Source organism: Cupressus sempervirens, chromosome 10, assembly GCF_028749045.1.
Source record: "Cupressus sempervirens isolate cs-2001-9-10 chromosome 10, ASM2874904v1, whole genome shotgun sequence".
Classification (NCBI taxonomy): Eukaryota; Viridiplantae; Streptophyta; class Pinopsida; order Cupressales; family Cupressaceae; genus Cupressus; species Cupressus sempervirens.
The window spans coordinates 892,271,179-892,343,267 of NC_143127.1; the positions used below are offsets into that span (position 1 = coordinate 892,271,179).

The following is a 72,089-nucleotide window of genomic DNA, read 5'->3' on the forward strand; positions in this document are numbered from 1 at the left end:
GCTTGTGCTTGTTTGGAAAGATCATCATAAATGATCAATGTATGTTGTTCTTTATACATAAGGTATTCGGCTAAAGCTACTCCTGTATAAGGAGCAAGATATTGTAATCTAGCAGGACAATCTGTAGTTTCCGCTACCACAATGGTATACTCCATTGCACCACGGTCTTGGAATGTATTAACTACTTGAGCTACCGAAGAAGCTTTTTGACCAATAGCGACATAAACACATATTACATTCTGATTTTTTTGATTTATAATTGTATTTGTAGCTATTGTCATCTTACCAGTTTGTTTGTCCCCAATAATCAATTCTCACTGACTATGTCCTTTAGGGATCATAAAATCAATACCAATAAGACCCGTTTGAAGAGGTTCATATACAAAATGTCTCGAAATAATACCTAGAGTGGGAGATTTGATCAATCAAGATTCGGAAGATGAGATGTTCCCCTTACCATCAATAGGTTGAGCTAGCGCATTTACAACTCGATCTATAAGCTATTCCTATTGTAACAGGTTGTTTAAAAACCTTTCCAGTTCTTAACTATTTTTCTACCAAAGATTTTTTCGAAATACTAAACGGAACTGTATGTTTTTTGTGACACATTAGACTCTGTTATGTTTTGCTAGAAAAAAAAGGAATAATTTTTGGTATGAAAGATTTATTTCCCTTAATCCCATCCATTTTTGAACAACTTTACCTGTATAAAATTTATATAACTACAATTCATGTTCTATTGGTATCTTCAAATTATGAGTGTAAGAGTCTCAAATTGCTCTTCCCAATTCAAGTTTAGTTGATTTTAAAGAAAAAAAATATGGTCACTTATACCTTGCCTTTTTGTTGACCATCTTGGTTGACATGCCTACCAAGTCAAATTAGAGAATTGATTATGTTCATATGGAACTTCTTCAAACACTAAGGTCTAACATCACATAAATATATATAAGTAGTAGGAATTATTGACATGTATAAAATTCTATTAAGTTAAGATTGGTCTAAAACATTGAATGGATAAATGGCCATGAACTTTGCATATGTGAACTTTGACCAGATCCAGTTAGAACTGAAAGCTAAAATATAATAAAACTAATGAGATTCGATATATCAAAATAGAGACAAGAATAAATAGCTCTACCATTCAAGAATTGTATAATGAATAAATGTGCCATTAAAGTTATTGGATTTCCACAATCCACAATAATGCTTATGTAGTTTCTGGATTCAACTGTATAGTAATTTTTGCACATCAACATTTTTGGTCACACTTTGTGAGTTATCATTAGGATGCAATTATGAAGCAATAAAGTGGGAGAAAAAAGGAAAAAGAAAATCTGATTAAGGATAAAAACCTGTGATCTATAACCTTGATAAGAAAAAAGTCTCATAATTGCATCTAGAAACTAGAAAACGATTATTTGTATCTCATCAATTCTCAAAATACAATTGAAATGCATCCTAGTACTAAGGAACTAGTTTATTCATATTTGTATTTGTCTTGAAATGAAGAAATATTTATAGAAGGCTTCCAAAATTTACATCCGAACTTAACTGAATTCAAGTTAAAGTAGGAAATAAAATATTGGTTATAGAAATGTTACAAGATTGATAGTGAATTTATAAATCTACGTACTCAAAATTTATGTATTTTCTTTTTATCACCCTTATTAAATGATAATGACATTTTCACTATAAAAAGGATCCAACATATTATTACACTAGTATAAAGATCATTAATTACTATTATGCATCAAGAACAACAAAGACAAACCATTGATACATGAGCTCCTAAAAAATGAAGGATTACTCTACCTATCACTCATAACCATTGATACATTAGCTCCTAAAAAAATGAAGGATTACTTTATTCATCACTCATACATATAATGGCGATAAAGAATAAAGTGGAAAATGCAAGAATAAAAATATTCCACTTTCAATCACTTCAATCAAATGAAAATACATATTCCAAAAAATACATTTCCACAGCCACATGGGCTTATGCTATTAAAAGTAAATTCAACTCTCAAAATATTGTTGTGATTTTGAGCGACATCTAACTACTAGAACAATCTTATGTCACCCCTCATTTCCCTCCTTATTTGACACCAATAGACTTTTTACTCAACTCCTTAACCTCCTTTGAACATTTTGAAAAGTTCAACTCCTCCTTTTGGGCACCCGAAAGTCCAACAATTCACTTTTTGTCCAAACAAATAATTTATTTGAAGTTTGCTAGTAGGAATTCAAAAGCCAATAATTGACATCCAATTTCTAGTCATTATATCATTTGAAACCTCGTGAAAATATCTATATCTAGACATTAAAAATTGATGGTTGTAAGCCTAAACAAGAAGTGAGAATTGTTATATAACTAATTAGTCCTCAAGAAAAGTATTTCTTAGTTGTGTATATATTATAATTCCATTGCATAAATAATGAAAAAGAGTAATTACAACTTGTGTATGAGTTTGTTTAAGCTAAGAAGAAGATTAACATGTTGTAGGTATGAACTTTCTAAATAAAATTCATTATTCGTTGGTCATTACAATTACAAACACATGATCTTACTGGTAAGTTTGGTTAAGTTTAATAATATATAATCTAAGTTATTCTCATTATTGTACTAATATATATTTCAAATTAATAAATTGTGTAACAATAATATTTTAAGATGATGAAAATATGCAAATTTCTCAAATGTTATTAAAATGATAAATGGAGGAAAAGTTGAAATGATTCATAAAAATAATACGTATATAATTTAGATTTCACAATTTAAAAATCAATTTCCAAAAGGTACTAACTTTTTAAACCAAAAAAGCTCTCTTATTTATGTCAATACTTTTGTATATTTCAAACCTATGTAAATGGAAAGCAAAATCAACATGACAAAATTTAGTATTCCTAATAAATTGATGCAATAATCTTCTTGTTAGACATTTTAATTTAACTTGTCCATTGTAAATGGAAAGCAAATTCAACAACACAAAATCTAGCGATGCTAATAAATTGATGCCCCTTTTAATGGAAATTGATTTCACTTTTTGAATAGACTCTAACCACAACCATTAAACTATTCTTGAGTGTATGTCATGTATTAATATTTTTTCATAGTGTATGAAGGATTTGAGCAATACAAATCCACAGATCTAGTAGAACACTTGCATGCAAGAACCTGTCAAAGAGAAGAAAAGATAAGAGAAAGCAATAGTTTGGCTCTAAAAACATGCAAGATTATATTATTAGACAAAAAGAATGAGTACAAAATACAATGGATCAATCCTTATAGAAGGAGATCATAAAACCTAAAAGGGAAGCCTTAAGAGGTTACTGACATTTAATACTTAATTATTAAATAGTAATGCATGTGCATAAAATGAAATCTTAAAAATGGATTAAAGGTAATTTAATCAATGTAATTAAATTAATCCTTCACTCTAACACCCCACCCCCTCAAGATGAGCAACAATGTAACTACAAACAATGCATGAAAAAGATGGAAACTACAATGTTAAAAGAAAACCTGGGTCCTGGAAACAAGGCCTGATGAGGTACCCAATCAAAACCAAATCTCTATGATATGCAAAATAGTGAAAAACCAGTGGAAAAAACTCTACTCTAAAAAGAGATAGAAAGGAAAGTATAAATGATATGTCTCAAGAGACTCTATCAAAACCATGAGTACAATAAAACCCCCCATGATAGAGGCTTGAGACTCCATTTCCTAGGTAGAATGGTAGAAATCGTGTCAATAATCATAGAAATGTTGCTTCAATTTGGGAGAAGCAAAGATAATGGACAAGGAAGATAAAACCCTTTAATGTAAGGTGAAGCTAGAAGTTCTAGCTAATGCTCAAAAGAGAATGCATGAGAATCCTATAATGGAATCTCTAATGAAGGTGGGATAATGAGTATGTTGAATCTGTCATTTGAGTGGAGATGAATGTCCTCTGATATATCCTCAACAACTTCTTTAAGTGGCTCGATAAATGGAGCTAGAATGTCAGGCAATGCTGAAGAGGAATCTTGTTTCAAACAAATGGAATTTGAATAGGAGGGGGTGTAGAAGGCACAATACAAGTCTCAAGAACAAAATATAAGTTCAAGTGACTTGACTTCACCTCAATTGGATCTTGTGGAGAAAAAGAGTGATTCTCCAATGGTGGACCAAAATGAGAGAAAGAGTGCAAGCGGAAAGAATGATCAACAATCCCTTTAGCAACAATATTATCTGTCTCACTATCTTTGATGTACACCAAATCTTGTGTGAACTCAACTGTCCTCCTTGCCTCATTGTTAGTAATCTAATAAATAGAGAGAAGGTTATAGGACAATGATGGAACACATAGTACATCATGAAATGTACCATCATCAATTTCAATAGAACCTTTCCCACATATAGTCATAACAATGTTGTTCCCCATCAAAATGTATGGAGTAGGAGAAGCCTCAAAAGAAGAGAACAAATCTTGAGAATATGCCATATGGTGTGAAGCACTTGAATCTAGTAACCATCTAGAAGAATGTGGGGTAGTAGTTGCACATAATGCATGAACCTTTTCTATGTATTTACCATCTAGCTAAAATGACAATGAATAAGATTTGTGAGAAGTAGAAGCAATATCAATGTTGCTCTTTTGAAAGAGAGCCGTCAAATATGAAACCTGTTTGACATAGCCATCTAACTTCTTCTCATAGCATTGTGATTCATCATGATTGAATTTATTACAATAAGCACACTTTAGTCTATCTAACCTTGATTTATCTCCCTTATGAGGAGGTGGTCCTGATGAGAGGTGACGACTATAACCAATCTAAGACTCTATGGGATGTGACTTTTGTTTCTTCTCCTTCTTACTAGAAAATGTTTGAGCTACCAATGTATGAGTCTCTAAACATGTGAGATAATCCAACTGAGAGAGCTTAGCTTGTTCTCAAGTCAAAAAAATCACAAAGAAATCTCAAAGGAGGGCATGGTAAATCTAGTACCCAAAGCATTCATGGTGGAATGGAAGGTAGAAGAAAAAATTTGAAAGTTTCAATGAAGCTTAGAAAGAATCAAGTAAATGCACTCAGTGTTAGTCTTGATCTTCCCACAGCCTTGCAATAAAGATCTCTACTATTTGAACTTCATCAAGAAGTCCTCATTAGGAGGAAAAGAATTTGGTACAAGAGAGGTAAGCTCTGCCTCAATCTGAAGTGCCATGAACTCATTCACTATACCAAACAATTTGTTAAGCTTGGTCCACATAGTTAGAGGGGTATTGCACCCATCAAGATGAAGCTTTAGACTGTCGGATATTTGTAAAGAAATCAACCTCATTGCCTCATCCATCTTGTTCTTATGTTGCTTGACCTCAAAAGGCCTTTGTAAAACTAGTTGCACTACGTCTAAAGAAGACCACAACTCTTTTGACTGGATAAGCATTGTCATGAGGGATTTCCATGTGTGATAGTTATGAGGGGTCAAAAGTTCTAGACAAGAAGAGGTCTCAACCATATTTTTTAGAAAGGGTTATTATTATTATTATATGATTTCGAGTTTACTAAAGTAAATTGCATTAAACAATAAATAAAACATCCCCACAATTCAATAGACTGAACCCCATAAGCTACAAAATATTGCTTACAATGAGAGGAAAAAAAAGGCTTCAAAGAAGATCAAAAGTACCTTTGAAAAAATATGATGAAAATAATAGAGAATGTGGATAGAGCTCAAGAAGAGCTTTCCAATGCTTTTTTAAGATAGAAAAATGGAGCTATTTTGAGTAAGTTACGCCCTCTAGAGTGTAAAAACATAACTTGTCTTTAACTGTGCATAAATGGGTACCCAAACTGAATTTTCTTTGAGAATAAATTCTATTGCTATGATGGGCTTGGAACTAACTTTTTGATGAGATCTCGTTTTCCCAATTTTGACATCATATGCTCAAGATATGGCAATAAAATCTATCAACTTCTTTTTTATGACAAAACAAATCAATTGCATGATGGTTGATGGCCATCAAATATTAGCTCAAAAATTATGACATTAGCACTTGCGGCAGGCTTGCAATGCATTAGTACTTTTCTGAAATCCTTGCTTATGTCAGTACTTTTATGATACATGCATCCTTTTGGGAATTTTTTTTTTTTTTTAAAGAAAATTTTGAAACAAACTTTAAAAAAAAGCATTCGCTTTTTAAATAAAAATCATGAGTTTTTTTCAAAAAAGCTTTTTTGTGATTTTTTTGAATAAAATATAAATCACCATCTCAGGAAGTGTGCCTAATTTGGGAATAATTTATTTTTGTCTCAGATTTCAACTGTGTCCAAATTGAACGTGCCTTATATTATAATAGGGGTTTGTGGACGCTACGAGCTCCACGATGAGGTTTGTTTTTTTCTCAAAGTGCACCAAAATTAATGACCCCCTATTACAATAAAAAAACCTTAGAATCACATATCTAATCCACTCAAACCCTTGTTCTTTTGATAGCTTCAAAAAACTTGAACAAGTTGTAGCAGATCTGACCCTAATACCGTCAAGGATTTGTGTAATACAAATCCACAAATCTAGTAGAACACCTGCATGCAAGAACTTGTCACAGAGAATCAAAGACAATAGAAAGCAACAATTTGGCTCTAAATATATGCAAGATTATATTATTAGACAGAAAGAATGAGTAAAAAATACAATGGATCAATCCTTATAGAAGGAGATCGTAAAATGTAAAAGAGAAACCCTAAAATAAATGACATTTTATAATTAATATTTAATTATTAAATGGTAATTTTCATGTGCATAAAGTGAAATCTCAAGAAGGGATTAAAGGTAATTTAATCAGTGCAATTAAATTAATCCTTTACTCTAACAGTGTATGTGGCTTAGGTTCTAGTAATCTAGCATTCTGTCACATGCATTTCACCAAACTTGAAAAAACCTTGTATATTGGTGATATTTTAATTGTGTAATTAAGCACATCATGTACTCATTTTATTAGCATTAGGAAGGTCGGCTTGAAAATTGCAATATTTTTGCCTTCAAAATTATTTAGAGGCATTTTTAGACATTTTTATTTCATGTAAGGTTTATTTTTTTAAAATCATTTTTCCTTATTTATTTTTTCATTCAATAAAATAAAATAAAATAAAAATACATCATATGAAGAAGTCAACCTTCTCAAAGTTAACGAGAAATCACTTTATTCAAGATGTTATTTTTATTTTTTTAAAACTAATTCTTTTTTTCTTGTAGTTAATTTTTTTCATTCAATAAACTAAGCTAAAATAAACATACATCATATGACGAAGTCAACCTTCTCAAACTTAACAAGAAATAACTTTATTCAAGATTATATTTTCACAAAGTTGAAGTTTTACAATGCATCAAATGAGTTTAGATTTTGCCAAAACAATGAAACCTTAAAATACCTTAATAAAATGTACATGTAGAGGTTGTATTGGGTTATTTAGATGAAATATATTTTAATAACAACTTAGTTTCATTTTGAAACTTATAAAAATGAGAGACTAACATGATTCCAACACCAAATTTACAACATAGATGGTTGAATTTGGAGTTTATAAGTGTATTTGTACTAATAATTGATTGTTTTTGAGCTTGTCCATAAGAGGATTGTAATGCCTCTAGAAACAACTTTTTATTGCTAGCTAATAATATCTTTAGTTTTAATTATTTTAAAGTTTATAGAATTCTTCTTGCAAAATACTAATCAAACATTTACTTAACACACAATTCTTAATTATCTTTCTCGTAGAATTGATACGATGGCTTCCGCTCCCACTGCTGTGAAGGCTCCTACATCTACTCCTGCCCACGTTACTTCTGCTTCTACTCATGCTAGGGTTCAAAATGTTGTTTCTCCCGCCCATCGTTTGTAGGTTGCTACTGGGGACACCCATCGTCCTCAGGGTGTGGTTGTTGAAGCTTTCTGCCCTCTTGTTGTGGCTTGGTTTGCTGTTGTGTGTCCTTCCACTTCCCCAGTTGCTCCTGTTGTGGATGCTCTCCGTTCTCCTAATGCTTACCCTGGGTCTATGGTTTTTGTGGGGATATTTGCAATTTCTTATGCGGATGTGGTTGCTTTTAAGGTAGGTATTGGTGGTCGTGTTCTAATGAAGGGGACTCGTTCGGCTGTGCCGGTTTCTATAAGTAACTCAACTTGTGCTTCATCCAGATTCATAAATTGTTGATGAGATGTGGAGAATTACTCTTCTACTACTACTATTTTTTGTTTTAGGGGTTTTTGACCCTCTCTTTCGGATTTGCATGCTTCAATTTCCAAATATTGGGAACTGATCATTTCAGATTTAGTTCAAATTTACCCTATGGCAAGGGGTTTTTTTATTGTGAAATTTGCAAATGCTGAAGATAGAAATTCCATCATGTGTCATGGTTTCTCTTGGGAGGAGAGGTTCCCCTTGATGGCCAAACCATTCTATCATGATTTTGATCCGACTGCTAAATCCTTCAATAAGATTCCTCTTTGGGTAAGGCTACTGAATCTTCCCCTTCACTTTTGGCTGGATTCAATTTTGGAGGCTGTAGGGGATGCCATTGGGGAATTCTTGTTGGTTGATTCAATTTCTTCCAATATCTATAGGAAGACGTATGTTCACATCCTTATGGAGATTGATGTCTCCAAGGAACTCCCTGAAAGATTAAGTTGGCTTTTCCAAATGGTTCTTGGATTCAATTTCTTGATTATGAGGGTATTCCCTTCAAATGTAGGAAATGTCATAAAATTGGCCATCTTGTTGCATGATGCTTCTCTAACAAGGTTAGATCAATGAAATCACCTTCTTGGCAATTGGGGGTTTTAGATGATCACTAGACGGTTCAGAAAGTATCCATAGATATGGATGGGTTGGATAACTCTTCTCATATTGATCTTTTTTTGGCTGAGGATTTTGTTGTTGTCTCTGATGAGTGTTGTCCCTATGATGATTTTGACTTAGAATGTTGTTTTTGTCCCTTCTACTATTGAATTTGATGATTTGACTGCTATCCCTTTGGCGACTTTGATTTATAATGTTGTTGTTGTTCCTTCTTTTGTTGCTGACTCTAACTCTATCCAGAACATTGCTTTTGGTGCTAATTCAACTATTTTATCTCCTGCTGCAAGGGTTTTGGGGGTTAGTAGTGGGGCTACCCTTTGCCCTGAGGATTTACAGAAGGTTGCTAGGAAGGTGGAGGATGGTTGAACATCAATTAAAGGAAAAAAGTCAAATCTTCCAAACCTTCATTTGATATGTCTTGACGTTCTCAAAAGACTAGTTTAAAATGTAAATCTTGATGGTCTGTGGCTTTTTGGGCTATTTTCCCTCTTGTTGGGAACTTTAGTGTGTCCCTCTAGTTTTTTGGGTGGTGTTCCACAGTTATTTTAAGATCCTTCATTGTTATATCTTTCTTGTCCTTTTGTACAAGGTTTTGGGTCCTTCCAAAACTTGTTTTTACTTAATCAAAAGACATCATTCTTAATTTATACTTCAGGCATTTAATCTTTCTCAATGCTATTTTTTGAGTCTCCCCTGATTAGTAACCTTCTCAAAGGTAACTAAAATAGGAAATTGGCTTGTATAAGAATTGATGAAAAGAGCCAACAATATAATAAACCATGCCTCTAGGAAGACAATACTATTGTATATAAGGCATGAGAGAGTGGTCTACACATGCGATAAAAAATAGATTTGTGGGGATCAAAAAATATCTTCACTTATAAATTTGAAACAAATTCATAGTCCCTATAAAACTTAGTACCAAGTTTTGGCATACATTATTTGAAACAAATTTAAGTAGCTTGGATAAGTTTATCTTGGGAATTCACAATATGTGGTTTTCTGGGCATGTTTTGCACCCAATATTTTCTAATATCATTGAGTAGTTTCCTAAAGTAACCTGTCGATAAATTCTTGCACATGGATAGGGGATAAACACAATTGAGATATAGCTATTTTTCTTTTACAAGGTTGATTTGGTGTTGTTTTAGCTAGGTTTTCCTTGAAAAGGTTTCCCATGCTAAATATATGTTACAACATGAAAGCAATTATGTTGAATGATGCTCCCCTTATTACCATAAACCATAATAGAAAACAAAGAAACAACAAAAAATGTGAGAACAAAATATGGACTTCTTATTTGTGCTGCAAATGCAAAATTACATTATTCACAAGTACAATATGCTAACCCACACAGGCACCTTCATTACAATAATATGCAAGACAGTGCTACCGACTATCACCCAAAGTTGTTTTAGACAATGTTTGGGCCTTTCTTAAATAGGCAATTTTATGCCGCTCAGGAAGGTTCTAGACAATGAAATTTAATACCTAGGGTTGACAGAACCTAATAATACATATAAAGTTGGCCAAATACATGTTTGACAATTGTTCTAGATATTTTGGGTAGCTCAACTTCAGAAGGCAATAACTCTCAAACTATTGCTCTGATTGGCTATTATAACCACTTTTCAAAAATGCCAGCTCCTGATCTACAGGCTCGAAATTGTGCAAGTGCCCTTCCATCGAGTTTTTGGACCTTGATTAGAATTGAATACACATATTATATTATTGCTAATGAATTTTCAATTTGGATTTGTCCATTCGGCTTCTAATAAGAATGTAGATGGAGTGACTTTTCAACTTCCATGAAGATGTATAAAGAGACTCAAGATGAATTGAACAAGGGAATGATATGGACATACATCTCATTTGCTAAGATTGCCAATTTGTATTAGATCTTATATACAATTTTCATGGGCAGACATCTCAACCATGTGATTGTCCAACTCCTATAGAGTTCATGGGCATACATCTCATTCATGAGATAGCCCAACTTTTATGAGCTCAGACACACAACTCTACCACGAGTTTATCCAAATTTGATTGATTTGTAGGCATACATCTCACTTACAAGATTGTCCACAATGTAGGCATACATCTTACTTACGAGATTGTCCACAATTGTGGACAATCTCATAAGTGAGATGTATGCCTGCAAATCAATCAAATTTGGACAAACTCGTGGAGGAGTTGTGTGTTTGAGCTCATAAAAGTTGGGCTATCCTGTGAATGAGATGTATGCCCATGAACTCTATAGGATTTGGGCAATCCCGTGGTTGAGGTGTCTACCCATGAAAACTATATATAAGATTTGATACAAATTGGAAATCTTAGCAAATGAGATGTATGTCCATATCATCCCCTTGTTCAATTCATCTTGAGTCTCTTTATACATCTTCATGGAAGTTGAAAGGTCACTCCATCTACATTCTTATTAGAAGCTGAATGGACAAATCCAAATTGAAAAGTCATTGGCAATAATATAATATGCATGTTCAATTCTGATCAAACCTTATTCGGGCACTCTAAGGCCTCCAATGGTGAGCCTGAAGATTTTTTTGCAAAATTTTCCATTAAAAATCTATAATAACTTCTCCAATACATAAATTGGAGCAATGAGATTTTTATTGTAGGCTTATAACTCTAAAATGAATCTTCATATATAGAAAATGAGAGCATTCCAAGCTCGTATGACAAACTTACTAAAAATAGCAAGTTCCCATAAATAGTAACCACCCTATCTACTAGTCCTTATTAAAATAGAAAAGACTGAAAATAAAATATTTTTGGGTGATGCAAGATTGCTCTTACACCCAAGATGCTCCTGCATCAAATACCTAAGGTAATTTTGAGAAGTGTCTCCATCACATCTCAGGTGTTCAAAGGAAAACTAAGACGATTAACCTCCTCCTTTGATAGCCATGATGAATCCTCGGCTGGCCTCCCTTTCCATTTGACTAAGTATTCTTTTCTCGAACTTAGTCCCCCTGGAGAATCCACCCAGGTCTGTAAGATATACTGCTTGTAGATGTCAAGTCTGACATGCCCGTTCAACTCCTACCGAGAGGGGAGTAGATGAGCAGGAGCATCTAATGAGAATTGGTATGGAGGGAGACGATCAATGTCAATCCCAAGTAAACTCAGCAAGATAGTAGCTTGAGCATACCAACAACAGGCTCTAGTAGTTGGATCGGAGTTTGCAATAGCAACTGAGGAGCAGTAGGCTAAGTAAGGGTATCTGTGTTGGCCTTCAACCGAGTCTGCAGACCCACGAAGATAGTGGACAAACTGGATCAAGTCAAAAATGGTTGCAAGCTTGAATGGGTGAGCTCCAAACTCAGCCAAAATAATACTATGGGGGGTAGATTTGTGACATCTGATAATCCGACGGAGGAGTAGAGTCTGGGTACGCTTGATCATGGCCCAATCCGAGTCTAAAAGGGAAGGACCCCAAACCACCGCACCATAGAGCATTGTGGGTCTTACTAAGGAATCCAGGAGGGATAGCTTAGATGATGTGTCTTGAAAGTGGTGTTTGAAGCATTGTCTCTAGAGCATGGCAAGGGAACCCAATCCTTTATTGATTCGAGGCTGAATGGTTGATCTCAAGCTGAAGTGAGATCCAAAAAACTTAACCCCAAGGTATGTGTAAGATGATGTAATCTCAACTTCTCGACCCTGAAAGTGAAAATGGAGATGTGAGGTCTTCAAACCATTGACGACCATAACACGAGTCTTCTCAAGGTTCATGACCAACTTCTCATGTCACAAAAAGATGCAAGTCTATCCAAAATCCTCTGAAGAACCTTAGGAGAAGAAGCAAGAAGAACCACATCATTAGCAAAGAGAAGGATGGAGATCAATACTTGGTGTAGATGACAACCATCACCTGGAAGTGAGGAGCCATTGAGAAAAGCCTTGAGCTCATCAATGTAGATCCTGAACAAAGTGGGCGAGAGAGGACAACCTTGCTTCACCCTAATGGTACTTTGGATAGGGGCGGAGAGGCCCTCTGTGGTCCTGAGTCCACCAATCACCGTCTCATATAAGCTCATGATAGCTGTCAATGAGATTTCTAGCTTTGTCAAAAAAATTTGCATAGGAAGCAGTATGTGTGAGATATTTTGGGTTTTGTCCAAGGTGCTTGTTTTTCAATTGTATTCTGGTATGGCGGTTCAGACTTGGTTTTTGGTGAAACGATGAAGTGTGTATGTGCCAAAGTTAATGGAGATGCAGTTGGTGGTGTCTTTTTAACTCCAAGTCAGTTTAGTGAAGGATTTATCAACATTTTAGATGCATATCTGATATTTTTATTAGAGTAAGGGTTTCTCATCATTTGGAGTAGATATTTTAGGTTTGTTATACACAATGATGAGATTCCATTTGAATTTCGGTTGTAGAAAGAAAAGAGAGGCTTTGCAACAGCAAGCGATGAGTTTCAAGTGGACATGTATCACTTCCAGGTTAGGTCCAGATTCTTCTTCCTTCTCAATATCTTTCTCTTTTTCTCTCATTGTAGGAGTTGGTTCCAGTGGATTGGAAGGTTTTCCATTGCTGTGATACCACCTAGGTTGGTTCACAAGTTTTTTGAGCAAGTTCTCAGCTAGGTTTCCACCATTCTTCAACATTTTCTCTCTTGTATGGACAACATTTAATAGAGTTTTATGCATTGTTCTGGTCTATTGAGTTGTTTTCTCAATTATTTCATACATACCTTATGTATTGTTTCAAAGAAATGAATACAAGGAACAAGAAACTTCTTAGTTTTATTCTGATTCTCGTATCCTATCTCTGTTGTCTACAACGTTTTGTGGTTTAGGAACAAATGGCTTAAACCCAGTTGTGACTCCTTAAAGTTGTATGTCTCAATATATTTTGTTATTAGAACAAAGAGCCAAATAAATGCTTGATATATTTAACAGTGTTGCAGGTTTCATGAGAAGGATATTTCATGAGTATGAGGGTTTTTATGAACACTGATGTCTGATTCACAAAGTGATAGGATCGATTTGATATCTTGATGTATGTGATATGTCACTGATATCATGGATGTATGTTTGTGAATTGTGGAATTGCCCAATAGATAAGACACAAATCAGTTACAAGATCAACATGTTCTTGTTGTTGCATATTTGGATGTTGTTGATATCAAAGGAGTTCAAAGGATGCCCTCACTCAGTTTGTGGATTTCATAGGTTTTGCAATTTGCTAGTACTTGCCTTTGTCATAACATAAGTACAAGAGAAATAAGGGTTTTCTGTGCTTTGTATAGATTCAGATTGTATGCTTTGGAACTAGTGCCATATGAACGAATCTTTAGGTCTACCCGCCCAAGGCTTGTAGAGCCTAAAGGAGTATAGCCTTATAGTTGGCCCTGATGTTTGAATAGGTATGTTGAGCATGAGAATTAGCTACCCCTAGATGTATTTGTTCCTATCATTGGATTATTCAAAAGCTGTTAATTTAGGAGCCAACAGGTTGCTAGTTCATATGCATCTGAGAGCAAGTGGAGCACATGCCCATTCATCCACTCAATAAAGTGAAATCAATTACAATAAAAAAGGGCAAGAAAATCAGTATACATGCATTCCAACTTTTGTCTCTTACCAATCAAATCAGACATAAACAAGGGGACACAAGGTTGCGGAATGTGGAGCCAATGCATATTGGCTTGATGTTTCCACTTTTCTACATGCTGCATTTGATAAGTTAAAAAGAAAGCATGGTTTTAATAGGGCTAACAATGGCACTGCTTTTTCTTCAAATGTTCCTAGATCATCTGATGTTAACAATGCTGGCAATATTGCTGATTTAGAAAACCCATATGATGCTGAAAACATTTTGTTGAAGTTGTAGTTGAAAATCTTGGAAATCACGCAACAAGCCCAAAACTGTTAAAAACTTTGAGATCTAGCAAAACTCCTGGTAAAACTTGGCAAATTTATTAAACACTTGGTGAAGATTTTGCAAATGAAGTTGCAAGTAAATTGGGCTTATCCTTGGAGGAACTCTATGGTTAAGCATGCTTGAGCTGGAGCAGTATTGGGATGGGTGACCTCCCGGGAAGTCCTGCTGCTTTACCTTTGTGACCATCAACTAGATGCGATGAGTGCTAAGTGTTGCATTCATTGTCATGAGAGATGGGCTCTTGTGAACCACTACTAATGAAACATAGGTCAATGAGTTTGACTCAAAAACTACACAGCTGAATTCTGATACAATATCACATTTGAAAATATAGTTTAATTTTAAAAAAATCTTCATAAACACATGTATCACTGAATTTGCAGAGTATATCCCATCATCTATAAATCTAACTTAAAATTTAATGCATATCAAAATTACTACAGAATTCTTTTTATATGAAATCACATATATACTATTTTCTTTTAAATCACAGGCGTTATTTTAGTCTATTTTGAACTCATAGGTATCAGATTGAACCTGTAAATATGCTGACCAAAAAAAAAATGGAGCAAAATATATTTTTTGATCATTGTGTGAAACTGTACCTCATTTTCCAGTCAGCACTGTTAAGTCTAAATGAGAAGTAAACAGAAAAGTTGGTAGCTATTAGCTAGATGCCTTTTCAAGGAACTCTATTGTAATTTGTAAGCATGATAACTCTTATCTGCTTTTTATGTTTGAGCAGAAAAAATGAGTTTTTACTGATATGGTGAGTTTATCTGAAGAAATGTTAATTATAACGAGCTTTTGTGAAAAAAACACAAGTCCATGAAAAATCCAACAGCAAGTTTCCCAATGACTTGCTGATGTTTATAACTTGCAAGTTTTGCAGGGCACTCTAAATAAATTGCATCTATGGCTGAAGTTGATATTTGCACTTGAAATTTGGATGATGGATATTCTATAATATTTATCATTAAGTTTTAAATGACATTTAGATTATGAAGTTTTGTTTTCTGTTTGATAGGCAGGGCATTAAAAGAACCCTGAATCCTTTCACAGAAAGATAGGAGTGAAAATCAGAACCAATGGCATTAAAACAACTCAAAAAACAGCAGTGAAACCACTGTAAAACAACAAAACATCCAACAAGCTACACAATCAGAAAACTAACAAGACAACAGAAGAAGCTGCAATACTGAAATTAACAAGGTTTTCTGAGGTGATTTGGGATTTTTGATTGATAGTCTCCCAATTTGCCACGTTCTCAAGATTAGAATCTTCTAGACATCTTTGCTTGCAGCAATTCTTTTGCTTATTCACAGCTTCAGGAGGAGGGAAAATCACCCTTCTATCCCTCTGATCAGTCTCTCGAGGAGCAGAGGACTGCTCAAAACTAGACTCCTTGTTTTCCTTGCTCTGTTGACCCAAATCCCTCAAAGATCTTTTCCTGTAATTCTTTTGAGTAATCTTAGCCGCAGCTTCAGGATGGGGGGAAAACTCCCTTCTATCGACCACTTGATAAAGCTTTCTAGGAAGAGAGGACAGTAAACTAGACTAATCCTTTCTTCTCCAAATAAACTGAACATTCTTGTTTTTCATTCAGGCCTTGTGAGATTGACCCACTTTTCTACAATAATGGAAAACAATCAGAAAATTTTCATATTCAATATCCTGAGCCCGTTTACCCAACATAGAAGAAATGGTAAAATGAGAGGAAGCATCACATTCTTTATTACAAGCACACAAAATCTTGCATACAGAACTATTTCTTGGTCTTAGTAACAGGGTCAATAGTAGAAAATCTTCCCAAGGAATTGGCTACAGACATGAAAACCTGTTCATGCCAAACTGCAAGAGGCAAATCTGGTAAACGAACCCGCACTAGGAATAATAAGTTATATTGAGGGTTGAAACGAGGGATTGAATTAGACGAAGAAAGACTGTTTCAGCCCAGAAATCAAGGTACCTCACTAGAATCATTCAAGAATCCTCAATATTGGATAAAGGAGAAAACAAGTCAAGAAGCCATCATTGTGACTACCTTAACATGTCCTTGTAGCTTCCTAACACAAGTGATCCATCTTCTAACAGTACCATATACAAGACAAGAAACCATCATTGTCACTACCTTAACATGTCCTTGTAGCTTCTAAACACAAGCGATCCATTTTCTAACAGTACCTATATGAGGAGTACCTTGACAAAAACCTACCAACAAGCGAGCCACTCAACCAATCAGTTTCTAACAAAGGATCTGGCATATCCACTTCCAGCACCTGCCTAAAAGGAGAACAATCTCTCAGACATCCATCTTCAAACAAGAAGCCTGAGAGGAAACAGATTCCTCATTGCTACAACACTATCACAACAACAAGCCACAAAAAACGTTGATGGAATAGAAACAGAGACAAAATCCTTGCCAGAATCTACCAAGTCACTAAGGGAAGTAGATTCTTCAGTGGGCCTGACATCCATCTCATCTCCAGCCTCTGCACTAGTTTAGGGGCCAGTAGAACCATCACCAACAGAAGCAAAGGTTCCATCCCCGGAAGGAGAGCTAGCAACAAGAGGCATATTCAGCTCATCCACAAGAGAACCAACAAGAACATCACATGCCATGATAGCTGGCATACTTTTGCCCCCCAAAACAGCAAGAGAGCACAATAGGAAACCCCTGCTCAACCTGCTAACAGAGACAGCGGTTGAAGCAGCAGAAACTCCATGAATAGCCACAACATTCCCCGTAACAAGAGAACCAACATGGGCATCGAATTGTGTAGAAGCCGACAGCCTTTTCCCCCTGAAACAACAGGGGATCGAGAGAGGAAGCCCCTTATATTCTCAGAAATAGTCGAAACCAATAGATCTGGTCCATAACCCTCAACAAAGCCAAGCCAATCATCATCTGAGACTGGGTCTAGCCTGTAACCCTCATCACAGCTAAACCCATCCTCCCCAGAGATAGAGTTTTCAGCCTCCAACTGGGCTAGAGCACGAGGTCCCAATAAGATATCCAAGTGCAACTCATCATTGTCCTTATCTCCAGCATCTCCTTCATCCTCTCAGCTCCCTTCAGAGCCTTCATTAGCAGAAGACCCACCTCAATTGTTGGCAGCTAGGGTTTCATTAGCTTTAGCTCTCAAACATGGCAACATCTTCAGCTTTTTACAACCTAATTGTGTAAAAGGTAATTCTGGAGTTTTGTTGATTGTGTGATGCTATGTGGTATCCTGCTTTAACTATAGATATAGATATAGAGATCCATGAACCAAATCCAAGAACCTGAGCTCTCAAACACGGCATCATCTTCAACTTTTTACAAACCAATTGTGTAAAAGGTAATTATTAAATTTTGTTGATTATGTGATGCTATGTTGTATCATACTATAGATATGGAGATCTGTGAACTAGCTCCAAGAACCCAAACCAACAACACAGGTTAGAGGAATAGTATGCCACCCCATCATAGGATTCTTGTCCTCAAGGCTAATCAATTATGGATATTTTTGGAAAACACTTCCTCTTCCCATGTGGCACCTGCAATAAGTGAATTGTTTCACTGAATGAGTTAAACTATGATTGTACTAGTCCTCAACTTCTTTGTATGTGTCTGTAGAGATTATCTAAAGATTGAAGATGATTGTTCCCTTCTTGTCTAGCCAGGTAACACAGGTAGGGATCAATTCAGCAATAACTTTCTTTAATCATGAAACATGAAAAGCTGGATGTAAATTCAGGAAGAAACTTAAGTACCTTTAAATCTTATGACCTCCATGAACAACATGGGAAGATGTCACTCTCAGAAAATATAATTCCATTTATGTGGAGGATGAGAAACACTTTTCCTTTGACTGGCTTACTGAAATATCCAGTCAACACTGTGTCATTTTGAATACTTACAGTTGTTTTAACTCGAAAGATCAAAGATCCATCAAATGCCCGATATTGGACCATTCATAAGAAAAAAGCCAAGGAGCCATATGATAGGTGCCATTTATGATAAGTGAAATCACTCAAGTAGTAACAATGCCTCTTTGCACAATGGTTATTATTTGTGTGTTTAATGCAGATGGGTTTCTTAGCTTAGTGAGCATTGCCCTATTATTATATGGGCACTGTGATTCTGATGCAGTGGGCATATACAATATAGTCATTGTTTCTTTCCATTGGTCTTGTCAGTCGAGTGCGGCTGGTTACGAGCATAGCTCACCCTCGCCCCATTGATAGTCCATGTGCCCCTACTACTTTTGCATGCACAAAAAGGGTGAATGATTTGTGCACTGGAAAATATATCAGTATAGACAAACAAGTGAACAATGTTATGTTAAGTTGTGAAATTCCATTCAATGATAAATCTGTGTCCATTGAGAAAAGTTTTGTTCATGGTCACTTCAGTTTGAATATCATGAATAGCTCACACAACCAACAAGTTGTTGCAAAATGAAACTACTGCTGAGCCTTCCATTATGACATGTTGGTTTGTCATTGAAATTTATTAATAGACAAGTGACAACAGAATGCTTGTAAATGTTATCAGCATCCTCCTGCAAGGAAATACTGTATGCATGTCAAACCATGACTAGTCAGCCTGATGAGAGCAGGACAAAGAACAAAAAGAGGAAAGATTTGCTTTAGAACAGCTTGAATTATCATTTTAAATATAGTGTAACAAGAGAAAAGAAAAATGTGCATCCAAGCGTATTGTTACTTATTCATATTGCCTCTCTCCTCTTGCTCCTTTTCACAGGAATATTTTGATGACCAGAAAGAAACTGAAAAGAATACTACATGCAATTAAGGCTGTCCAGCTATACTGCTCTGTTGGAAAACAGGATGCAATCCTTGTTTTCATGAAAATAAGTCCCCACTCTTGTACAACCTGTAAGACAACCTGACCTTGCCTGCTAAAGCCAGAATTAGCAGTGCACCCATTTGACCCATGCCTTTTGTTGTAAATGCACTCTGGAGTTCAGAGTGAAGCTAAAGATTCTAACTTTGATAGAATAAAACCTTCATTATAAATTTGAAATTCTTCTGATCCATGCCTTTTATTGTAAATGCACTCTGGATTTCAGAGTGAAGGTAAAGATTCTAAATTTGATAGAATAAAACCTTCATTATAAATTTGGAATTCTTCTGATAAAACTCTCTAAGCTTCTGAGGTAGTATTAGATGAATATTTTAGGAAATTGTACAGCTATGCTGTTTAATTCTAATTTCATTAATTTCAAGATAACAACCTCTTTTATGATATCATACAACCAATTTTAAAGTTGACAACAAAGTGGTTGGTTGCCATTCCATATTATAAAGCATCACTGATAACTAACTACTCAACTATATGTGACATATCATATAGAATAGTTAGTCTAAACACAGACACCCAGATGATTGGAAAAAGGAAGACAGGGACACTATATGAAACAAATGGAAACCTAAATAGTTGAATCTAATTCAAACCTGACCCAGAAATGTGAATTGTGGGAAGTCTCTCTTGGCAGATGGGTTGACTTCCCTCTTCAACAAGCTTAATGAGAGTCTTCAGAACATGAGTCTCCATGAAGCATGTCATGCAATCCCCTTCTGGAAGCAGAGAACCGTTTTCTCCTTCATTCCCCAACAACAACCTCGTACTGCTCCGCCCACCAGAGAGCTCCTGGTTATGAAAACATGCTGTACAGGCTTCGGTTTCCACTGTCTGATACAAGCAAAACGTACCCAGTTGGCCTTCCCATTGCGTCCTCATAATTTCATCCCATTCATTTGCAACATGAATGACCTTGCCTTCATCTGCAGCCCTAAGATGCAATGATCTCCTTTCCAAGGGTTTCATAGTGCCAGGAGGCCCGAACCCTATGACAGGAATAACAAGAGAATTATCAGAAAGTGAGGCAGATACAAGTACAGCAAGGCCTGCGCCCAAGCTGTGGCCTGTTAGCAGAAGAGGGTATCCCGGATAGGCATCCATTACATGCCTCGTGAAGTTGAGGGCTTGAGAAAAGTAGTCAAGGGTGGAGTATGAAAAGATGGCGCATTCGGGTGGAAGGGAATTGAAGTCCAGGCCATCCCAAAGTAGCATGTCTGCACAAAGGTCTGCAAGGCCGTCTATGGCGTCAGTTATTTGGGTGCCCCGGAATGCAATCACAATTTTATTGGAAGTTTGTTGGTAAGCCAAAGCATGGACTCCGCCTTGTAATGGATCTACCGGAGGCACCAGGGAGGAAGGAATCCACCCTGGGATTTTTATAGTTCTGGGGTATCTGTAGGCATTGGCAGCCATTTGGATTAGCGGATAGATGGAATCCTTAAATTCGGATCCATTCATGACTTTCAAACGGGAGATCCAATCCCATCCCTCGTCCCCTGCATTTGTAGTTGTTAAACACAGCAGGAGTAACAGTCCTGTTCCCACCCACTTCATTTTCCTATTGCTTATGATCAAAGATTGGAACATTGTGCATATTTACAAGATGTGCATGTTGGTCTTGTCAATTCAGAGACTTATTCAGAGACTGTCTTGCACCGGATGTGACGTTCTGGGAGTTTTAAATTAATTAATAAATCAAACAAAATGGTCACGTCCGGTGCATTTCTTCGCCTATTTAGCCACGGGCATCTGCAGACACTTCTTTTCCAACGAGATTTTGCGTTGTGTCCTGGAAAATTAGGACATTGAATCGTTTCGTACATGCCCTTCAAAAGCAAATAACAGGAATCTGAGTGTACTAAATATGAAGAATTAACGTTCAGAAATATTTAGTTTCAACTTCCTGCGGAATGGCAGGATACTAGCCTATAGGTAGCAATCGTGGGATTCTATTTCTTTTTGTATTCAATTAATCATTTTTAATTAACTAGCAATTAATCATTTTATAAACTAGCAATGCCATCTTAGTGTGCAATGGGTACATTCATGGAGATCAAATAAATACAAATTTGGTACTTGTAGAATAGATGAAGTATGCTTAGAAATCATTTAGCAAATTGTGTTTGTGTGAAAGAAAGGTATCCATAGATAAGGGATGTCTTCAAATCAACTATGCAATTGAAACCAAATCTTTGAATGGGGAAGATAATTAGAGTCCACTATCAATAAGATCATGTTGTGTTTGCAAGAGAGGGTGGGATAAAGTGAGTGAGTGAGAGAGAGAGAATAGGTAGAGATGGGGAGAAACAAAGAGCGTGAGTGAGAGAGATTGGGTTAGAAATGGAGGACAAGAAGGGTAGAGAAAAATAGAGATAAAGAAAGGAGAGATGAGAGATACAAATAGTTAGAGGGAGAAATATGTAGACATTTATAGGGGAGAAATTTAGAGGGTGGGGGGGAAGAGATGTGATAAAAAAGATAGAGTTGGGGAAGAGAGGACAGGATGAAGCTATTGTTGAAGAGGGAGAGGGAGAGATAAGATAAAATATTTTTATTATACAAATATAAAATTATATTAATTATCTTATACTAACTAAAATTTTAGTGAAATCTCCTTCCATGAGGTTATAGTGGATATCCTCTTTTGAGACAATCCAGGAGAAGAAATGTAAAGGTTTTTGAGACCAACTTTATATGTGTTGATTGCATTTATTTGAAAGTATATAGGTATTTTCTATAAATCTTTTTTTGTGCATATGGCACGGTCATTAAGTAAAATAAATTGAATATTTATCTTTACATACATACACATCACTTTATATATCTATCGTAAACTTTTTATCTCTCCCTCTCTCATTCTTTCCTTATGTCTCCTTTATTAATATTTATCCCTACCATCTCTATTTTTTCCTTTCTGCTTTCTCTTTATATATCCCCTTTCGTTCCCTTCATATCCCTCTCCATCTCTATATATCTTCATCCCTATCTTGATCTTCCATCACTTTTATCTATCACAATCTATAATGTCTCCCATTTTTGCATTGCTTTTCTTACCTGACCATTTTATTTGCCATCTTGCCATTAATTCCATGTTGTACCATTTCATTTCTCTTGATGCCATAGTTTGTAAAGGGAAATATACAGGAAGGAGTTAATGCACAAGACTCTGTTGCTCGTCCTTCCACATACTGTGTTACAATTCACATTTCAATGTACTCCCACCTCTTAACTTTAAAAGAAACTATGTTCTCATAGTTTGATTGCAAGAATGGTGTCAATGACAAGGAAAATAAACATAAATGGTGAGATGGAAATTTAGCATTTTCTATTGCAAGTATTCATGTTGATTGATAGGTTGAGCTTGGGTAGAGCCTCTTGCACCTACGAAGATTTTATGGAAGGTTGGAGTCCATGAAGATTTGTGTCAACAAATCTACCAATTGAAATGGGCTTAGACTCAAATGCAAGATCCTGCATAGTAGAAAAGGTGAGAAATGAAGAAAATCTAGACATGCAACCCACTATAGACCCCAAAAATGGTGGTACATATGATCCTTCAACCCACTTTTCTCCTCAAACTACACTCCAATCCCCCTATACTTCACCAATCCTCACAAACCAAACCTCAAACTTCCCAATTCCCACAATTTGCAACATTTATCACCCCTACCAATTCATCTACCCATACACAGACCAAACAACGGTGTAGGACAATCTTAGAATAGATACCATAACTCTTCTATCCCTCCAAATCCCAAATGTGTATAAAGTTATCCATTCTTTCTTTGAAGGTAATAAGAGAGAATTTTGAGTATTACAAATATTGATATAATATATAAATTAAATATTAAATATAATTTAACATATTAGTATATCAATTTTATTTTAGGAATTAAAATATCAATGATTAATTTTCTACATATAAATAGACATACAGTTAATTAGTGCATATTAAATATAAATGATTTTATAAAATAATAAATTGCATTAATATTAATCTAATTCATAGATTATATAAATATGGTTTATATTAATACACACATGCACGTTTATTTATATATCTATGTTTATGCTTATGGATGAGATTGTGTGTGTTTTTTAACCATCAACGCTTCCGATCATACTCAATGATCCATCTTAATATCATACTCAATGATCCATCATTAAGATGAGAGATCTCAAGAATGTCAAAAGATGATGGATCATTGAGTATGATCCGAAATGTTGAGGGTTAAAGAACACACACAATCTCATCCAGAAGTATAAACATAAGGACAATTTAGTGATTAGACATGTCATTTTTGACCTTTTTCACCCTCTTGTCCTCAGTGAATGATATTTTGTCTATCTTAGAGTCCAAGCATAATCAATGTGTCATAAATCTAGTTGGACTATTGCATACCTTACCAAAAAAATAAAGTGGAGCAATGCTATCATTATGACTTTTGTCTCTATCACATTTTCCTTTATCCCAAATCATGTGGCATGTTTAAATGCATTTGTGGAAATGCATTGTCTTGCAAGTCAACTATATGCTTGTCATATTTAATGCATTATCTTTAATAATTTTTGGATAAGACAAGAGTCCCAAAAAGGTCTAGAATTTCACTATCTATTTATATTTTTCGTAGAAATATTTTTTTTCATAGCCATTGATTACGATAGATTTTTTTTGTTTTCAACATTTGAGCAAGGTATGCCTTTTTTAGTTTACACGTATAAGTCACAATCAAGTTGTGTTACATATCTAGATACATATGTTTTTCTTTTTGTTGGTGTTAATTGCTTGCATTTTGGGTTTCATTGCATAGGTCAAACATGTTTGGGTACATATGATATTCTCTCAAGTTGTCCATCATTTATGTATGCCATATCTTTCAACTTATTACAATTTACCAATTGTGTCACTTGGATAATTTATCTTTCTGGGATGTTTTATACTTTTTTCTCCTCTATGCCTCGCCCTTTCTTATTGTGTGTCTTCTTAGCTGAAAGAGCCTTATATTGACAAGGTTTATTTATCTCAGGGTTTGGAAATTTCTATCTCGATTTATGTGTTGATAATACACTAAGTGAGGACATGGATACCTAATTTGTACTGTTCAAATTTTTGTGGCCTTTTTGATACCAAAGTATGAGTAATAGTTGTTATTTGGATTTATAAGATAGGAAAGGTGGTGAAGATGTGGCGGATCATTATGCCTTTCATTAGATTTTGTGGCTTGTTGAGTTATGGTACTATAGACTGTGCAACATAAGCACAAAACCAAGGAGATAACATTATATTTCATCACCAAAGTATGAAACACAGTATTAATATTCATCAACACACTTTGAGGCCTGATTTTGGGTATAATTCACATAAGGCTAAAAGAAGTTTTGTGAAAATAATACATATCAATTGGAATCAAGCTTCAAAAGATATCACTACTAGAAGAAGAGATTGCAGAGAAGACTAAAGTATGGTGGGGGAAAGACACATGAGAGAACTTGAGGATGAAGCTGCCAAGTGGCATTGGTGTTCTAAGGTGTGGAGCATTTTCAAAAAAGGTTAAGTTACCACATTCATCTAATGACTCCATAGGTAGAAACCCTCTATTACGCGTATCATGGGTTAAGAGTTGGAGCAACGGGATTGTCAAAATTGATGGGGTGGATTTTACAGTGATGGAGGAGCTTAACTCTGCAATGATGGGCATACCTATTATTGGGAAGAAATTCTACAGAGATAGGCATATTTCTCGGTAGGCTATGATCGAATTTACCAAGGATGTGGAAGAAAAAAAGGCTTTAGTGAAGAAAAGTGCCTACTACCTGTCGAGCTCCATCAAGCCCCTGTGGAGGTTTGTGTTGAGGGTTATTATCAAGTACATCTCCTTGGATACAAGATTTGACCAACTCTGCATGCATCACTTTGTGCTCCTCAATCATTTCAGGTATGGGGTGAAGGTTTCAATTCCTTTTTTCCTATATTCGTCAATTAATGAGAACATCAATGACTATAAGGAGAAGTCCATTGCTAATCTTGCTTTTCATGAGGGGCTTTTGCTATTAATTTATGAATTTTTTAAGGTTGGGACAATGGGGAAAGATATTAAGAATATGAAGCTGGGCAACGAGGGAAAAGATGAGTCGGATGAGTCGAGAGAAGATTATATACCATCTGATACTGAGTACAGTCAAGAGATGTATTCACATACAAATGAGGATGCTACCCCACAACATAAAAAGGGGAAAAAGAAAATCAAAATGGAGAAAAAGGATACTCTCGACTCTAAACAAAACACTAAGATCTCATTTAATAGAAACTATAATGAGAGGGCGGAAGGCATGGATACAAAGTGTAACAATGCTGATGAGGAGGAAGATACACATTTTGGAGAAGAGGAGAATAAGGAGAGGACGAGAGGAAAGAGAAATATTACTATAAAGATGCTTGTCAATAGAGAGGAGGTTTCTACCGGCAAGCCTTTCAGGAGGCTGAAAAGAGGGAGAGATATCAAAAATAAAGCCAAGGAGAAAAGGCAGGAGGAGGGGAAGGATAGGGATGAGGAAGAGGAGAATTAGGGGAGTGGGGAAGAGAATGAGCAGGTTTTTGTGGAATATGGGTCTGGCCATTACACTTGTGAGATTTTGGGAAAAGATAGGAAGGTGGTTTGGAGTAATTTTGACAATGTTTCTGCGAGGATGGGGCTCAATAGAGAGATGATGAAAACTCTAGTGAAGGAGAATAAGGAGGGAACAATTTAAATGGAGGAGCTTATTGACCATGCCCTTATTATTTTGAGTGACATCACTAAGGAGAACCCTTAGATGGATGTGCTAAATAATCCAAATTACAATGCAATTGATAGCCATAGAACCACAAAATGGATTTACCATGAAATCTAGGAGCTTATATACAAAGTGGGCAGATTGGAGAGGCACAATTACAATAGCAAGAGTAGGAATACCAAGGAGGAAAAGGATATGGAAAAAAAAGTGGAGGAAGTGAAGAGGAGAGCTCAGAGCATGGAGGGCACCCTACAGAAAATCGTTGAACAAAGCTATAACATTCTTAAAGATTCTAATGACAACATAAAGGTGTTGATTGAAAAAATTGAGGAACATAGGGGTAGTAAGGAGGAAGGCCATTCTGCCAATAGTGGTAAGGACAATTCTACTAAGGATGGTTTGAGGAAGAGGACTAGATCCAACACAAAGAAAGAGGACACCCAGGAACCTAATAAAGATCTCTCTGACCTTAAGGAGGTGGCTGGAAGAGTGTTTGAGCTAGAGATTCATGCTACAAAAATTCTCAAAGAAATTTCCTGAGTTGTTCTCCTGGCTTTAGGCCTTTCCTAGTTTTTTGTTCTATTTCCCTATTTTATTTTTTTGGCTTTATCTATTTATCTTGAGGGAGGTTGTTGTTTTTAGCCCGTGGCTAGTATGTTGGTGATACTTTTAACGCTTTATCTATGTTAATCTTTAGTTATGTAGGGTTTCAGGGCCCCATTAAAACCTATTTTTCTTAATCAAAAACATTATATTTCATCACATCTTGATGATTATGAAACTATTTTATTAATTACCTAACAACAAAAGCACAAAATCTATCATGGGGAAAAGATCTTGTATATCTTTGTATTTTTAAAAATGGGTTGAGCAAGATAGTTTCCAAGACAATATACCACTTTTGTTACATCTGCACCCTAGTCTGTAAAGCCTCCATGAATTTTGGTGCTAAACTTATTTGCTTGCACTTCTACTAGCTTGATAAACTAGATTTTATGGGTGTGCCAGACTTTGTTGTTTAGTTGGACACCTCATCTTCTTGTATTTATAAGACTCCTAGACATTTTTAGGTTAATCTAATTATTATTTTCATCAAAAATTTTTAAATCCAAGGCTTTTCAATTTGAGATTTTATATTCAAATTAGATCTCTATTTTCTCAACTAGGGGCAATGAGTGACATATTTCATTGTATTCATTGGTTTTTATTATATGGAAGCATATGTTCTTTTAGTAATTGTCATCTAGTTGATTTTTAGTATTAACTTTTAAAACAAAATAATTCATCTTTGTTTGTCAGGTTCCACCATTGGCAATTGTCATTAGTATCTACCATCTATTGTTACAAGTAGAATTTGTAAAATTTGGTCAAAAGTGCATGTGTCTTATCCATGCTTCCACATCTTTCTCTAATCATGTTACTTCATTGATTTGCAACATTTGGACTATCAAGCATTGTGGGTCTAGAGGAATCCTCTTTCACATATCTTTTCATTATTGAGTGGTAAAATCAATTCTTTGAGTGTCCTCTATATTACATTTTCACTAGGTGCTAATGGATTTGAGGAAGGAGGGGATTGTGGTGGTCAACCTTTGGACCATATATGTCAGGGTAGAGGAGACAATGATGCACAATTGGAGTTTTTTTCAACCCTAGACCTAATCAACTCCTTTCAAATATCCTTAAATATTCTCATTTAACTAAGTTGGCCTACTCCAAGGGGATTTTCTATTTCTTATGTGGCTACCAACAATTTGGTTGGCCCCCATTATTATACTTCCACATGGACTACTATTTATAAATGCCACTTGTTCTCATTATTCAGTTTGGGGAGGAACATGACACTTGGCTATGTTAGATTTTTTGGAACTTTGTACCTTGTGTACAAGTTGACTAAATATAAAAGCTATATTGTAATTGAAATGCCATCAAGTGTAACCATTTAGTTATTATTTATGCACAATAAAGTATATTTGTGCAAGGCAATTATAATTAGTGATGTGAACATAAGCAAAAAAAATCTATATTCTACAATACATGGGTTAAATTCACTATCTTATTTCCTCTCTATATCTTTAGTCTATGGAAATGCCTTTAAATTTAAGAAAATATGCGATTTTTGCTCTTTTTTCTACAGTTTTGTAAAATTTCTTAATCCATTATTTTTTACATTTTTTTCAAAAAATCTTACACTTCTGATTTGTCATTTTTTTTTTTCCAGAATGATTTATGTTGTCATGGTCCATACCATCCAACTCTAATTTATTTCATTATTGTAATTTTTATCAAACAATGAGCAATATGATCTTCTTCCCTTTCCCATTGTACAACCTTCAAAGAGGAAACCAACAAAGTTACACAACAAAACTAAAAAGAACAACACACCTTTAATTGGAGAATTTTGAGTAATAAAATGTTAGACTCGTACACATCTCAAAAAAATTCAATCCCCTCATATTCCACATTAACTAAATCACATTGTAAGGAAACGTGCAACAAAGAATATAATTGTTTCCACATAACCCATAATATATTTGAAATAAACACAAAATTAAAATTCACATGCAAGAGAATAGAAAACATATCCACAAAAATGTGACACAAGATATACCTTGGGAAACCCTCATTGAGGGAAAAACCTAGCCTATAAAAGCATCCATCACCATGTATTATTCAACAAAAACACCATTGCAATACAATCATGGAAACCTTCAAAGCCATAGCCACAACCAAGCAATCCATGTGAACAAGCATGAATCCACACATCCCATGCCATGCTTCCAACCTTCACAAATGCTCCCTTGGATAACATGTCAAACCTTATCCCACTCGACTCTTGCTTTTTTTCTTCTCATCTCTCTCATACAACAACTACCCTCATGGTTGCTTATATAGTAGCAAGTCCCACAAAACCACCAAGTGGTATTACATAAACCATGTGCTACCTAACCCATTGAACCCACATTTAATATTGGAAATATAATTCTTTTTTCCCAATATTAAATAATTACATGAAATATTATCACAATGTTTCAATACAACTCATCAGTATATCCCATGGGAATCTTTACACATTGCATGTCCATCTAGGTGCAACATTACATAATAATATAAAATAATACAATATAACAATATTATACAATGTGTGCAACACCCATTATCTCAACAATCTCCCACTTGTTGTATACATTGCATAGGATCAATCTGTAGCCACATAAATGAACAAGGGAACAATCTCTCCCAACACATCCACCATCATGGATCAAAGTACACCATGTGCTCCATCCTGGTACCCACAACTAAATCAAAGTATCCAACATCTCAAACATAAATGATGCTACCTCCTATTATGCCATTGCCATTGGACATACATAGAAGCCATCCAAAGAGAAGGCCACCCAAACTATCACATTAGAAGATAATAAAATCTTGTACCAACTAAAAATACTAAGCACAAAAAACTTGATCTAAAGGTAATCACATGTCTCTGTAGTTGTCGAAATATTTATAGTTGAAATAACATCCACAGTAAGTGCCAAACCCATCCAACTATCCATACCTCTAAAGGTATACCAAGTGAATCTCACAGCATCAACATGTCCAATTTGTAGCCTGCAATCACAAGCCTCAAGAGAAATACCTGCCACATATATACCAAGAAGATTCCATTGCAAAAGAAAATGTCAAATCTATAACCAATCCACTCACAACATCTCAAAAAAGTGAATCCATGTAGTCTCAAGGACATCCACAATACATAAACCAATAACCTACAATAATAATTCTCATAACAAGTCTCCAACACTCTCCCAAGTTCTTCATAACTGATAGAGGAAAGAGATAAAGGAATAACCATGTCATCTCTCACATTACATACATGAGCACAAACCAGTGACCACAATCTCTAACCAATCTCAAATCCAATCTAGGAAAAATTGAACATCCAAGAAGATAACCAAGACCAAAGAGAAACCATGCAAATCATAAATAGTATCATGTCCTTCTACACAAACCTCTAAATGTAAATTGTGCAAGTATGATCTCCTCTATAAAACCCCAACCAAGAAGCCTCAACAACACCCAAACCATACCATATAACTAATTATCATGGATGTAAGCCTCTCAAAAGAAGATCAAACTCATAAACCATTCCTAAACCAATGAATATGCCCAATATAAACCATCTCCCAAACTCAACCAACATAACAACATATGCAAAAGGAGATAACCAATGATAAACCATTTCTCAAATGAACCCTCTAGAACTAACTCATTTACTGTAGCTCAAGATCCATATCCATAAAAGACAAGCATAAATATAATGCACTTGAGAGAAATAATGGGCTATACCTCTCAAGTAGCAAAATCACTGAGTAGACCAAGAGTGGGGAATGAGAATGCTCATCAAGATATCCAAGTCTCCAACCAAAACTCATCTAAGAATAATCTCTTCTCAAGTCCGTATCAGGAAAATGCCCCTCAAAATTCTCACTAAAACTATCAACTGTCCCAACAAATACCTCTCTAATCCAAGAGAAATCAACATCACTACTGTCTTTAAGTATCCATGAGCACCTGTAACCAATCAATCCATGCCAACTCCAAATGCAACATAGTGATATCATGAAGTATCTAGCTTATGATCAATGTACTCAATACCAAGAAATTTAACCAAGATCAATGTCAAAGTTCCAACAATGGCCTCAGGAATATAAACATGACAACATGATCCAACCATCTCAACCAAAAGAGATAACATGCTCCATATGAACATACTATAACATGTCAAAAAACTCTAAACATGTATCAAGAGTATACCATGACATAATAATGAAACCATCCTCACACCAAGGACAACATGCCGAACAAAAGCATAATCCACACCTTTTCCAAGAACCCCATTAGTCCTCAAGATGCAACCATCTCCACACATCATGAAGAAAAGCATCTCCACATACCATGAAGAACCATCTCCACACACCATGAAGATAACCAAGAACCTCATGAGTCCTCAAGATCTAACCATCTTCACACTCGATGAAGATAACAAGTGCACCATGCAAATGTCAAAGGTGCTTCTACAACAACATGATCTAAGAAAAATCTCCAACAACTGCAAACACTCAATAAATATATCAATGCCAAACACTCCCACTCAACCGTGGTGCCGAGTCACCCTTGACATCATAAAATCCATCTCTTACATGAAGATCCTCTAGGTCTACACTCACACAACCAAAGTGTCAATACCAACTAAAACCAAGATATCCAAACCAAAAAGATACAAATCAAACTAGGAGCTAATCCTGTAGTGTCACTTCATCAATGTCACAAGCTCCCACTAAATCGTGTATCCAAGCTATCGATGACATCATGATTAAAAATCCATCCTCTAACCATGAGAATCAACCAAGGCATCAAACCATCAAAGAACTCAAAGTGGTCATCATGAGCTCCTCAAAAGAAACCAAATAACCATGATCCTCAACCAAGAAGATATACCACCATAACTATATTAAGAATCTAAACCAAGTGAACATAAAGGATGTACCTGTATATCTAATCATGTCATGCCAAAATATATGGCACCATGATCACATCTATGAACTGAGCAACTAACTCTCAATATGTCCAACCTATCAGCATAAAATAGTCAACCACAATGCTCCACCATGACTGCACCTGGTAACAACATCTCATCCCTTGTACATGAAAAAAAAAATTAGTAAATCATGTGACTTAGGGCATAGACAAATCAAATACAAGCCACCAATTTGAATATGCATCAATGATGAAAGATCAATGGGCAAAGACAACCTATAACCAAGCTATAAATGCAATCTGTAAGTATAGACTGCTTACAACACTACACAACTTGTAGATCCAACAAGTCATCATGCATATCCAAACCAAGCACTGATAACCATATCATCATGAGACCAATATGAAATATGAACTTAGTATTCAATGACATCAAATCTTAAATCTCAAAACATACAATGTCATAGACTCACAATGCTACCATAGTCAATATATATACCATAAACTGTACAGATCAATATATCACCAAATAAACCATGTCAAACTTGCATCAAATCTCAACCAATGTGTAGAGCTCTCTAAGAGCTTTCTATTGACTACTTGAAGTCTAAAATCTAACTCTGTATGCCCAAGTTATGCCCTAATTTGTGCTCAAAATAAACAACATTTGACTTTCAAGCTCTTAAAACTTGACAAAATGTCAAAATCATATAACCAAACCTACACCATGTTGTAGTGCTCCGAATTAGCTTTCTAACGCCTATAAGAAGTCTAAAATCTGATATCTTGAGAGAAAGTTATGGTCATTTTACTAAGATAGTCTTTTTACCATTTTTGCTACAAATTTGTTTTTTGTGACAAAAAATTCTGACGGGATTAAATTTGATGATCATCACGGGCTGAAACTTTAAAAACTCTTTCATTTCCTTTGAACATGACAAAACTGGGGCATATTATATATCAAAATTTATGGAAACATTGACCTAGATTCAATGTTGAGATTTGTTTTTGCCTACGAGGTCATTTTTGCAAGCTAACCTCTAAAAACTTCATTTAAATGAAACATTTAAAAAACCCTTTTGTCCAACAATTTCACATACCCAAAATCTACCACTATTCCATCATAACAACAAATCCAAAACCATCAGATTTGCAATAAACAACTCATATATCTTGCCCTTTTCTTTTATCCTCTCATACATTCCCATGGATTCATTCTAGAGTTACAATAATAAAACCATAGTTTTGATACCACTTGTAAGGAAACTTGCAACAATGAATATAATTGTTTCCACATAACTCATAATAGATCTGAAATAATTACAAAATTAAAATCCACATGCAAGAGAATAAACAACATACCCACAAAAATGTGACACAAGATATACCTTGGGAAACCCTCATTAAGGGAAAAACCCAGCCTCCAAAAGCATCCATCACCATGTATTATTTAGCAAAAACACCATTGCATTACAATCATGGAAGCCTTCAAAGCCATAACCACAATCAAGCAATCCATGTGAACAAGCATGAATCCACACATCCCATGTCATGCTTCCAACCTTCACAAATGCTCCCGTGGCTAACATGTCAAGCCTTATCCTGCTTGACTCCTACCTTTTTTGCCTTTTTTCTTTTCATCTCTCTCACACAAAAACTACCCTTGTGACTGCTTCTATACTAGCAAGTCCCACAAAACCACCAAGTGGTATTACATAAACCATGTGATACCTCACCCATTGAACCCACATTTAATATTGGAAATTTAATTCTTTTTTCCCAATATTAAATAATTACATGAAATATTATCACAATGTTACAATACAACTCATCAAGTATATCCCATGGGAATCTTTACATGTTGCACATCCATCTAGGTGCAACATTACATAACAAAATAAAATAATACAATATAACAATATTATGCAATGTGTGCAACACCCATTATCTCAACAATTTAGAGCAGTTGAATATATTACACATAAATAATTGTAATCCCTAATTCAACATTTGATAAAAATAAAATTGTGACAAAAGGCTTAAATAATATGGAAAGCATTTTCCAGAGACTGGGATATTGAGACACATTTGCATGTTGTCATACAATTCCTAGAAACACAACAATAGAATAAAATATAGAGGAACTAAAAAGGAAATTTATTTGTCAGTCTTCTTCAACACATTAGGCCAAGTGAAATAAACACAATGATCTCCAACAAATATGAATTTAGCTTTACATATTTATAAAAAATAATTATTAAATTGTTAAATCAAATTTCATAAGGATTGCCCTTAGGCATTATGTTCATTGTTAACTTGCAAGTTTCCAAAGGTTCTTATGCTTGTGTAGCTCTCATCAAACAAATTTGTGTGGAATAATAAATAATATGATTCCAATAACTTTTTATTTTAATTTTTTGGCAAAAGTCAAAAGCTTGTTATATATTAATAGTAATAAAATTTGGTAATAATAATAATATAGCAAAAGGTCTTATAGAGTCAATTATGTTCTTGAGAGATTAGAACAAAATGACGAAATATGCTAAATGTGATCAGAATATATTAGATCCAAAATTCAACACTTATCATGGAAATAACTATATATATGAAGCTAGGAATCTTGTGCTTGTAGAAAAAAACAACTCTAGAAATTCTTGTATCAATAGTCATATTTTAACAAAGCATCATGCATACCTTCAATTTCTCTTGTAGCTTCATGGAATCTATTTGTTCACCATCAATAAATATTTCAAATGAAGCCATTGAACCTATGACAAGTTGAGCTATGTAGTCTTTAAACAACTCACATCCAAAGAGCATGTCAAAGATTGAAGTTAGGTTAATCGTCATATCCTTAGGTAAGAAGCATCTTGGACAATGATGAGTTATTCCTAGATTGTTAAAAAATGGCAAGGCTTACAACAACATAAACTAGACATTGTTAAGTAATTACAAGATTCAATAAAGTTACTTGAATTATTTACGCATTCATTTTATCCTCCCAAGTAATAAACACAAAAACAAAAGAACATTGATTTTGGCAATTCAAGCACAAAATGAACATTAAATATAGAATAGTTACACACTCAATTAATCACACACATAGCACATTAGAATTCATCTTTTCAAAGTTCACATTGGGAAAAAATAGTGCCAAAAGATCAATTACCCTACATATATTTGATTTGGGTGACATCCGTAATGCTAACTAATTATAAGAATAACATCTAGTACTCATTTTGTTTAAAGGTATCATAGATGTCTTAAAATGAAACACCTATTTTTCCATTAGTATCATATGATGCATATTGTGCTAGATCACTTAAAACTTGATAAGTATCTCTCAATACCGGTACCAAGACATCCACTTTCTTTATGTGTTAAGAGCATTCACACTTTTATATGATTTTTTAAAGATGAGTTGACAGACCTAACTCCTTGTAAAATATTAGTAATTCTCAAAATAAAGGAAATTATACACAATGTACTTATACTCTAAATTAAATCGATGCTCTATGAAATGGGATCTCAATGACAATTATATGTGATAAAGGTTTAATGATTTTCCAATGCAATTTGCAAATAGATTTTAAAAATTATGGAACATTCATTAATAAAGTCATTACCATTTTGAAAAAAGATATCACATTTAGTAAAACCCAGTTCTGACTTCTTTTTCTAATTTTGATCATGAAATCCGATCATAAAATCACTATAGCTAATTTTATTAATTTATCTCATGAGACTTGAGAAAATATAGAGAAATTGAACACACAGTTAGGAAAATAAAAGTCAGAGAGTTAGATATTAAACAAGTAATGCACATAAAGTGGAGCTAGAAGATGATTCAAACAACATGTGACCACAATATTTAAAGAACAAGTTCCATGCGGGAAACCCTGAAGTTTGAAAGAGCTCATAAAATAATAGAAAGATAAACGAGAAAAAATGAAAAAGGCTAGAGAAAATATAATATTGGATTGAACTTCACACAACACATATATAATTGCTCGATTTATAAATAGTTGGTTTACTATTTTTATTCTATGGCACCATATTCAATTTGTTGGTATAAAAATTTAGAGATACATGGTAAAGATATTTCCATTATGATAAGTTGTAATACCAAAGTGTTATATCAACTCTTAATCAATTGAAAACTTATGTAATAAAGACTTTCTTTTTAATTCAAGTCTAGACATGTTTGTATAAATTCCAAAACTTTAGTTGGTAGTGTATTTTTGAGCTTGGTCATAAGCCACCTACATATTTGACATTTGGTTGCTCGTAGTTTCCCAATCATCCAAAGAATAATTTGAATTCTGTTGCCATCACTAATTGTTCAAAGTTTTAACATATTTAGACACTGAGGCTTAAAACTAGTAAGAGTGAAGGCATAAAACTCATTTTCCTCAAAATAATGACAATAAGAGCCACATAAACATAACATTGTTGGTTGATTTTTGTTGGGCTAATTGTCATCTTCCATAGAATTATTTAATGCATTCACTATATAAATGCATCTTTCCTACTAATGAAACATTTTCATTTAGGTTTATCAAAAGAATAAACAAATTTTTGAAATGTCTAACAATAATTGGCAAATATTTGGACAATCAACATGTGTAGGACTTCGTCACACAACACCATTGATTTCTAGATAGTGGCTTTGCACATAATTGGAATCCTCTCAAGCTTAATAATTCAAATTTTCCTAAATTTATCGTGTTTCAATGACTCCCAACTAGAGTCACATGCTAGTTCCTCATTAAAGATATGTAATGAGTACCATTCCCTCCACGTGAATCTTTAACCCAAGCCTCCTTGTTAAGATCTTAGCCCCAATATTGTTTTTAGTGGTCTATATTTCTTATAGTTTAGATATTTTACAATGTAATAGTATTTGGACATTCATCACAGAGCTCTCAAACATAAAAATGGATTTCCATTTTCTGACTACAATGAAAACCAACATTGCATCAAGGATTACTAGAATTTTGAAACATATGGTCAAATTGGGGTTTTTTTGGGGCTATTATGTCATATTTTAATCGACTTTCTACTAGTTTTGATTTTCCTTCTAACACTTTTATTCCATATTCCCTAGTACAACCAATACGATTGTGAATAATGTAATTCTAGGGCTTGACAACACTTGCTCAACTATTCATATTTTGTAGATCATTTCCTCAAGAGTTGGCTAGTCTTGAGGCTAGCATGTGATTTATATTTTCACTTTATCCTTGATCTATTTTCTTTCTTCTTGTCTTCCTTCTTCAATTGAAAAAGTAAATATAGGCTTTATGAACTATGTAAATTGTACATTATAAATATTTTCTTGCTTGGGATAAGAAAAATGGGAATTTTTTAATGTGTTGATTGGACATTGATATTTATTTGGTATACATGTTATAGACTAAATATTATAGGAAATTTGTTATTAAGTGGTGTTGAGGCAAGAAAACAATTCATATTTTAACCTTCATATCCTCAATCAACCTTTACTCCCCTGAAACATGCATAACTAAAAGTTTTTAGATATGTTCATGCATCATGTTACATGTCTGTTGTGGACTTTACACTAAATTAGTTCTCAAATGATAGGGTCGATGCTTATTCTATAAGGTATAGAGAAATCAATGCCCTTGTTGCCTGCATTTACTATGTTAGTACTCAAACTAAAAGTTTAGCCTTTGCTTGTAGTTATATTCAAGAACCCCTTTAGTGGAAAATAATTTAAATATGATTGGCATTGCTTAAATTTCTAGAAATGAGCATTGCATTGCATGTCTCTTTAGTGCAAATTTCTAGAGCAATATATGATTGAAATATTGTAGATGGATATGTTCTAATTATGGATGTAATATAGATTAACTTGATTGAAGAAAATAGTATAAAGTTATCCCTAGTTGAAATAGAAATTATAAATAAAAATGAACAACATTAGCAAATCAGTGTTTATGGTTTGTTGCATAGGGATATTATCCTTCTTCGCTATTTATTTCTGAGTTGGAAGAAAGGCCTTCAAATCAAACTTTATTTTTGGACTTGAATGTGCAACCTATTAGGTTTTCCCGTTCCCTTTATTCACTATATTTGTTTCATAAATTTAACAATGATTCAATTTTATGTAGTTGACAATATTTTTTTTAAACTTACAAATTTATAATGCTTATATTAGATAAACTTCTAGAAAGTTAGATTTTTAGTCTTCTATTTTCATCAATCTCACAAGATAAGGATTGCAAACAATAGATGATTTTGGATATAGTTTAGAGGATAGGTCAAAGCATTTGGATATTTTTGCTTGTATTTTGAGTTTTGTTTGAGGATGGGAATAAGTCAATTGTTATTGATATTACATTTACTATAGGTTTAAGCAATATTTAATTATTCTTCTTAACTGCTAATGTTCTCACAAGAAAAAAATTGTTGAGAATAATAATAGCATTTTTGTCGATGTTATTAAATTGTTGACAAATTAGATGAAGGATACTAGAAATATGGTATTATTGACCTATTTACCTCTTAAATAGTGGGTTAGATTAAAGGAAATACTTGACTAAATTAATTGATGTAAGTAAACCTCTCAAGATGATATGAAACATTTTACGAATTTGGGAGGCCTATTGATTCTCACAAACATAATATATTTTATTTTAAATAGAATTTGTAATATTATATATATATATATATATATATTTATGCCTTTTAAAATGATCCAGTTGATATCCAGACATGTATTTTTTTATCCCTCAAATGTTCTACACTATCGAAAGGTACTTATACCTTACCAAAGTATTTATTGTTGCATTTTCTATCTCTCCTTGTGCTAGGAAGTTGTAGTAGGAATTATAATCAATAATCAATTTTTAAATGTTAGCTATTCTACTTGTAGGAACAATAAATTCATCTAGATCATTTTGTCCCAAAATATTAATCAATAAAATATTTTATAATAATATCCCATTAATATAAGTTATCTAATATTTTATAATAAATCAAATATCCTACTTGTAGGATCAAGTTGGATTTAGAACTATATTTTCTCTTTTATAATGATTCAAATTTCAACTCAACTAAAATCGATAGTTTTCATCTCCCACCACTTTTTTCAAAACAAATCTATTCTAACCAGAAGAAAAATTATACGTTCTGGAAGAGGACTCTCTCCTCTAGAACATAATATAAATTTTAATTTTTTTGATATGATTTATTATTATTATTCTTTCTCAAAATTGACATCTTTTCTAGTGTTAAAATACATGCCTATAGAATTTTTTAATTATAATATACTATATTTAATTAAAACACTATAAACTCTATATGAGAATATTCTTGATGTTGACCTCTAAAAAATGGCATTTATATGTTATTAAATAAATATAATAAAAAATAGTAAGAGTTATTGAAACATCATTTATCTAAAATATATATTTTTCTTTAGTAATTTGATACAAACTAGTATGAAACATGCATTTAGTAGACATTTGCAATTAGAAAAGTGTGAGACCATATATAACTTAGCTATAATGAATTCATCTAGATCATATGTTTGAACAAAATTGATTTTTAGATAGAAATACTCAAATCTAGTTGTTCTGATAAATTAGCCTGCAAGGTGATACAACTTTGTGCTTTTACTGATGAACTTTTCCATTCTTTTTTCTTCAACGTTCTTCTTTGCAACCTTTTCTATGTCTTCAACATGTACTTCAACATTGTCAGCTATCTATGTAATTTGTTCAATCAAATCAGTGTCAAGATCATATGTGACTTTCAATGCTAACCCAATAATAAAATCTTAGGCTTGAACTAGTGTCCTTGCCCATTGCTTCCTTTTGCTTTCTTGATTAAGTATTTCATAATGTCAAACCAATTTGGGATATTTCTTTAGTTCTTTGGAATTACTTTTTCCAATTTTATTTTTTCCCACTTTCTTGAATCTCCTCCTTGATTGAGGTATTTTTAATCTTTTCTTCTATGCATAGTGTTTAAATAACTCTCCTTCATTTTTTGAGCTAGATGATGAGGAGGTGGGAGTGTCACCTATTGACCCTTTCACTTTTTCTTCTTTCTTGTCTCCTCTTCCAAGCTTAACTTCTACTTGATTGATTTAGTTCTTCTGACACTTCACTATCCTCTAGACACGCTTTTTGATAATTTGGACTTTGTTAATCTCATGTTTTTCTTAGAGGGTTTGAATTCCTCTTGTAGACCTTCTTTCTCCAGCTAGAGTCTTTTATTTTTCTGGTGTATCCTTCCTCACCGATGAATTCTCTTGTTTAGGGGTCTTCTCCTTTTTTTAAGTTGTAAATTGTTTAGGCATTTGTTGCCTCTTAGAAGTTTCCTATCTTACTAGTACCTCCTCCAATTCTTGGGATAATGTTTTGAATTCTTGATGATGCCTTGAATATGTTTTCTAGAGGTTCTTAAGTGTAAGAGTACTTGTATTCATGTATGTAGATTGTGAAAATGAAGCCCAAGCTTCCTTATATACTAGTTTTTGGGATTAAAAATAAAGTAATTCAACATGATCACAACATTTAAAAATTCAAACACCTAAGACAAAACTGGCCCCAAGACCAAAATAGGTCTGGGTACACATTGACTTGGTCAACTTATACCAGAGTTTTCTCGAGGAGAGATAATTTTAGGGGCTTAGAAACTGCATAGAAAGAACTAGGAAAAAGATAACGAGTGGTAGAAATAGCTATTTCAACCCAAATGCATCTGTGGACCATAAAATCATTAAATGACATGAGCTAAAAGTTATTAAATGATAGGCGCTTCTAGTTTAAGATGGTACATATGTTGATTTGAATTTGTAAATAAAAGAGTTTTATACCTTCTACAAGAGAAAATCTTCCTTATGTTACTTCACTTCTACTAGCATACAAGATAGGGGGACATAATTTAGTATAACTAGTCTAATTCTAACCTACCTTAAAAAGAATGAATAACTTTAAACAAACTAAATATAAGTACATTAAATCTAGAACCAATAATAATTTATTTCACTATTGTAAATGAAGATATGAGGATATAAATATTGTGATCATAGAAATTGAAAATATAGAATGTTAAATGCTTTCTGAATAAATTTGAAGCTCTCAGCCTTAGATGATAGCATGTCATATACCTACACACTACAATGTAGTCTCACTAAAAAATAAATAGACTACAAAAAATATAAAATGATCTAAAATCCATAAATTAGGTACCTATTTGTTATAATAAATATATTTCCCATCTTGAGCCAATAGTGAGATTGTGTATGAAAACCAATAGAGGTTTTTTGTACAAAATTAAGATCTAGATAGACATAGAGAAAGGCGTTAAAGAGAGTTTGAGGGTCAAAGAGAGAAAATTGAACAAAAAATAGCCACTTATTATTGCAAAAATGAAAAGACAGTCCTTTCATACATGCATGAGAGAAGGAGCACATATAAGGTATGACTACACCTAAGATGAGAAAATCTATGATGTTTTAGAGAGTGGTGTTGAGAAAGAAGGAATGGTACTATTCAAAGAAAGAAATTATTCTGAACTATTTGGAAATTAGGAGGCAACTATTGTAAGGTAATAATGTACAACGATATTACCGATAACCTTGTAGTAGAAGATATGACATGAAAGCTTGGATTAAGGAAAATTAAACATCCTTGTCATTATGAGATAAGTTGGTTTTAGGATGATCATATGGTGGAAGTAATAGAGAAGTGTTGGGTTAAGTTCAACACTGCGCCTTATCGTAATGAGGTGTTATGTGACATGGTTAACATGAGTGCTTGTCGTGTTTTATTAGGAAGACACTGGCAATATGATATATGAGATATTCATGATTATAGAAGGAACATAGAACTACTATTGAGAAGGATAGAAGAAAATTCACTTTAATTCTTTGCAGGATGAAGGATGAAGTGCAAATAACTTAAGTATGATACTAACTTACACAGTAGGGGACCATATTGCTATAGATAACAAGATTAAGAATTTGTAATAGGTGGATGAAGAGCTAAGTAAGATTGTGAAGTTGAAGAAGGATCTGATGGACATATTGTTGGCAATTTGGTTAGGTAAATAGGATATGACATTGTCATTTATGGTGACATATAGATCAAGTTATTAGATCTTGGAGATAATGTTTTGAGATGTAAACTTAGAAAACTATGAGTGTCACAGAGTGCATCTATTAGCACATGAACCTTTTTGGTCAGTATAATTAACATAGGAATTTCTGGCACATGCAAACTTACCTGGAGGAAGGACAATGTATAAGGATGGTGTATGCAAGAGTGCATATCTGTATGGATAGGGATATTTTGGTTTTACAATGACACTGTTGAGAAGACACAACAAGGTAATAGATATGAGATTGAGTATTTTGTATTGATGAATTATTTTGTTTATCAAAATAATTACTTCATTGATTAGGGATGACATCCTATACATGTCAACCCTAAGTTAGCAAGATTCAATTTTATATTTTGGAAAACATGTGAAGGTATGAAGACCGACATTTAAAGAAATATGGTATAAAGGAAAATGTTTTTGGATGTGAAGTTGTGAAAACTTGTAAATGAAATTGTATGTATATTATGCTATATTTTGTGATGCAAATTATGATCAGTATGAATTGTGACAAAGATTTGCGAAGATCATTAAAAGGCTATATCAGATATTGAAGATATCAACAATAGTATAGAGGTTTTTGTATCTATTTCTATATTGAAAGATTTGATTGTATATTGCATGTTTTGACAATGGGCCCATCTTACATTTATTTGTAAATTGTAATAACAACTCCTAACAAACCCCAAGTCCTCTAACAAGGAGCGAGACATTACATAGATGTAATAGACTCCTAATAGGGTCAATATCTTTCACAAAATACTTTTGATTAGTGGGTACTAACCCCACTAGGGTTTTCCCTTGGCCAAGGTTTCCCTAGTTAACAAAATATGGTGCTAAGAGTTTCATTATTTTATGGGTGTGATTACTATTAAGCATAATTAGTTTACTTTCATATGCAAGTTATAATTTAATTAAATATATCCAATTTTGAGCAAAAGTTTGTGAAATACTAATTCACCCCACCTCTTAGTATTTCCTATTTCTAACACTATGCAAACCTAAGAAGTTGTTGAAGGTTGATGAAAAGAAAATAATTTTGTAATTCACAAAGTGTAGGAGTAGTATCAAATGAGAAGAGAAATCTTGTGATCAGATCTGGGGGTTATGAAGGAGGTAAAAGAAAACATACATTGTTTGATGGTTGAGTAAAAAAGGAAGTGGTAATTTATGTAACATGGGCAATCAAAGCAAGGAGTATGGAAGCAATAGAAAAGTATTACTTGATTGGGAAGGGTCTATTGTTGGGATTGAGATGTCTAGATATAACAACACTAGGAGTAACCATTTACAAAATGCGATTGTTGTGAACAAAGAAGATATTTGGATTATGAATGAGCATGAGATTCATATCTTGAACCCTATCAAATTTTCATAAGTTCCTCTTACGGAACATATTCTACTCACTAGGGATGTATGATGCATGATTATTCTTGGGGAGTTGGCAATCTTGCATCAACCAAAAGTATTTCCTTTCTGTCCTTGTTCGTGTTTTCTAGTTTCAATGTTGTAGGCAATGATTGATCTAGTTGGCTCATTATCTTATGCAATTCTTATAGTGCGATCTAGAAATCATGATAGTTCTATGTCTACCTTCATTGCTTGACTTGATGGTAGTGGGCCAAAGTCATTTTTGCATTCGTAACATGGTTTAACAACCTCTTGTGTTTTTTATAAGTCTAGTGGTTGTATTGGGCATTAATAGTTCAATATTTTGGTTCAACAATAACCTTTTACGATTAGCAATTGGTATCAGAGCTTAGTCACATGGTCGAATCATTGTAGGACATGTCAAGTAACATTGGGAGGGGTATTGTTGGCAGTAGGCCAGAGTCCCTTGTTGGATTCACAATATGGTTTAACAACCTCCTATTTCTTCTAGATAAGTCTAGTGGTTGTATCAAATATTAAAATAAGTCTATCTTTTGGTACAATGAAAACCCTAGCGATTAACCTATCTATTGTGATGTGGAGCCCAATTAGACTCATAAGTTAATTTTTCCCACTTTATTTGGCATGGTTTCTCCCTAGATTATTACTACGGGGGTTTGGGGGCAACATCCCCAATACGAGGTCAAGGGGCAGCGCCCCTTGCAGGGTCCTGGGGAAGAGCCCCAAATGCATTCCTTGTTATAGTACATGGTGGGGTTGAGGGGCCAGCCCCAATGGGGGTTTAAAGGGGCAACACCCTCGAAAGCTCAACCAACTTTATTATTGTAAAATGTGTCAGCTACTATTTTTCTATTGGATGACTTGTTCTAGCCCTGATTTTGTATGAGACAAAAAACTTGTATAAAATGGCTTAGGGTTAGGGATTTCATAATGTATGATGAGATTGTAGCTTCTTGCAACGGTATTGAGCTATAAGGGATTATAGATTGTAAATAGGTTGTAATCACTGGATAATAAGAATATTGGACTCATTATTGGTGGACGTATCTATGTTGGGCGAACCGCATCAAATCTTGGTGTCTTGTGTTCTCTTCTATTTGATTTATTACTTTCTTACATTGGTTATATTTGTATGTAATTATTATTTATGTATCATTAATCCTATCAATATCCATTCTTTCCTTATGAAGTTATCTTAAGATTGTTGTGATCCTATATCATTCTTCTTGTTGTAATGACAAGGGTCAAAAGATTTATCTTATGATAGTGTTTCATGATTTGTGATGATTAGTGACACATTGTTCAAGGCTAATACATTTGTGGTGGATCTCTAGGTTCAATTGGAAAATATATCAACCTTATCTAATGGAGTTCTTATGGATTTGGGTCCTGACCTATATGTTATAATATGTTATACCTTTGGCTAGAAAAATTGTATATAAGTAGGTTTGTAGTTCTTGTTTAGGAGAGCTAATGAAGTAAGGTTTGTGTCCTTAGTAAGGAGGCGTGTCTATTGTAAATATGTAAACTATGTGTTGTAGGCTATTTGAATGTAATTAGATTATTTCCCTATTCGTTGTTGTCAAATTGTTGTTGTGGCATTGTGACTTGTGTTGTCTCTTGTTGCAAGGTTGGACAATCTCATTTGGGGAATCTCTCAACTTGATTGCACCAACATGCTTCCCTCAAGGATTCTCTTGATAGTCCTTCTAAAGAGGCCAACAATGATGCACCCATGGTGCTAGACATTGATAAAGTTGGGGTGATAGATGGTTTTGTAGGGTGGTGGGCTTAGATAGGGCCTAGGCTTATCTTCCCATTGGATGTACTAATTGGAGATTATTTCCCTTTCAGAGATGATGCAATCGATGCTTTACCACCTTAGCTAAGCAAAAAGGGCCCACTTGTGAGGAGTCCTCTGAGGATTCTCCATAATAGCAAGGGAGGAGGAGAGACCAATATAGAGACAATGGGTAGCATCACCACCACCCGCTATAGCTACACCCATGCAACCCACACAGTTGGGATCAACTATAAAGAGATCACCCAAACCTTTCTCCACGATTGATGAGGGTGAGACCACTAATACTATCAAAACCCTTCATGGATACACCAAGGGCTTTAGGTAGCCATGTGCCCCATCCAATCCCGATTGGTCGATATGAGATCAAGTATAGATAACATCACAATCTAACCATAAATGGATATATTTATCTTAGGGTAAATATATGTTTATAAATTTAGATTAATATAGTATCAAAATTTGTCTTAATTCTCCAACATATACAAAATTACGATTACAATGAAAGAATGTTCACAACAAAAGAATATTTAAATTTAAAATAATAAGTTTTATCCAATTATGTCAACACGATTTAATAAAATTATTTATAACTAGTTCAACACAATATTGTAGCTATAACATCAAAACACTTTTCCTAAGAAAACCATTATATGTGTGAGAAATGTGTTGCATGATTTGAAAGAAGCATGATCACTTCAAAAAGGATGAAAAACTTGTAGTAGTAAAAAGCGACGGCGAGGATACAAATGATTGATTGTTGGTTCAACTGTACTTTCTTTTTTCTTTGAACAAAAAGGTGTAGTGTGTAGACAGAGAGAGGGATGTTATGTACAGAGAGAGCGGGTATATAGAGAGAAAAAACAGGGTTTACAAACAGTTAAAACTGTGCATGGCATAACAATACTTTCAGCAGAGCATCTGGCAAAGAATCCCATGTTCAATCCCTCAAACTGGACCATAGTTGGTATTGTTTCATCATTTTATTTCATGTGAATAGATTACGTCAATCCATATATTAGGTGACAATGGAATATGAGATCCGAAACGTACATGATGAATCTTTAAAGAAATCTAATGCAGAAAAGCTTGAACTTTATATAGCTGTTCAGTGTAGAACAAAAGATGAGGGTGATTTAGGCATTCACAAAGCGACAGTCTTTCCTGATTTCTCCATTGTTTCCAGTGAGAGGATTGTTCTCAGAGAGAACTGTAAGTGCTCTTGAGAACTGAGAAAAGAAATAGTTGTTGTCTTGGGCCATCTTTTTCACATAAGGAGATGTTCTGGGGTCCAAAAGCAGCTGCTGATCTACCACCAGAAGGCCCTTGTTTTCCATCAGATTTTTGTAATAATTGTTATCAAACTTCATTGGCGTCCCACGATCATTACGTGCATACACCACTGCTTCTGGATCTGGATTTGTTGTTGGGCAGCGGCCTTTCAGATACGCAGCGTATTCTGCATTCAGAGTTGGGTCCACTTTGGGATACAGCCTGTGCACCAAGTTCCCACAGTGTGTTCTTCCGACCGTGTGTGCCCCTGTTTCAGGGAAAAAGTACATTTTCCTTTATGAACTGAGCAACCCTTCATGATAAAACTTGGATCTAACTTACAGAACACATTGTTAAGAGATAATCTAACAATTAGATTTTATTACTTTAATTGCAGTTAGGGAATTTAGTTTGTAAAGAAGATGAAATTTGGATAGGACCCATTTCCGATTGAGGCAACGGAAATCAAATAATCCATCATTTTCCATGAAAAGTTGAGAAGACGAAATCACACCTAGAAGAGCAACAACTCCTTCTGCATCGATTCCCATGGCGCCAAATCGTGATAGAACAGTTGAGACACTGTCATTGTGCAATGGAATGTATTTGTCCACCACTGCTGCGCTGCTCTTCTTGCTGTCTCTTCTCCCTGTTTTCAACTCCACGCGAGGCCCTCCCAACTGCAAGAAAATGTACTTTTCAGTTTAGACAGCGTAAAATCACTCATTAAAGCAGCTAAGAGCTACAACACAACGGGTTTCTCATCTGAAAAGTTTTAGATTCTGGTCTATTCGAACTTAAGACATAATTACAACGGTAAATTATGAATCTCTCATCTGAAAAGTTTAGATTAGATAGTCTATTCAAAAGTTTTAGATTCTAGTCTACTCAAATAAAGATATCAGATTGATCATACAACATATATCTAAACTTCATCCAAGAAAAAAGACGGTCTCTTTCACATAGATTTTGCGCATTGAATCTTGGTGGTTTATACTTTTATCCATTCAGGAATTCTTGGATAGATTAGAAGAGATTAGCCATTGCAAAACAAACCCAAATGAAAGATTACACTAACCATGACGGCTCCATCTCTGGCAGAAAGAGCAACAATGTCAGCACAGGAGACTATACCAGGGCATTCCTTCTCTAGAGCATTCTTGATTGTATTGACATACTTGAAATTCCTCATTCCAAAGTTTCTGTCAGATGGCTTCTCAGACTCCACACTCCCGCTCGTATCCAGCAGCACCGAAGCATCACAAGACTGCATTCAGATAGCAACACAAAATTAAACTCCAAATCATAACAAATTATCTTTTAAGGAAACATAATCTAGAGTGAAAGAGATTGATATATAAAAATCTTTCACACACAATGTCTCAAAAGTCAAAACTTTTTTTTTCATATCTTGAAAAATACAGTATTAGATTACAAAACATATATATCAAATAACAAATTTCAGGAAAATTTTTACATTTTATCTGGAGGATAACAGAATCCCTAAAAATAAATACCTCGACCATACAATCATGGAAAATAGCTCTGAGCCAGGAAACGGCAGTATTGCCATGTTCTTGATAGAGATTAAACACTTGCTCCTTCACAATCTCCTCCGCTCTCGGGCATGATGCTGCATAGTAGTTGCTCTCCAATCCGCTGGTCTGAGCCCATGAAATCTGTGCCCACAATGCAATCACAATGAATGTGAGAGAGCAGAAAGTAAAACAGAGACTACTGGTCTTGCTCGCCATTGTGTTCACTTTGGTTCCCCTTTCCTTGCCGGGTGGGATGTTTATAAAAGCAGAGGATTATGATATTAAATTCTGTGGACACGTGATTGATTAGATCCGTGAGAGCCCTCGATATTGACCGGCACAAATTTTGGTAAAGACAGAACCCGCCGCACTAGAGATGATTTCATAGACGCGTCAATGCCCCCACCATTCCAACTTGTGGTTTGGGTAGTAGAGTGGGATATTTAGGAGCTTATCCACGGTTTTGAAATAGTCAAAGCAATCTAACTTTCCCGTGAATAACTAGTTGATTAAGTGGTCTCCATAAACTAGTGGCCATGAATAACTAGTTGATTAAGTGGTCTCCATAAACTAGTGGCCATGGCCGTTACTTTATTAAAATTATTTCCATATTATTTTGGATTAAAGTCTTATAAAGGATGATTAATAAAGATTATCAAAATAAAACACTAGTGGGTAGATCCAATCAACAAACTTATTGATCTATGTCTAGTTATTAGTTTATTGAAATTACTTATAATTTGTGATATTGTTAACACGATTCAATAGTGTAGTTTTTTTAGTCGAACTCATTGACCCATGTTTCATGAGTAGTGATTCACATGAAACTCTTTCCAATGAGAATGAAAGAAATATTTAGCACTAATTTCATCTAAGGTGATCTGCTCACATAGGTGAGGCCACCCATCCCAATACTACCGTAGCTCAAGTTGGTTTGACAATGGAGGAACTCTACAACTAAGTGCACTTGAGTTGGAGTAGTACTAGGATGGTCAATCTCCTAAGAAGTCCTAGTGCTTCACCTCTATGAGCATTGCCTAGATGCAATGAGTGCTAAGTGTTCCGTTCATTCTCATGACAGATGGGTTCATGCGAACCACTACTCATGAAACATGGATCAATGAGTTTGACTTAAAAAACTACACATTTGAATCCCAATCTTAATATATTTCAATTTGAACTTTTGTGGAAAAAATCTCGTACTTATCACTTACAATTTCTTATGTTGCCTTCCTCACTATATAGAGTGCATGAGATAGAGCTTATAAAATGTAGGGATCATTTGTTTGCTAGAATTGAACTGAGATCGGTAGGGACAAATTCTAAAATAAATTAATCCTTGGTTTAGATGTGTCAAATCGAAATTGGAATATGAATTATGAATTCTCATTTTAGTCTGAAATAAGGATTTGTTAATTCTACCTCAAGAGGGGGAATTGGAAATAATTAAAATTCAATTTTTAAAATTTTTCCCACTCAACAAATCCCAATTTTGATTTAACAAATCCAACATTTGACAAAATCCAAATATAAGATAGTTGCAACATTTGCTAATGCCAACAACCAAATATGCCCATATAGAATATGATTTTTGAATAATGTTATTGCTGGTCTATGAAATTTCTATATTTTAGTTTGTATTTAGGCATACAAATTTCCTTGATTCTGTAAATTATCTTTTTAATTTTATACTAACCATAATTTTTTAATTGGAGATAAGTTGAGTGAATGTTATTTTATTCAACTAGCTTTTGGTAGCTTATTCTTATTCTTTGTAAATTTTTCTTTGTTCAATACATTAAAAAGAAAAAGAAAAATAGAAGTCACTAAAATTATGATTCATATGACATAGATATATTCCCTACTATGCTTTTAGTCATGTAATTGGAATTGAAACAAATCAATACCCTCTTTGACAATAAAAATATTGTTGGGCACTACTCCTAAGCTCAAGAACACATGATTAAAATGCAAGTGACCATATTATCATAGTATCTTGAATATATGAATATTTTTTTATACTCCAAAGATCTAGAATCTTTAAGGATTTCCACCTTGCGCTTTTTCATTTTTCTCAAATGTCAAAATATGAAGCTTTTAAGCTCATTTGATCACTTTCTAGGATGTTTTAAAGGGTTTAAATAAGTTCCAAACCAAAAGTATTGCCTAGCTTGTTGAAATTATGAATTTCAAAAAACTCATTGAAATCATAGTTTTAGAATTAAATATATACATTCTAAAAGATATGTCCTAAAAATAAAAGTAGACATAAAATTTCAAATAAATAGTACACTAATCTTATTATTTTCTTACTTGATATTTACATCAAAATGGTCTCATAAGAATCTTAAAACAAGTAAAAGAATACACAAGGTTTATATCTTTTCACACTATGAACTAACTTATTATCAATGACTTCATAAGAGAATATAAAACTTTATCATAGTGTCCATTTGCATATCAAAACCTTACCATGATTTATGATCTCTCAAGAGAAAAGTGATATAATATGTTCATGGTTTTGTTAGAAAGTAAAGTCCACCAAGATAACTGAGTGAGGTTGGAGCATCGAGGGGGAGTGGTGCACAACTCTCAACATCTTTATTAATTTTGAAACATATAAACAGTAGATGCACCAACTATAGAAAGATAACCATGCACACTAACACCAGGTATGTTAACTAGGGAAAACTTTGATAAGAGGGAAATGATGCCCGTAGGATGATGTACTAATATAAAAGCTCCTTGTGAAAGGATGGACTTTTTTAGGATCCACTGAAATACAATCGGTAGATATGAGTCCTTGTTAGGAGAATTTGAATGCTAGAGAGAATATTCCAACTCTGTAACCTAGAGCTATTCCAACCCTTTAAGGAGTTGAAAGTAGGACAACTGAACCCATTGTTCAAATAGCCTTAGATTGTCTTCACTTAGAAATCTTTAAGATAATCTATCCAAGTTCTGAATTGACTAAATAACAACTCCTTTGCCAATACAGTTCCTTTGAATTTCACAATACATCCTCAACATCAATCTTTTCTGTTCTCACAACCAAATTCGTATCCAAGTTCGCATAACCAAACATCACAATGCATATGACCACATATGATGTCACTGATAAAAAACCACACTTTACCATGTCAGGGTAAGTGCACAAAGTTGTGGTGCCAAAAGGGGGGTATAAGTGGACACCTTTTTCTTGAAATCTGCAAATTTTGAACTTCAACAAGAATTTGAAGATAGTTACGCTCAAAATTTTTAGATATGACAAAAAAAAAAGTTGTAGTCCTTTGAATCTAGTTTCTAAACTACTAATTTTTTTTCAAAATGGTTTAGTTTTAGGTCCTCAAAAAAGGGGGCCACAAAAAGTGGTACTGTTTATTCCAAAAAAATATAGCACAGTACAAAGTGTGGCCCCCCTAAAATTTTAACTTTTTTTTTGAAATTTTTTAATCGCTCTGGTCAAAAGTTACTTAACACTATGTAGTTTATCCCAGATTTTTCAAGTAATTTTATAATGTCTATTTTTTTTAACGAATTTTTTAACTAGACACATCCCAAAAACGTGAAATATCTGTGTGCTCCCCCTAGAAATAATTGAAAACTAATCTAAAATCAAAACTTTTTTTTTTCAAAGTGTGTAGAATGGAGTCTAGTTTCTAAAAACTAAGTTGTTACAAAATTCGATGAACGAGCTAAAATCTATAGCCCAATTAGTATGTGGTGGTTTTTGACAAAAAATGAACATACATTCAAAAGAAATTATAGATGAAAGGCTTGAAATAGTTTAAATTAAAAATAAATTATATGGTTAGATAGCTAACAAAGAGACCTATAATGCTATGTAACCTGATCTTATCGATACCCAACCACGAGAAATCTTGAAGGGGAGCACAGAAGAAAAAATAATCATTTTTTGTATGTTTGCTGGAAAACACGTCTCAGGCCTGTTCATCAAATCCAAACCTTTGGGTTGGATCTCCAAGGCAAAACCAAGCCTTAGGCTTGGGTTTGATTAAGGTTTAAATAACGTGTGCGCCCTATAGCACGTACATGCTATAGCATGCACACGCTATAGGGCATACACACTATAGTGCGCACGCACTATTAAGATGTAAGTTGCAAAAGAGAACTAGGTGGGGGGGGGATAGGGGAATGGCTATTTGTGTGCATGAAAGAGATAGAGAGAAAGTAGGGGATAGGAGAGGGGAGAGAGTACAGGATGGGAGAGAGAAAGTGAGAAAGAGTAGGGGTGGCAAAGAGAGTATAGGATGAGAGAGAGAGAATAGGGGTGGAAAAGAGAGGAAGTGTGAGAGAGAGTACGGGTGGAAAAGAGAGAGTGCAGGATGAGGGAAAGAGATTTAAAGTAGGGGATGGGAGAGAGAGGAAGTGTGAGAGAGAGTACAGGTTGGGAGAGAGAGATTAAGAGTAGGGGATGGAGGAGAGAGAGAGTAGGTGATGGGAGACAGAGTGGGAGAGGAAGAACTTGAGAGAGAGGAGGATGGGAGTGCATGTGTGTGAAAGAGAGAGAGTATGGAATGGGAGAGGGGGAAGACAAAGTAGCTCAAGAGAGAGTAGGGGATGGAAGAGAGAGTAGGCGATGGGAGAGGGAGTGGGAGAGGGGGAGACAGGGGGGAATAGAAATGTGTGTAAGAGAGAGAGAGAGAGAGAGAGAGAGAGAGAGAGAGAGAGAGAGAGAGAGAGGAGGGGATAGGAGAGAGTGTGAAAATTTAAGAGAGACTAGAGGGTAGCAGAGAGAGACAAAGAAAGTGGAGAGGGAGAGAGTAAGAGTGAGAGTGAGAGAGAGAGAGTAGGCAGTGGGAGAGGGAGTGGGAGATGGAGAGCAAGTGAGAGAAAAAGTAGGGGATGGAAGAGGAGAGAGGGGGGATGGGTGTGTGTGTGTCAAAGAGAGAGAGTCAAGAATGAGAGAGGGGAGAGAGAGATAGAGAGAGTAGGCAATGGTAGAGGGATGGGGAAGAGAGAGAGAGAGAGAGAGAGAGAGAGAGAGAGAGAGAGAGAGAGAGAGAGAGAGAGAGAGAGAGAGAGAGAGAGAGAGTAGGTGGTGGGAGAGGGAGTGGGAGGGGGAGAGAGGTGGAATGGAAGCATTTAAGAGAGATAGAGTAGGGGATGGGAGAGAGTAGGCAGTGGGACAAGGACTACGAGAGACAGAGAGAGGGGGGGAATGGGAATGTGTATTTATTTATAAGAGAGATAGAGTAAAGGATGGGAGAGAGTGTGAGAGTTTGAGAGAAAGTAGTAGGGGATGGGAGAGAGAGTGAGAGTAAGGGATGAGAGAGAGAGAGAGAGAGAGAGAGAGAGAGAGAGAGAGAGAGAGTAGAGAGGAAGAAAGAGAACTTGAGAGAGATAGACAGTAGGCAGTAGGAGAGGGAGTGGGAGAGGGAGAGGGAGAGGGAGAGGGAGAGAAATAGGGGGGATGGGAGTGTGTGTGACAGATGTAGAGAGTAGGGGATGGGAGAGAAGAAGAAGAGCGGGGGGATAAGAGTGTGTGTATCTATGAAAGTGAGAGAGTAGGGGATGAGAGAGTGTGTGAAAGTGTGAAAGTAGGGGGTGGCAGAGAGAGAGAGTACGATGATGGGGGAGAGAAAGTAGGCGATGGGAGAGGAAAAGAGAGAGGGGGGATGGGAGTGTGTGTGTGTGTGTAAGAGAGATAGAGCAGGGGATGGGAGATAGTGTGAGAGTGTGAGAGTAGGGGGTGGATGAGAGAGAGAGAGAGTACGATGATGGGGGAGAGAAAGTAGGCGATGGGAGAGGGAAAGAGAGAGGGGGGATGGGGGTGTATGTGTAAGAGAGATAGAGTAGGGGATGGGAGAGAGTGAGAGTGTGAGAGAGTAGGGGATGGGAGAGGAGAGAGAGAGTAGGGGATGGGGGGAGTGTGAGAGTGTGAGAGAGTAGGGGATGGGAGATGAGAGAGAGAGCAAGGGATGAGGGAGAGAAAGTAGGCAGTGGGAGAGAGAGTGGGAGAGGCAGAGAGAGCTTGTACAAGATGGGAGAGAGAGAGAGAGTAGAGAGGGAGAGAGAGAACTTGAGAGAGAGATAGTAGGTAGTAGTAGTGTGAGTGTGAGAGAGAGTAGGGGGTGGTAGAGAGAGTACGACGATGGGGGAGAGAAAGTAGGCAGTGGGAGAGGGAGAGAGAGGGGGAATGGGAATGTGTGTAAGAGTGACAAATTAGGGGATTGAAGAGAAGAGAGAGAGAGTAGGGGATGGGGGAGATAAATTAGGTGGTAGGAGAGGGAGAGAGATAGGGGGGATAAGAGTGTGTGTGAGAGATCTAAAGAGCTGGGGATGGGAGAGGAGAGGGGGTGAGAGAGGTAGAGAGAGTAGGTGGTGGGAGAGGGAGAGTGAGAGAGAGTAAAGGATGGGAGAGAGTAGGAAGAGAGAGGGAGGGGATGGGAGAGAGAGTAGGGAGGATGGGGAGTGATGTGTTTTGAGAAAGTAGGGGGTGGCAGAGAGAGAGTACGATGACGGGGGAGAGAAAGTAGGCGGTGGGAGAGGAAAAGAGAGAGGGGGGATGGGAGTGTGTGTGTAAGAGAGACAGAGCAGGGGATGAGACAGAGTGTGAGAGTGTGAGAGTAGGGGGTGGCAGAGAGAAAGAGTATGACAATGGGGGAGAGAAAGTAGGCGATGGGAGAGGGAAAGAGAGAGGGGTGGATGGGGGTGTATGTGTAAGAGAGATAGAGTAGGGGATGGGAGAGAGTGAGAGTGTGAGAGAGTAGGGGATAGGAGAGAAGAGAGAGAGTAGGGGATGGGGGAGAGTGTGAGAGAGTAGGGGATGGGAGACGAGAGAGAGAGAGCAGGGGATGGGGGAGAGAAAGTAGGCGATGGGAGAGAGAGTGGGAGAGGCAGAGAGAGCTTGTACAAGATGGGGGAGAGAGAGTAGAGAGGGAGAGAGAGAACTTGAAAGAGAGAGATAGTAGGTAGTAGTAGTGTGAGGGTGAGAGAGAGTAGGGGGTGGTAGAGAGAGTACGACGATGGGGGAGAGAAAGTAGGCAGCGGGAGAGGGAGAGAGAGGGGGAATGGGAATGTGTGTAAGAGAGACAAAGTAGGGGATGGGAGAGAAGAGAGAGAGAGTAGGGGATGGGGGAGAGAAATTAGGTGGTAGGAGAGGGAGAGGGAGAGAGATAGGGGGGATAAGAGTGTGTGTGAGAGATCTAAAGAGTCGGGGATAGGACAAGAGAGGGGGTGAGAGAGGTAGAGAGAGTAGGTGGTGGGAGAGGGAGGGTGAGAGAGAGTAAAGGATGGGAGAGAGTAGGAAGAGAGAGAGGGAGGGGATGGGAGAGAGAGTAGGGAGGATGGGGAGTGATGTGTTTTGAGATAGTGCGTACGCACTATAGTGCGTACGCGCTTTATAGTGCGTACGCACTATCTCAAATCACCAAAAATGGTTAAAAACCAACCTTGGGGCCCATTTCATCCATTTTTAACTTTTGGTCTATTATGCTCTCTGTTATTTTGACAGAAAACACGGGTTTCAACATCTAGCAAACACTATTTGAACACTTTTGGAAGCTAGCAAACACCAAATTCAATCATTGGATACGTGATTTGAAGAATTTTTGAATATTCTTTTAATAGAAAAGGTTAGTGCAATCCATTTTAAATATTGTTTGTCAATATATAGATACAAATTTGATTATAATTTGATATGTTATGTAATATATAGTGAATTCATTAAAAATTGTATGTTTGAATGAAATGTTATTTCGAAATGGTTAGAAATTTGACAAGTCGTTTGATATATATTTTGTATTCATTCAAATAATTATAATTTTTCTATGTAATTGAATAATTTTTAATTTACACATTTTAAGTAATTCAGATGTTTGAATAATTTGACATGTAGAAATCATCATCATGCCAAGGAAGTAACCAAAGATTCAAACAAATGCAGATAGGGAGAGAGATTTGACAATTAAAAGAGATAAAATGAAATTACTACGTGAACAAAGAAAATTGCAAAGCAATGATGAAGAATTAACTTTTGAAGAGGATCAAGAACCACCAGTACAAAGAAACAAGGAGGAAGAATTATAAAGACAAAGAGAACGAATGAGATTGTTACGCTCAAGAAGACAATTGAATTGTGAAGCTAGACCATCCTCCAATGTTGGAGTCATATCGTCTGCTACACCATCTTCGAATGTTGGAGTCATATCATCCACTACACCATCTTCCAATGTTGAAGTCATATCATCCTCTCATGTTGAAGAGACACTGATTTATAGATCCGACGATATACACACTCCATCATGTCATGTTGAAAGCACAACATCAACACATCAAGTAGGCGATATTCCATCTTTTACATCTTATTGCCAAGGCACATCATCTTCAGTTCAAGGTACGCAATACACTCAACCTTATATTGATGTTCAAAATGTTGAGAGAATTGAAGAGATTAGAACACCTTCTAGAATTCGTTTTAGAAAACCAAAATATTTGATTGATATTGATACTAACATTTTGAAATCAATGCCTGACAAGATTAGCAAGCATACTTGTCAAAGAAAAGTTAATCATATGTGGAGATTATTTTTTGAAGAATTAAATATTATAGTTCAATGCCAATTATTTGTTGAAATGATGAGGAATTTTAAATTTAGGCCTATCATGAAGATTCTTGGGCTGAGAACAATGGATGAATCAAATGAAAGAAATATTGTAAAGAATCTAATGAGTGCTTATGACAAAGTGGGTTCTAAATCATGCACCAAAGATAGTAATATCACAAGACGAGTACTCACATCGACAATAGTAAGTAGCCAAATGAAGAAAGCTCGACTCATGAGAAAGACAAGCAAAATATTAAAAATTGGTAGAGGTACCTTAAGGAGAGCCATGCTAAGGCGTGAGAGATTAGAAGATCCAACAAAAAATGAGTTATGGACATTTAGCAGTAGACTACCGCGAAAGGATAAAAAAATTAGTGAAGCCTTGAAATCATTGATCGAAGATTTTTGGAAAAATAACACACATGTTTCTCCTAATCAAAGAGATGTTGTAAGAAGGAGGATTGGTAGCCGAAATCGCGAGCCACATGCGAAACATTTTTTGGACTCAACTCAGACACAATTTTTTGCAAAATTTATTGGTATGTATCCTCAAATTCGAATAAGTCAAAGATTTTTTTGAGATGGGTAAACCTTTTTATGTGAAAATAAATCACACACGCACAACTTGTTGTTGTAGGATACATATTGAATTTTCTAACCATTTTGATGTTTTTAGGCACATATGCGTAGTTTTGCATTCTTAGTTTGTTTTGCAGGATTGTGACATAAAAGAGCCACCAAGATCTTCAAGGGAATTCATATCCAACATTTTATGTGAAATAGGGGATGGCCAAAATTTTTACAAGACATCATGCTTGGATGGTACGTGCTTATTTTGTGGTTCTTTGCAAATTTTATCAATTTGTCAACATATGGATAGTACACATGCAATTGGAAATGAAATAGTAGATTACGAAAAAATTCAAGACAGTGACATATGCTCTAAAAGATGGGAAACATGGTAAAAGATGTGATCTAGTTATTGAAAAGATTCCAGTGTATGAGTTCATGAAGATTTTTCGTGAAAAGATTATGTATGAGTATGCAAGGCATACCCATAGAGCTCGATGGTTGGATTTGCAATTCAAGTTGTGCAAGGATATGTTTCCATTGGATACCATTGTTTTGGTTGTAGATTTTGCAGAGAACTACACACTACAACCACAAAATGAGGTGCAAGCAAAGTATTATACATCTCAATAGGTTTCTATATTTGTTCACATAACATTCATGCATTCACCTACAAGTACAGAGGATGACAAGCAGATTTTGAGAAAGTACCATTTTTACATCAGTGATAATCGATCACATTCTACAAAGTTTGTACATGGTTTTTTTCAACTATTTTATGGAGATTTGGCTAACAGGGGCATATCATATCATCAACACATTATTTGGTTAGACAATTGTGCATCTCAATTCAAGAATGCACAGATGTTCTATTGGTTGAGCAGGATGCACAGGTTGTGTAGAATTCAATATATGTGGAATTTCACAGAGGCTGGTCATGGTAAGGGAGAGCACGATGGTGCAGGTGCATGCATTAAAAGAGTCTTGGCTCGTGAAGAACTAAAGTACAAAGATAGAGCAATATTGATAGATGCAAAATCCATCGTCCAATGGTGTAATGCTAAAATGGGTCCAGGTAAGGAAGGTGAGTCTACAGTTCGTAGATTTTTTTGGTTGATAGATAATACTAACATTGCACCATATCAAGATTGTTGCACACTAATAGGATCTGGTGAGTTACACTCTTTTAGAAGCTCTGATGTAGGTTCATGGAGTATCCACATACGAAAAATGGCATGCTATTGTCCATCATGTGCAGAGAAAAATTGGGATGACTGTGAGTCAATTGAATGGGTGGACAAATGTGATATATGAGTTTTGGACCCAATTGACACCTATTGTCCCCCACAAGCACTGGAAATGGTAGAAATGGATTCATTTATTGACTTTGACTGCTTGTCAAATTTAGTGCAACTTGGTAATATATATATATATATATATATATATATATATATATATATATATATATCTCTTTGTAATTTCAATATGTAACTTTATAACTTTTACCCAAGTATTTTCTGAATTAATGACCGCATTTTGTACATTTGTCACTACAGGACATGTTTTTGCTGTTATTGCACCTGAAGACAATGAAGAAGGGACAGATTATTATTTGTGTCATTGTGTTGAAGCCAAACAAAAATTGGATCACTCGGTTATAGATGGTGAAGGTTTAGAGTACCATGTTAGTGTGGTGGTTGTAATAGGCACATGGCTTAGACGATATCTTATGAAGAATCCTAACTTGTGGTTATTCGAGGATTGACAAACAGAGAGGAAGATTCTTCATCATTCAAACCTTGTTGTCGCATCAAATGTCCACTTGATAAAATATGGTGGAAAACCACATAATAAGATTCTTTGGAAAGTTTGCGAGTTAGACCATGAGGCAATACTTGAGACATTAAAATGTCAAGCATATCCAGTTGGCTCATTAGATTGAATTGGGAGAGAGACAAAAAGTGATCAATTGGATCCAAATACAATGTTACAACCTCTTCCCCAAGAGTATCACATGACTAAGGTGGACTATATTGTTATGATGTGTAAGTGATGAGATTTAGTTTTGATTTGTTTAGAATATAGATACATTATTTGAATTTATATTAGATTCTTTAATAGGACCCATTTTTTTAATCTTATCTTAGATTTGTTACTGTGCTAATTCTTCATTTTTAGGTCACCAAAGAAGAGGGCTAATAAAGTTGATGCACAAGTGATAAAGGGTGAGATGCCAAAATCATCTGCGAAATGGTATTATCAATTCACATCCTCAATATTTATTAGTGTTCTTTGTTCAAGCACCATTGTATGATAATCATCTTATGCCTAGAATTGCAGAGGTTAAATTATGTCAATACTAAGGTTTGTAGCATCAATACTAAGGTTTTTAGCATCAATTGGTCACGCTAAGTATAGTAGTTGTATCATGAATCCTTTTGAACCAATATGACTAAGATTCTCGGAAGAAGACTAAACCATATCATCTGTCTACTCCCTCTTTATATAAGAGTTTGTCAAACAATGAGAATGAAACATTGATTATTACTCCCCCCTCAATGTAAAATTCTCATTGATTGCATTTTGTAAAGTTTTAAGTCACTATCAACCTCTATATCATTGTATTCTTCTTATCATCAAATTACACAACAATGAGAATATGAACGATGACTTCTTCACATGAACCTGACAATTATAAATGCTACACCTTAATAAATGTTTGGGCTTGGTCTTTACCATTCAAGCTTATAATACAATACATTGGCTTCATTTTTATTTGGAAGTATTTATTATGTTTGTTCCAAAAGTCATTCTTCGTTTGCCAATATGAAAATCTGACTGTCATGAAAGGCATAGTCTTATAATTTGTAATTTGTATAATGGTATAAAAGCTTGGTTGTGGGTTTGAATCCATTGCCCCCATGAACCTCCTTCTCATGCATTTATTCTATTTATTCTTCTACCTCCTCCTCCGCTTGGCCATTTTGCAACACCATCTAGATGGAACTCTAGCCTTCTTCAAAACCATTATACATGACCTCTCCTTCTTCAAGATATTCTATAAAAAGTTCCTCAACCCTTGAACCTTTCAAAATCCCAATCTCAATGGAAGGCTTCTAGACCAAAGGAACTAGTAGATCCGGTTCTTTAAGAGAAAGAGACAACAAATCCAATTTTCTAGTGACTAGATGGAAAATTGGGGAAATCATTTCAATTAGTTGTAAATCAAAAGGAATTATAAGTAAACTATATCAATATAATAAGTAACTTAGTAATTATATCAATATAATTTAATTACTAAGGAAATGAATTTATTACTCTAACATATATTACATTACTTTGCAGACAAAGATGTTGAATTTGATGCTTAACAGATTTACATACATGTGTAATAAATAATAAGTGTTGTAGCTTTGGGATCGACACTATAAAATGAAGGATGTCATACTACATTCATCCCTGAGGTGTATATACAGAGGAATTATCAGCTAGTTGTAAGAAAATATTAAGTTTTATGTGTAAATATATATATATTTTTTATATAAAATAGTTATTTATTCATATATAATTTTGATTGTAACATGTTGAGTTACAGAAGACTCTAGACTAATGGACTAGTGAGCATGTTAGGAGGACCTCGTTATATACACTGGTCATCTCCCACTTGTTGGCAATTAAAGGCAATTAGGGATTTATTTTTTTCCCATAGTTGGAAAGAGTATACATCTAATGATGTACATTTTACACCTATATGGCATTATTGGGCATATGTTTTGTATAATTTTTTCTATGTATGACATTATTAGACATATGCTTATGATGTTTCAAATTATTGGTAAATGAATTATATGATATTGTTATACCTTATGGAATCAACTTTGATTTTTTGTTATCACATTGGTTTGATGCTTGTATTCAATCAATCAACATATTTTCCTTTTAATTCTTCCACATTTGGCATATCCATCTAACAATGAACTTATGATACTCCCATCAAGAAGTGCATGATTGCATGGTTTTATGGTGGATGTCCCTCTCTTTTTTAAATTCCAATTTTATTCATCTACATGAGTAAGGGAGATCAATTCCATTTCTTTCAATTGTATTTAAAGGTCATTAAATTTTTTTTAAACAATGTGATTAAATAAATATTATTCAGCATTTACCTCTATTATCAAGGTTGATTCATTCCTCCTCTTATTTTACCAAATAATTTGGATGAATCACCCATGGCTCCTTACATTTCTTGAAGAAAATTTTCAAAGACTTTGCAACATGTCTTCTCTTCTTCCATATAGTTCATGTTCATTGAAGACATTTGGTCAAACAATATATATGCTTTGTATATTCTCACAAACCAATAGTCATGGTACAATGCTTACAAGATCCATAGTTGAAGAGAAGCTATGTGAAGCTTCTAGAACCATGGACCTATACTTAATTTAGTATTATTGCATCCATGTTACTTATGAAAGTGGAACTTTCACATAGATAAGTAGGGAAACCAAAATTGAAAGCCAAACTTAACATAGAAAAGTAAAGCAAGCCTCAACTATATTCTCATTAAACACTGTGAATTCAAATATCTTTGGCGGAGCATATCTCAGAGCTTGTGCAAGATATGGATGAGGTTCTCATTCCTATAGGACCGTGTTGCAGAGACCTACAATAACCTCTCTCACTTTTTGAAGATCACATTCCATTTTCATTCTACAACGCCATCTCGGGTGATGTTGAAACTTGCAGTGTTGGCGAGTACAAAGTTGCCAACTGCCAAATCTCTCTCATCTTTCATCGTGGAATCAAACTGTCTGCTCCATTAGCTCTGGGTGGCTGGGTAAACCCTATCCCCAACCTCATCTTGTCCCTTTCAGTGCTCGAATGTTCTCAGGCATGCTGAACCAGAATGTCCCTAAGGGTCACTAAATGCCACAGGGCTGCAATCTTTGACGGGGCATATCTCAGAGCTCGTGCGAGATATGGATGAGATTCTAGTTCCTACAAGACTATGTTATAGAGGCCTACAATAACGTCTCTCACTTTTTGGAGATCGCATTCCATTTTCATTCTACAATGCCATCTCGAGTGATGCTAAAACTTGCAGTGTTGGCCAGTACACAAGTTGCCAACTGCCAAATCTCTCTCATCTTTCGTCATGGGATCAAAATGTCTACTCCATTAGCTCCAGGTGGCTTGGTAAACCCTATCCCCAACCTCTTCTTGTCCCCTTCAGTGCTTGAACGTTCTCAGGCACGCTGAACCGGAATGTCCCTAAGGGTCACTAAATCCCACAGGGCTGCAATCTTTGACGGGGCATATCTCGGAGCTCGTACGAGATATGGATGAGATTCCAATTCATACAAGACTATGTTGCAGAGACCTACAATAACCTCTCTCACTTTTTGGAGATCGCATTCTATTTTCATTCTACAATGCCATCTCGGGTGATGTTGAAACTTGCAGTGTTGGCCAATACAAAGTTGCCAATTGCCAAATCTCTCTCATCTTTCATCGTGGGATCAAAATGTCTACTCCATTAGCTCTGGGTGGCTGAGTAAACCCTATCCCTAACCTCGTCTTATCCCCTTTAGTGCTCGAACGTTCTTAGGCATGCTAAACCGAAATGTCCCTAAGGGTCACTAAATGCCACAGGGCTGCAATCTTTGACGGGGCATATCTCGGAGCTCGTGTGAGATATGGATGAGATTCTAGTTCCTACAAGACCGTGTTGCAGAGACCTAAAATAACCTCTCTCTCTTTTTGGAGATTACATTCCATTTTCATTCTACAACGCCATCTCGGGTGATGTTGAAACTTGCAGTGTTGGCTAGTACAAAGTTGCCAACTGCCAAATCTCTCTCATCTTTCATCGTGGGATCAAATTGTCTACTCCATTAGCTCCGGGTGGTTGGGTAAACCCTATCCCCAACCTCGTCTTGTCCCCTTTAGTGCTCGAACATTCTCAGGCACGCTGAACCAGAATGTCCCTAAGGGTCACTAAATGCCACAGGGCTGCAATCTTTGATGGGGCATATCTCAGAGCTCGTGCAAGATATGGATGAGATTCTAGTTCCTACAAGACTGTGTTACAGAGACCTACAATAACCTCTCTTGCTTTTTGGAGATTGCATTCTTTTTTCATTCTACAATGCCATCTCGGGTTATGCTGAAACTTGCAGTGTTGGCCAGTACAAAGTTGCCAACTGCCAAATCTCTCTCACCTTTCGTTGTGGGATCAAACTGTCTGCTCCATTAGCTCCGGGTGGCCAAGTAAACCATATCCCTAGCCTCGTCTTGTCCCCTTCAGTGCTCGAACGTTCTTAGGCACGTTGAACCGGAATGTCCCTAAGGGTCACTAAATCCCATAGGGCTGCAATCTTTGACGTGGCATATCTCGGAGCTCGTGCGAGATATGGATGAGATTCTAGTTCCTACAAGACCGTGTTGCAGAGACCTATAATAACCTCTCTCTCTTTTTGGAGATCACATTCCATTTTCATTCTACAACACCATCTCGGGTGATGTTGAAACTTGCAGTGTTGGCCAATACAAAGTTGCCAACTGTCAAATCTCTCTCATCTTTTGTCATGGGATCAAACTGTCTGCTCCATTAGCTCTGAGTGGTCGGTTAAACCCTATTCCCAACCTTGTCTTTTCCCCTTCAGTGCTCGAACGTTCTTAGGCACGCTGAACTGGAATGTCCCTAAGGGTCACTAAATGCCACAGGGCTACAATCTTTGACGGGGCATATCTCAGAGCTCGTGCAAGATATGGATGAGATTTCAATTCCTATAGGACCATGTTGCAGAGACCTACAATAACCTCTCTTACTTTTTGGAGATCGCATTCCGTTTTCATTCTACAATGCCATCTTGGGTGATGTTGAAACTTGCAGTGTTGGCCAGTACAAAGTTGCCAACTGCCAAATCTCTCTCATCTTTCATCATGGGATCAAAGTGTCTGCTCCATTAGCTCTGGGTGGCCGAGTAAACCCTATCCCCAACCTCGTCTTGTCCCCTTCAGTGCTTGAACGTTCTCAAGCACGCTCAACCAGAATGTCCCTAAGGGTCACTAAATGCCATAAGGCTACAATCTTTGACGGGGCATATCTCGGAGCTCGTGCGAGATATGGATGAGATTCCAGTTCCTACAGGACCGTATTGCAGAGACCAGAGATCAGCCAAGGATAAGGATAGCATAGTAAGAAAATGATTATTTATCTAGTGGATATAAGTCTTTTATATAACAAACCATTTATATGCATAGTAAAAGAACTGAATATAGATTTGAGACATATTGATCACCTACAGTCTGATCATCTTCACAAGTATGCAACTTTTGTTTCACTATTTCATGCAGGTTTATTGAACTTTCTTTATGAGGTCATTTACAGATGGGATGTTCAAAGGTTGAGTTCCTATGGGCTGTCAATACTTTGACTATACTTTAAGTCAATGATTATCAATATGGGAAAAAATGGAACTCGTTGTATTTTGAAGTACTGAGAAGATGGCCTTGCCCTTCCCCAGGAGTTTCAGAAATGGGAGACATTAGGTAAGAGAGTGAAAATGTTACTATCGCTTCAACGCACATGACACAATTGGAAATGCAAATTTTGATGGTAATCATTTTGTGATAAGGGAGAGACTAGGGATGATCATTGTTACTATCTCTTTTGTAGTGGATTTTTGTTTTCTCTTGAATTTGGTGGTGGGGGATCAGTGGTAATTCTCCTTGGATATTCCTTCTTATGATGTTAGTGACAAGTGTTTCTCTTTGAAAACACTTGTACAATCTTTTTTAAATTATTAGATAAAAACAAAGAATTGTAAGTATTAAACATGATTAGCCTTTAGTTCCTAGAAGATCTTTATTTCCCCATCAATGCATTTAGAAAGTTAATTTTTAAGAAGATCATAAATAGAAAAAATTAGAGAAGTGATTCAAACATTTATATTGATTGGAAACATGCGAGTCTTGAGTTTCCTCTGCCTTTTAAAGAGCGTTCCTTAGCTAGCATACCTAATTCCACATTCCATAAGAGTGTCATTGCGCTAAAGATTTAGGAAACCAATTGCTCTAAGATAAAGCTTCCCGGTCAATAATAATATAGCCTATTGAGGTACATAATACTTCTCAATTAAACTTGTGTTAATTCAGTATTAATTTTGTAATTAACTACAATTTTAGTATCTGTGTATAGGGGGTGACTGAGAAAACTATTTGAGGTCCAATTTGAAAATATATTTGTAAGGATCTCGACCAAGGTTCACAACTTTGATGATTAATACATTCATTCAGGCTAGAACCTCACTACAAAAAAATAATATATAAAAAAGGTAGTGAATAACGTCATGTCTAGACCCAAATCAACCAATGAAAGTCAAATCAGCATAATGTGGAACAACAATATTTGCATTGAGTGGGTTGTCATAGAAAAGCTTCAGAATAAAATTCATGTCTAGAATTAAAAGACCTTAAAGAAAATTTATGCTTGTAACACAAATGGCCATTCAAAATTGAATATGATTACAATATGTGAAATAGCATTACGAGAACTTGTAATGCTCTTGTGAACATCGTGTTAATTCTTTTAAGAATCCCTAAGATGCTTGTTATACTCAAAATTTTGTTGAAATTGAATTAATTTTTATCCTGTCGATTAATTGGCTTAGGGTGATATATGCTTCTTGGATGGAATAATGAGTTTGTGATTAACTCTGTATTAAGATTCATAGCATCTTCTAGTTATTTGCAAAGGAAATTTATAAATTAAGCTAATGTCATATGGCTTGCTTGAGAAAGATGTCTGTGTTCTTATTGATGGGTACTAATGACTGTCCACATTTAGTTCTTCAATATCCTATTTGACAAGCTTTCCATGGACATTTCTTTGCCATACTAAGTATTTTTGAAAACATATTTGAGTAGAAGCACTATAGTAGATACTACATGATGTTTTAACAAATAAAGTAATAGGTTAAAGACTATTATTTCTAAGGTATTATGTCATAGTATTTTAATTGTAATGATCTTAGACTAATGATATTCTTGAAGGTAACTTTGACATGCAACAAGAAAGACAACCTACAGCCAAGTCTATATTGTGCCTACAACCAAAGCCATAAATGCTCACAACCAAAGCCACTAGTGCACATAGCCAAAGCCATGGATGCTTATAGCCAAAGTTACAAGTGTTCGCAGCCAAAGCCATGAGTACATGAAGTCGATGATCACAATTGTTTACAACTATTCACCAGAACCAACTTCTTTGCAGTTTTTGAGAAATACTAATAAAGCAAAAAATAACATCTACTAGTTGGTAGACATAATGGCAACTCTCTAGCAATTGAATTTAATTTCATACATGCACATATCTAATTTAATGTCATACACGAACATATCTAATTTAATGTCATACATGAACAAACATATAATATAAAATGATAACCAATAATGTAATATACATTAACAAACACATAATATATTATGATAACCAATAATGTCGTATATGAACAAACATATCATATATTAACCAATAATGTCATACATCAAATAAATGTCATACATCAAATATAGAATGTCATATGTACATCAAATGTATGTCAAATATGTCTCTCTGATGCCTATATATATACATGGGGAAGGAAATAAGTCTCTATATATATATGTATCAAATATCTCAACTACATATTTTCCTTCCCACGAGGGGAAGGAAACAAGTCTCTTGACATCCTCTACCGTCGTGTGGAGGGAGACAGTGGAGATGACGGGGCCCTCCTGACACGCTCACTTGACCTCTTGTTGAGGCTCTTCTCCAGGTCCAACTGATACAAAGAAAGTAGATATGAATCAATATTTATTATACATTGAAATCAAATATATGTACACACAAAATCAATTATTTTCTTACTGCCAACAAATAGTCACTCTGTAAGTCCACCTCAAATGCTCGTGGACGATCAGGCGTGACAAGACCCTACAACAATTCAATAAATATAATCACTTATAAATAACATTAGAAATTTTGAGATTAACTATTATAAACAACAACTAAAACGAAGAAAATTCTTTCATACCTCCGTCAGTGGCTATGAGCTAGCCATAGCTGCGGCCACTCCACTATCAACAGACTGTCGCAGATGAGGAGGTGTGTCCGACATCATGAGCTGCATGTCATACAATACACGTTATATCTAACATGAAACATGGAATAAATATAATCAAATGAATTAAATTAACATGAAACAACTGTACCTGTGTGAAGCTCGTATGATGTCTCTGCTCTGTGTCTGTGGTAAAGGTTGAGGGTCCTGTGGAGAACTGATGCACATGCATAATTTTTTTTGTCAATCCTTAATATGATTATGTAATAAATATTTGTATTAATTAAAATGATTAAATTGATACATACCTCAAGACTCATCGAAGGGACAGAAAATGGGCCTGGAGGATTGCTGCTAGGCCCAGCAACACTTTGACCCTAAATTTTGAACAATTTCAATAAATGCTAATTAATTAATCATTCACTATACATATGAAATGTGATCAAATTAGTAATTTACCTGCGTGTCAATGCCAAATGTCTCGTTTAGGAACTCATCGGTGACAAGCCCATCATCCGTAGCATCTTCGGCATGAGTACCAAATGTGCATAGGGATCCGCATGAAGTGCACATGTGACCATGATGCATAGAAGGCTTCCCCTCAACTAATGGGCTCGTGGAATGGATGAGGGTCTGCGTCAAAGCATTAATGGTCCCTAGAGTGTTGGCTTCTATATGTTCCTTCACAACTGAAGGAATAATCACATGCTCATGTTGTGGATGGACCACAGGTGCCCTAACTACATTAGGGTCACGACGTGCTCCTGGCCTCTCAAATGATGACCCCCCACCTCTACCTTGGGAGTCTAACATATCAAAATATTTGGGGATCTCCCCAAGGACAAACTCACAATATAATTTCTTCAAAAAATACATGGGGACCTCGTGATTGTTGCAAGGAGGGGCATCAAAAACCATCCACCATCTATCCCAAAAATTATTTCTAATAGCATCGTGTATACACCAATGGATGGGAAATCGTTTAGTACCCTCACTAACAGTATTTGGCTCACCGAGTTTTCTAAATAATGCACATATACTACCTTTTGATATTTCTTTTTTTTTAACATCTTCATATGACAATTTATTTGCATAAAATCTTTTTTGTTCATCCCTCTTAGCCCACCAAATATCTAACTGACCACTAACTGAGGCTATCTGAGTGTTAATGGATTCGAGGGATGATGCCAATTGAGCCCTCATTGGATTGGTTTGTCCGAATTCTTTCAACCGAGCAATGAGTCTTTCTAATTCAGTTTTGCCTCTCTATATTTCATTTCTTATATTTTCTTGTGTGCCTGGCGGAGGTCTTGCAATTGGTTCTTGAGGGTTTTGTAGATTTTTTGATTGATTATGGACATTTCCTGATAAAAAATCAATTGAAATCCAACTAAATAAACAAATCTAAATGAAATTTGTAAAAACCCTACAAAATAATATCAAAAACCAATAAAACAATATGGAAAACATATTAAACAATGCAAAGTTAAGTTTATATCATTTACCTCATCGTCGTCAGTGTGCTCGTTGTCTTGGATTTCGTTGGTGAGGAGGCATTTTGGCAAATGGTGGTGAATTTTTTCTATCAAACCTGCGTACGTGCTGTTGGAGAGCCAAAAAGCAAAATGAAAATGATGTGTCGTGGGTCTACAACCCATCATATAACTTTTTGGATATCAGAATAGCGCGTACGTGCTATAGCACATACGTACTATGGCTTGGGAGACCCAAGTCATAGGGCATACGCGCTATAGTGCGTACACGCTTTCGCGCCTACGCTCTATTGAAAATTAGAGAAAAAAAAACCTTGTCATCTTTTTGGCACCACAACTCGGTGCATATGCCCCACAAGGAAACAACCTTTCCTTTATACCAAGTCCTAAAACAAGTATTGAGTCAGCCTTGTAAAATGCTGTACTAATATAAAATTTCCTTATTAAAGGATAGACTTTGTTAAGATCCATTGAAATACATTTAGTACATATAAGTCCCTATTGGTTCGCCTCACAAGTGGTGTGTGATAATCATGCCCAAGGCCTTACTTAGGAATAGTTTATTCAATCTAAAGATTAATTCTCCCACCATGAGGTGCATTTAATTTGTCAATCCAGGGATGTATACTTGAAATGTTCGGCACAATATGCGCACTAGGTTCCTTGAAGAGTCATTATGCTTATGCTGCAGGAAAGTAAAATGCATATAAAGAACCTACAATAGTGCTATAGGAAAGTAACACACTTAACTCCTTACTAAAATGAATACTGGAAATACAACTCTATGTTAACCTATATTTCAACCCAGACCATCCACTATAACTGCTCTTGTAGATGCTATAGAAACACGCACAAATTATGATGCCGTAGGAAGAAACTTATAACTTTTATCTCAAATACTAGAAATGTTGAAAGTAAATATACACTACTCTAATCTAATCCACCTCCCAAGTGGGCCCTCTTGGTTGGCTTTTGCTAATTTACTAACATAAAATGTAAACCAAGAATCACTTCATTATATTTCAAAAACTCTTACACAAGAATAATACATAAAACTACAAATAACTTGCTACAAGAGTCAACAATGTTTTTCCACAAACCTTTTCCAACCTCTAAAACTATTGATCCAATTCCTATAAATAGAGGATTGACACTTATTCTAAAACAGGAAGGAAAACAAAATGACTAAAAATCTGCTAGAGAAGAAGGAAATAATAGCTCATGATATAGGCAATAAAGTTTGTGTAACTAGTTGAGCACAATTGTAAATGTAGAGGGAATGCAACAACACTTCATCCTTGCATTCCTAGAATAATAGCTCCTCCTTTGTAGTAGCCATGTCTTCTGGTACCATAATGATTCCTCTACTGTAATTGGGATTTGAATCTCCTTCTTCAATGTTGTCGACCACTCTCCAACTTCTTCCTTCCCTAGCAAGTTAGCTACAATGCAAAAATATTTACACAAATAAGCATAATCAAATTAAATCCAAATATTAGATCATACATTTTGATGGTTATATGAAATACTACATTATATGTATAATATTGGCAAAATATGACATAACTATCTACCCATGGTTTAGTAGTTCTATCTGGACTTTATCATAAGTTCAACTAGTTATGAGTTCACAAATGTCCTAGCAGTATTAAAACAAAATAGAGTATTAAAATTAACATAAAATAGAGGCAATAATTGGCCTCATCATCTGCCCCCTGGTAAGTTTAATGCTTGTCCTCAAGCATTGCATCTTTTGGCCATTGATCAAAAGTCTCCAACCTTAGTCCTCCCTCGCCTATTACTCTAGAAAGTGTAGTAGAATCCTCTTTTTCTTTATCAGATTGTTTAGGTAAAGTGGACTGGGTTTCTGAGGGTACTTTAGGGATTTGTCCTCTCATTATAGGGCTTCTTCGCACAAGGATTTCTTCAAGCACCACGACCTTTATCTTGCTAACCCTTTTCGATGTCTCTACTATAGGAGTAGCTACTGCAGGAATCGACTTTGTTTTCTTTTTTTTTGAGACTGCAGGGTTTCATTTTTTTGCTGCCAAAACTGAAGTTTCTTCTTATAACTTTTTTTTTCTCTTTTCTCGAGCAAAAGAAGGTACATTTCTCATTTGAGTGGCTAAAGGCACATTTTCTTGCACCTTTTTGGTTTTCGTGCCTTGGGTGCCTTGCTCAATAGTTGTATTAGTGGAGACTACATTATCTTGGCTAGGCTGCACATTAGGGGCAATCTGAGGCTGTAGGGTTTTATGCTGGAAAAATTCTGCCCATGGCATAGGAGAAACATCCCTAAGAGATCTTTCTATGAGAAATTTAATTAGGGCATGGTAAGTAACAGAATTGTCATTTCCTTTTTGGGTTTCCTCAGCACTAATGCATAACATATTGACCAAGAAATTGGGGACATTTACTGGAAAATTATGCCTTACATAACTGAGTAACTTAAAATGACGTGCATGCAAATTAAAAAATCTTCCTTCATAGGTAAAATACCTAATAATATGCATGGCCAACTCACTATATGGTAGAGGAATAGACATTCTTTTTCACCCCTGCTTAGTAATATCCAATGGAGGGTCACCTAGTAGGGAAAAATGGGCCCTAGCTGATTTGGCATCGTACACATTGGGGTAGCGTTCCCCTATTGCTAGCAGCCAAGTTACTTCTGCTATTCATTCCTTTGTGGCAATAACTGTTAATCTCCATACTATTGCTTCACCTTCCTCAAATATATTTGTAAATTAAATAGTTGTTTCTTCATCAAACTTTGTTAATTTTAGGAAATATCCTAGCTAGCCACATGCATTGAATCTTCTTACTGCTTCTACATCAAAAAGTAAAACACTATGTTCTACTAGTTCATGTCACTGCAACTGACCTCCCATTTGTACTTACTAATCTAAACCTCTTCTCTGTTTTCAACAATTACCTTCTTCCCTTCTGTGAATTTAAAACTTTTTCCTTATAAACCACAAACCCTTTTTACATTCTTTTCTGTGAATTTCCATCATGAACAATACATCATGAACAATAATAATGTGGTTTTAATGAGAATAAATCATAAATATGCGAGAATCGCTTCAAAATTTAATTCACATCACATCTAATTTAATTTAGGTCACATCTTAGTTTGATAATGAGGGATTATTTGGGAATAAAGGTATGACACTTGACACTTGCGTACTATGGCAACTGGATTTTAATCAAACAAAGAGAGAGTACAGATTTGAGAATCTTTTAATGAATAAATAGAAATTTCATTGGGAAT

At 35.3% G+C, this 72,089-nt stretch overlaps 2 protein-coding genes and 1 long non-coding RNA gene across 7 annotated transcripts; all 3 read right to left on the bottom strand.

Annotated features, from left to right (window-relative positions):
• Positions 1 to 2,895: 2,895 nt before the first annotated feature.
• Positions 2,896 to 21,231, bottom strand: LOC149536857 (uncharacterized). 5 transcript variants are annotated; one of them, XM_089805308.1, is made up of 2 exons: positions 20,218 to 21,227; positions 2,896 to 3,181 (listed from the first exon to the last, which is right to left on the bottom strand). In XM_089805308.1, the coding sequence occupies exons 1-2, from the start codon at positions 21,209 to 21,211 to the stop codon at positions 3,156 to 3,158; spliced, it is 1,020 nt and encodes a 339-aa protein (XP_089661434.1). In that variant the 5' UTR covers positions 21,212 to 21,227; the 3' UTR covers positions 2,896 to 3,155. The 5 variants fall into 5 exon arrangements, with proteins under 5 accessions (XP_089661434.1, XP_089661430.1, XP_089661431.1 ...); XM_089805304.1 differs by lacking the exon at positions 2,896 to 3,181 and adding an exon at positions 6,269 to 6,573 and having other exon boundaries at positions 20,218 to 21,231; XM_089805305.1 differs by lacking the exon at positions 2,896 to 3,181 and adding an exon at positions 6,269 to 6,573 and having other exon boundaries at positions 20,223 to 21,225.
• Positions 21,232 to 46,220: 24,989 nt separating this feature from the next.
• On the bottom strand, positions 46,221 to 48,329 carry LOC149536858 (peroxidase 21-like). The gene is made up of 4 exons (XM_089805597.1): positions 48,056 to 48,329; positions 47,617 to 47,805; positions 47,053 to 47,218; positions 46,221 to 46,806 (listed from the first exon to the last, which is right to left on the bottom strand). Exons 1-4 carry the CDS (start codon positions 48,290 to 48,292, stop codon positions 46,403 to 46,405), a joined length of 996 nt encoding a protein of 331 aa, XP_089661723.1. The 5' UTR covers positions 48,293 to 48,329; the 3' UTR covers positions 46,221 to 46,402.
• An 18,627-nt stretch (positions 48,330 to 66,956) lies between these two features.
• Positions 66,957 to 67,388, bottom strand: LOC149536859 (uncharacterized). Its single transcript, XR_016357027.1, has 3 exons — positions 67,296 to 67,388; positions 67,130 to 67,195; positions 66,957 to 67,043 (listed from the first exon to the last, which is right to left on the bottom strand). It is a non-coding gene; the product is annotated as an uncharacterized LOC149536859 (long non-coding RNA).
• Between the last annotated feature and the right edge of the window lie 4,701 nt (positions 67,389 to 72,089).

Bases quoted from the DNA above. Each gene is read 5' to 3' on its own strand.
- LOC149536857 (XM_089805304.1), bottom strand. From the start codon at position 21,211: ATGTTCCAATCTTTGATCATAAGCAATAGGAAAATGAAGTGGGTGGGA. The intron at 6,574-20,217 runs GTTTGAATTAGA...TCTTGCATGCAG, and splicing joins AATTCACATTTCTGGGTCAG to GTGTTCTACTAGATTTGTGG.
- LOC149536858 (XM_089805597.1), bottom strand. From the start codon at position 48,292: ATGGCGAGCAAGACCAGTAGTCTCTGTTTTACTTTCTGCTCTCTCACA. The intron at 47,219-47,616 runs GTTAGTGTAATC...ATTTTCTTGCAG, and splicing joins CCAGAGATGGAGCCGTCATG to TTGGGAGGGCCTCGCGTGGA. The intron at 46,807-47,052 runs GTGTGATTTCGT...TCCCTGAAACAG, and splicing joins AGGAGTTGTTGCTCTTCTAG to GGGCACACACGGTCGGAAGA.